At 42.3% G+C, this 72,089-nt stretch overlaps 1 protein-coding gene and 1 long non-coding RNA gene across 5 annotated transcripts; one reads left to right on the top strand and one right to left on the bottom strand.

The window, feature by feature from the left end:
- Positions 1–32,419: 32,419 nt before the first annotated feature.
- VLDLR (very low density lipoprotein receptor) lies at positions 32,420–47,890 on the bottom strand. 2 transcript variants are annotated; one of them, XM_065860174.2, is made up of 19 exons: positions 47,604–47,890; positions 42,789–42,908; positions 41,715–41,837; positions 40,717–40,839; positions 38,984–39,355; positions 38,755–38,877; positions 38,547–38,669; positions 37,996–38,115; positions 37,794–37,919; positions 37,226–37,397; positions 36,697–36,921; positions 36,423–36,541; positions 35,901–36,040; positions 35,644–35,785; positions 35,188–35,334; positions 34,174–34,263; positions 33,691–33,768; positions 33,411–33,580; positions 32,420–33,074 (listed from the first exon to the last, which is right to left on the bottom strand). In XM_065860174.2, the coding sequence occupies exons 1-19, from the start codon at positions 47,752–47,754 to the stop codon at positions 33,039–33,041; spliced, it is 2,700 nt and encodes an 899-aa protein (XP_065716246.1). In that variant the 5' UTR covers positions 47,755–47,890; the 3' UTR covers positions 32,420–33,038. The 2 variants fall into 2 exon arrangements, with proteins under 2 accessions (XP_065716246.1, XP_065716247.1); XM_065860175.2 differs by lacking the exon at positions 34,174–34,263.
- LOC139826573 (uncharacterized) lies at positions 47,823–58,151 on the top strand. Of its 3 annotated transcripts, XR_011736716.1 has the most exons (5): positions 47,823–48,060; positions 49,072–52,645; positions 54,966–55,213; positions 55,527–55,712; positions 57,729–58,151. It is a non-coding gene; the product is annotated as an uncharacterized lncRNA (long non-coding RNA). The 3 variants fall into 3 exon arrangements; XR_011736717.1 differs by lacking the exon at positions 55,527–55,712 and having other exon boundaries at positions 47,824–48,060; positions 57,729–58,149; XR_011736715.1 differs by lacking the exon at positions 57,729–58,151 and having other exon boundaries at positions 47,824–48,060; positions 55,527–55,922.
- Positions 58,152–72,089: the final 13,938 nt, after the last annotated feature.

The raw sequence follows: 72,089 nt of genomic DNA, 5'->3' as shown, positions 1-72,089 counted from the left end.
GTTTGAAATCTACTTGATGAGCTGGAAAGCAAGTAAGAAGTATAATTATGCTACATGTTAAATTTTTTGATGTGGGTTTTGGTGATGCTTACATGACCGAATGGCTGGAGTCAATGACCAGGAGGTCCCTTCCAGCACAATACTTGGCTTATGATTATTCAGTCATTTGTGATGAGTCACGCACTTTCCAGAACATGCGTGTGTGATATTTTCCTGCCTCAGAGACCATATGGTCCAATACACATTTTTGTGTCCTGTCACTCAGTGATTTCCATAATATGTACAAAACAGCTTTCTTTCTCAGTAGCTTGCTAAAATGCTCTGCTCAGACAAGCAGATCCTGCAGTACAGTTCTCTGTCACCATTCTGCTTCATTAACTGTATTCTGTTATGTCTTAGTTCATTAACTGTCCTCTGTACAATGTTTTACTTTGTTACCAGCTTAATTCTCCACTGGCTCATCAGTGTAGTTCCTATGTGTGTGTATGGCTCATTGCCACAGAACTTGGCTCTGTGGGGCCAAGGTGTTCAGTAATCTGCCAGGCATAATTTAGTTATGAAAAGTGTGGGATGCCAAGCTTTAGGTAGTTATATAGGGAGATAAATGTCAAGGAGAAATGATAGGGAACAGTGGTTGCAGATCAGAAAGATCAGACAAAGCAGTGAAAGAAGGAGACCTGAGGTAAGCCAACATACACTCTTACACAGGTGTAATCTTCAATCATGTAGTGGGAAGCCAGGCAGGCAGGGTGATAGGGGGAGATCATACCAAATCACTCTCAGACTCAGGTGAGTGATAAAGAGGATGTTTAAGCACAACTCTCTTATCCTTACACTTTCACTTGTTTGCTGAAAGAAGAAATGATCCATTTTGTAATTCTTTACTATTCTATGGTATAAAGGCAACATGCTGCACAGAGGATTTTAGCTACTCCTGGGTACAGTGTAGGCAAGAATATCACCACCGACACAAATGCATCACCGTGAATGGCACCTTTAATATCTTTGAAGTAGAGAACAAAACCAGGGAAGAAACCTTCTTGAATTGTTCTCTTTCCTGGTGAAAGCAGTAAGGAAGCCTACACCTAGTGAGAGGAAGCTGCTCAGACTGTGCACAAGGGCACAGTATCAAAAGGCAGCACAGGAATGATAATTTGCAGCCCAGGAAGGGCAAAGAGCAGGGAGGATGATGAAGCATCACCAAAATCCATCCTCATTGAAGAACCCCAGGAAATACAAAAAGCAATGTGGTTCATCCAAAATTAATTAAGATTGAATTTTACAGCAAGAGGTGAGGTAAGTAATGCACACATGGGAGAAGGCTTACAGTGGAAGTGAAATGGTTGTGATCCACATGACAAGCAGTAGCCAGAGCTCATCCATTAACTCACATTTGCTGGGACTGTGGTGTGTTTTGTAGGCCTTGGGAAGAAAGCTTGATTTTAAAAGGATGGGAGATGTTCAAAGAGAAATTTGTTCTCTGAACAGTTTTCCTAGTATTTTTTTTTCTCTGAGGTGGCTTCCGGAGCTATTATTCTCTGTCGTGGCTCTTTCTCCACATCTCCCCATCGACATGAACCAACGTGTTCACACAGAGTCTGCTGGAGGCACGACAATGCATCGTAGTCATAAATCATCACAGGGCAGCTCTAAACTTGCCGTACATGCACTGGAGTGACATTCTCTACTTCAAATAAAGTATTTTTCTTAGAATTAGGTCACCATTTGGCACTATTGATTGAGGATCTGGCAGTTCAGATATTCCCACTACTTTTGCCACATGTTCATCTTCTTGCTCCTGTCTGTCACCGGTGGCCACAGTCTCTCTCAAATCCTGTGATCCTCTATTACAAACAGTGGCTTGCATACCTTTGGGGGGACATATGTTACCCCTTGGTTACCCTGGTGAATAGGAGGGGATCTGGGCATACATTACGTTGTGTCCTGGCTTGCCATTTTCTTGTGTTCAGAGTTATGAAATGCAGTTTGTTTTGTTTTACTGTGAACTATACTTCAAGCTGAATCTTGATCTTAAATTAACGCAGCATACATCTTTAGCTCAGGGATTCCTTACACTGTCTTTTTTTAATTCTTTCTTCTGCTTTTTTATCTGCTCAGATATGAGCAATTGAATACTCATTCTAGGCTGGCACAAGTCCAGAGGAACTAAACTGTAATGATCACAGAAAAGACATTAGAGCAAATTGGATAAATGAATCAGCATGCAACGAATACCATTTACTTGACTGCTGCTTGATTTATAAATGAAAGAAATACACACACACAATACATTTAACAACAGATGGCATAAATCACTCCACATAATTTAAGTTGCCAAGTTACAAGGCACGAGGAAGGGAATTTAGAGTGCCAAGTCCTGTAAGGTGAGTAGAGGATGATCTGCCTCCTCAGCTGCAACACCACCACCATCACCACCTCCCTCCAGCAGCAATAGCTGGGGACCCTCAGCCTTCTGCCCCCCTGAGAGCAGCACCATCCCAGCCCCAGCCTGCACCCTGCCCAGACAGCCACTCTCAGGTGTCTCTGGGAGGTTAGGACCAAGTTTGGGTGTCTTTCCCTGTATTCCCAAGTACCCTCAGGGTGACCAGGGGTAACTCAGACCCTAACCCAGAGTACAAGGAGAGGACCAGCAGCATGAGCCAGATTAGCATGGGGGGAATGAGCTAATTGTGTAGGTGCCGTGTTAGGTAGTAATGGAAAGCAGGTGGGTTAGGCTGCTCCCTGACCCTCAGCTGAATTTTAAGCATATAGAGTCCATCCTTGATTTGATTTATGCAAGTTCAATCTCTTCCCCTCTCCACCCACTCCCCCGCCCTGCTGCCACCGCCACCCCCAGGCTGTGGTAGCAGAAACAAGTCTTCTGCAAGCTTAATCCTCTATCTAAATAAACCAATGTACATTGGCATGATATTGTGTGTACTAGAAAGGAATGCAGCTTTAGCTGCTGCCATAAGAAGCTATACTGATTGAGAACCTGGGACAATGGATTTTTAGTTCATTTAAGATAAACTGATGTCTCGATAATCAGTGTAAGATGTAGTAATAGATGTTATTAGGTCACTGACAGGCAAATCCCTTTTCAGGCTTTTACCTGTGCAAGCTTCCAATGGAGCTCCACTTAAAAAATGGTAAGAAAAAAATCCAGTGGAGGAAGGATTTAAGGATTCAGCATTGCCTGCTGTCTCTATTTTGGAGTACTATGCATTCAGACTGCAGATGCAGCACCCTGGGAGCTGCAGAGGTTACTTGTGTGAACAATGCAAACAGTATCTGATGGCTCATACATGCTGATAATGATGACTGACAAACAAAGGGGTGGTTTGCTTTTTCTTTTTCTTTTTCCAGTTGTTATGACTGGAAGCTGTAGTGATTGGAGGTATAAATAGGCAGATGATTCAGAGGGATAGAATGCTGTCTCTTTGTGGCATAAGAAGTCAATTCAGCTGAAGAATTCTCTACACTTCAGCATAATGTTTGTACAGTACATATATCTACTCATGAGATCAAAATCTTATTTTTAATGAACGAGATTTAGTCTCTTGAGGAGGAGCATTTCCAGGGACAATCCCATGTCAGAATGCCAATATATTTTATCAGGGAAGGAGCTCCTAATAGAGTCTTAAAAGAGAAAATCTCCCTCAGAGTAGTTTGGAACTGCAAGGTTTGGGCGTTTGCTGACAGAATCTCACTGAAGTGATAGATAGAAATATTACACTTGTCATTTTTCATCATAATACCCTAAAGGGAAATTCCATTTATTAGGCCTGTTCACAGGAGAGTTTATGTCCTGTCTAATGAACTGAAAATATTGATTTGTTTCTGCATTTGAATTTGTTGTGTTAGCTGTAAAGTTCAATTATATTAATTATTTACTGTGTTTCTGAGAACTGAAGTAGGTTAGGTAATTAATTACCCTGGAGTTACTGCTTCTCTCTATGAGATAAGTGTAATATTTAGTATGTTGATGAGACCAGACACAGTCTTGCTCCCTGCCTTAGCAAATTCAGCACGATGGCTAAAAGGCAAGACCTGGCAGTTTCTCCAGCTGCAGGCAGTGTTTGAAAACATGAGGGTAAATGTGGACAGGTAGGAAACAGCCAGCTTCGGACATAACTCAGCATGGCTGAGTTGTGGGGCAGGTCTGCATCTTGGTGATGCAGCTGAGCAAAGGCTGAGTCAGGTCACCAGGTGTGAGGATGAGGGTGTCCTGGCACACTGAGATGAGAAATTCAAATTCCTCTGTTGCTAATCCTCTTCTCTCAGCTTCTGTGGAGAAATTCCCTTCTCTGCTAGGCCTCACTAAAACCTCTGCTCACATCTGACCCCAAGACCCTGTTGTCCATCAAGTGCTGACGCAGTACTTGTTTGTGCTGATGCAGTACTTGTTTGTGCTGACAGTCATCATGGATGATGGGGATGTTCTGGCCTGTGCCACAGTTGCCATTAGCCACCTTGTGTGTTATCCCTGGGGCACAATTTAGCCTGAGTGTAAGGTCCACCCTGCTGCCCTTTTTGTGAAGCAGCTCCTTCCTGCCACGTGTGCAGCTGCATACATGTGCTCACGTGTGTAATGGATGGGGACAGACAGAGCTGAGGGCTCACACATGCCCGAAGTGGTGGTTCGTGCAGGACTGATTTAAACCAGCCTAACATTCCCCAGGCAGTCTACATTTGGGGTGAGGCAGCAGATGTGCTGTCATGTAGACTGCATTGTCCACATGAAGGAATTCTGTATTTCCTGTTCCTTAAGAATGGCTACGTCAGCAATGGCTCTCAGTCTGGGGAAGGTATGGCTGAGGTGGTGGAGTGATGACAAGATTGTGTATGGTGCAATCATGATGTTTGGCATGCTCGAAGATATTTCCAGAGTTATGGGCAACAAATGAAACTGCAGAGATTCTCTTTTGCACAACAGCTTGTAAGGCTGTGAAGCACCCTAACCCAAAGATGCTAAAATTTTCATGGCCAAGAAATGAGACTACATGAATTCTTAGAAGAAAACATAGAGGACTTTGACAAAGGAAGAAAAAGTCCTTGACCTAGAAACCAGTAAACATTGGTTGGATCTTCTGGCAAAATATCGCAATGTGATGTCCTTACATTCTCCCTAGGCACCCACAGATGGCCTCTGCCAGGGACCAGACAGTGGGTTAGATGGATCTTTCATGTGCCCTGGCACAACTGATATTTTCTCCTTATGTCATGACCTTGCCCATCTGCTACACCTGTTGTCTGTAATCTGCCCATGGACAGGAAGTTATGAGGGCAGAAACAGTCTTGCTGTTCTGTATTTATAAAATCAAGGCAATTTGGGTGAATATTTGGGATTCCTAGATATAAGACAACACACATAACGATGTTGGGAAAAATTAAAAGTAGCTAAGCATTGCAGAGTAATAGGGTTCTTCATGCAAAGGTGCCAACTCTGTTTCTGTCCCGATGACTTTTGAATTTACAGTGTGCTGCAATCCCATACTCAGCAACAGTATCATATGAAGGGTTATAAAGAGTTAGTTTAAACAGAAAGAGCAGCAATTTAATCTGATAAGGAAACACTGCATAGCCTGCACAACTTCAAGTTCTCCTGAGGCTGGTAGCCTGCAGCTGCTACTGGTTGAGAAACAATAAGGTAAGTGAACCCCTTTGACTTTGCCTTCACCTTTGCATCTGCCTTTGGCTGGTAAAGCTGATTTACGCCCAAGGATTGCTGACTGGGTCACAGGGAGTGTTTTACAGGCATGCCTGGAATAAGAACCACAGAATGTGATTGTGAGAATGCTAGTTCTCCTTGTTATGGCATTTTTCACTTGTTGCAGTGAGAACATTCTCCCAAATGGTTTCAAAACACTTACATGATTAGGTAAAACATCTGCAGGTGTATAAAACCTAAGCCATGCAGCAGTCCAGAAAAATGAAGCACAATGTCTTGCATTATCTGAGTGTGCCGTCTTGTCAGTTACTATGTGTACTGCCAATTCAACAGCCAAGATGAAGTACTCTCATAGGAGCTGGCTATCATGAGACTCCAGATGGCCCTTCCTCCTTCTTGCAGCACATAACCTCGATATGTAACAACTCATTCACCATCACACTGAGAATCTGTTACTAGAATGACACAACCAAATTAACTACTGGAGAAACAAAAGACAGTTTGGGGACTTTTGCATAATGTTCCCCTCTGCATTTCAGGCTTAAAAAAATAGTGTTTTATTTCAGCACGCCTCATGGTATGAAATAAGTGATTCACAGAAGGATGTGCCTTCATTGCTCTACACCTGAAAAATAACAGAAGCCATTGTCCAGGAACAAAATTTGCTCCTGAGAAAAAAGCCAGTGTATCAGCCTGCACTCGCAACCTGAAGTCATCTTTTTACAACTAACTCTATTTGAAGTGTGTCTGAAAGAACAAAAGAAGCTTCAGGGTTTTTAACTGATGAGATGTGGGAGGAAAAGCAGAAGGTATTTCAAAAAGAAAAGCTGAAAAAAGCAGAGTGATCAGTGCCTCTCATTGCAGGTGTGCACTTGTCATTTGTGTGCTGTGGGGCAAGAGGGAATCATAAGTGCTTTCAATTTACTGTATTTGATTTTGCTTCTGAGAGTAACAATCTGTTCGGGGACTCAAATTCCGACAGTGGAACTATGTCTGGTTTAGGTTTTGCATTCAGGAAGGATTTGGAGAAGAGAACAATACAATACTCATCCTAGCAGTCTACTCCCAATATCCTGCTACAATTATCTGCTTGGCACAGAATTTCAAAGGCCGTAACTCTTGAGGTGAAATGTTTCCCAAACATAACTCTTGTCTGCTTGGGCAAAAATGTGAAGTTCCTCAATCCAGTTTGGAATCAGAAGAGTGAATACTGACAGGGTGTGTGGGGCATGAGATAACCTGAAGAATCTTTATGGCTGGTATAGCAGTGAGCAATCTTTGGATAAATCATTAAAAATGAATAATAAACTGGTTAAGAGAATAAGGATTCCCATAAATGTTGATGTGTCAGCCAGAGAAACTCACCTGATATATTTTCCTCAACTCTTCTGGTTTTATAAGACACCAGTCCGGACAGTGATACATGGGAAAATTTTATCTCGCAGGGCCAAAGGGTGCTGGGACAGGAATTAGCAGGGCTCATTTGGAGAGCTTTAAACTAGATTTGAAGGGGGTTGTAGCTGGGCTTGCACCAGTGGGGCAGCTCTCTAGAACTGACGAAGACCGGGAGGTATCCCATCCCCCTATGGTGAAATCAGTGTGCTCAGCTCGCTCTCTGAAATGCCTGTACATCAGTGCATGCAGCACAGGGAATAAGCAAGAGGAGTTAGAAACCTGTGTTCGGGCAGGAGATTATGATCTGGTGGCAGTTACAGAGACATGGTGGGACAGCTTACATGACTGGAATGTGGTCATGGATGGCTATGTCCTCCTCAGGAAAAACAGGCCAGCCAGGCGAGGTGGTGGATTTGCTGCTTATGTGGGAGAGCAACTACAAGGTATTGAGTGTTGTCCAGGCAAGGATGAGGAGTGAGTTGAGAGTCTGTGGGTGAGAATTAAGGGACAGGCTGGTATGGGTGATACTGTCGTGGGTGTCTATTACAGGCTACCAGATCAGGCTGAGGAAGTTGATGAGGCCTTCTACAGACAGTTGAGAGCAGCCTCACAGTCACAGACTCTGGTTGTCGTGGGGGATTTTAACTTCCCTGATGTTTGCTGGAAGGACTGCTCAGCCAGCCAGCCACAGTCCAGGAGGTTCCTCTAGTGCCTCAGTGATAACTTCCAGATGCAAATGGTGGAGGAGCCGAGTAGGAGAGAAACGCTGATGGATCTCATCCTCACTAAAAAGGAGGATCTGGTTGAAGCAGTAAATGTTGAAGGCTGCCTTGGCTGCGGCGACCGTGAGATGGTGGAGTTCAGGATCTTGTGTGGCAAGAACAGAATAGCAAGCAGAATTGCAACCCTGGACTTCAGCAGGGTGAACTTTGGCCTTTTCAGACAATTGCTAGGGGAAATCCCATGGGCAAGGATACTTGAAGATAAAGGGGCCCAAAATAGTTGGTTAGCATTCAGGGACTACTTCTACCAAGCTCAAGATCAGAGCATCCCAACACATAGGAAGTCAATGAAGGGAACCAGGAGACCCGCATGCTTAAACATGGAACTGCTGGGCAAATTCAAATGGAAGAGGAGAGACTACAGATCATGAAAGGAGGGGCTGGCCACTTGGGAAACATATAAGGCTGTTGTCAGAGGATGCAGGGAGGCAACCAGGAAAGTTAAGGCCTCCTTAGAATTAAACCTTGCAAGAGAGGGCAAGGACAACAGAAAGAGCTTTTTCAAATACATGGCAGATAAAACTAACACCAGAGACAATGTAGGCCCACTGATGAATGGGGTGGGTGACCTGGTGACAGAAGATACAGAGAAGGCAGAGTTACTGAATGCCTTCTTTGTCTCTGTCTACTCTGCCGGAGGCTGTCCTGAGGAACCCTGTACTGCTGAGGCCCCAGAAGAAGTCAGAACAATGGAGGAGTTTGCCTTGGTTGATGAGGACTGCGTTAGGGACCAATAAAGCAATCTGGATATCCATAAATCCATGGGTCCAGATGGGATGCACCTGCAGGTGCTGAGGGAGCTGGCTGAGATCATTGCTAGGCCACTGTCCGTCATCTTTGCTAAGAACCGGGAAATGGGAGAGGTACCTGAGGACTGGAGGAAAACAAATGTCACTCCGGTCTTCAAAAAGGACAAAAAGGAGGACCCAGGTAACTATAGACCAATCAGCCTCACCTCCGTCCCTGGCAACGTGATGGAACAACTTAGTGGCATCTCAAGGCACATCAAGGATAAGAGGGTCATTAGGGGCAGTCAGCATGGCTTCACCAAGGGGATGTCTTGCTTGACCAACCTTGTAGCCTTTTATGAGGACATAACAAGGTGGATAGATGATGACAAAGTGGTGGATGTGGTCTACCTTTACTTCAGTAAAGCATTTGACACAGTCTCCCACAGCGTCCTCACTGCTAAACTGAGAAAGTGTGGTCTGGACGATTGGATAGTGAGATGGACTGTGAACTGGCTGAAGGAAAGAAGCCAGAGAGTTGTGGTCAATGGGGCAGAGTCTAGTTGGGTGCCTGTATCTAGTGGAGTGCCTCAGGGGTCAGTACTGGGACCAGTATTATTCAATATATTAATCAATGATGTGGATGAAGGAATAGAGTGTACTATCACCAAGTTTGCTGATGACGCCAAGCTGGGAGGAGTGGCTGACACGCCAGAAGGCTGTGCTGCCATCCAGCGAGACCTGGACAGGCTGGAGAATTAGGCAGCGAAAAATTTAATGAAATATAATAAGGGAAAGTGTAGAGTCTTGCATCTGGGCAAGAACAACCCCAGACTCCACTATAAGTTGAGGAATGACCTATTAAAGAGCAGTGCAGAGGAAAGGGACCTGTGGGTCCTGGTGGACAGGAGGATGACCATGAGCCAGCACTGTGCCCTTGTGGCCAAGAAGGCCAATGGCATCGTGGGGTGTATTAGAAGGAGGGTGGTCAGTAGGTCGAGAGAGGTTCTGCTTCCTCTCTACTCTGCCCTGGTGAGACGACACCTGGAATATTGTGTCCAGTTCTGGGCCCCTCAGTTCCAGAAGGACAGGGAACTGCTGGAGAGAGTCCAGTGCAGGGCAACAGAGATGATTAAGGGAGTGGAACATCTCCGTGATGAGGAAAGGCTGAGGGAGCCGGGACTCTTTAGCTTGGAGGAGACTGAGGGGTGACGTCATTAATGTTTATAAATATATAAAGGGTGAGAGCCATGAGGATGGATCCAGGCTCTTCTCGGTGACACCCAGTGATAGGACAAGGGGCGATGGGTACAAACTGGAACACAGGAGGTTCCACTTAAATATGAGAAGAAACTTCTTCCCAGTGAGGGTGACAGCCCAGGGAGGCTGTGGAATCTCCCTCTCTGCAGACATTCAAAACCCTCCTGGACACATTCCTGTGTGACCTCATCTGGGTGTTCCTGCTCCAGAAGGGGGATTGCACTAGATGATCTTTTGAGGTCCCTTCCAATCCCTAACGTTCTATGATTCTATGATTCTGTCCTCTGAGAAAGGAATTTTTTTTGCTTTAAATAGTGTGATGGAAAGTCTTTGAATGCACGTACATTTTTTTAGCTTCCTTAAGAACTGGGTGGATGTGCAGAATTTGATATTATCAGGCTTTCTTCACTTGCAGCATCCAAGTTTGAATTAACAGTTCCATGGATGAACAGTCAGTACAGGAATTATAGCACACTCTATAACCCTTTTTTCTCTTAGGGCAGCTAAATGACTGCGAGTTGTTCAAATCTGATTTCTGTGAGGTATAAAAATATGATGTCATTAAACCTCATTAATGAACTGCTGATAGCCACACTCCACCGTATCCACTATCTTCATTTTTCCAGGGAGTAAATCAGCACTACTTCGTTAAGTTTAATGGGCTCAAGCTAGTTTACACCAACTGAGAATATGATGCAGTAAACTCAGACTCCCACAGTGAATGGATTGCTTCATTCATCACAAAACCACAGCTGTCTCCAGCTGGCAGAAAGCACCTGTTCAGCTCCTTAACACTGCACAATAAAACAGAGTAAGGCAGGAAATGAGTAAGAACGTGAGGTCCTTGTGGGACTCCACAGTGCATGTATGTTTTCTGAACATCACATGGAGTTTGGCCAAGGGTCTCGTCATTCAGGCGCTGCTCTTGGGAATGGGAGAAAACAGTTTAAAATCTCTGTAGGATCTTAAGTTATGTATAATGCAATGGTATACCTGATATAATTATAGGACAAAGTAGGTACTGGGTTAGTCCGTTTGTGCAGACTTTAAAATCTGACAGCAATTTAGCATAGAATATAAGAGATTTTTAAATGCATTATTGCAGCTTTCCTGCTGGTTATAAACCTGAAATGGATAATGTTAAAATTCCAGCTGATTGAGGCAAGCATGTATCATTGGGCTTTTTGTTCTCTTGTAGCTTTTTCACAGTTTTCTTTCTGCTGACTGTAATTCAATAATACTCAGAATAGAAATGAGGAGTAATGTGAAATGGGTATAAATAGCAATTATTTCTACTGAATTAGGGTATTTCTACCTTAGACAGTAAATATTTCCAGTTCTAGCATTATAGTGAAACTACTGCTTTAAAGATCAGCAGCGCTACCCTGAAAGAGAAAGCCTTAAAGGAATTCAGAGGTCTTTGTACAGACCACCTAACCATCTGTGAAAAAATACAAACACTGGCCAGGCAAAAATTTCCTTTTTTCTTCTGGATCTTCCATTCTGTGTAAGTTCCAGAAACCAGATCCAGATAGAGCCGTCAACACATCTGTAGCCCATCCCACCTTCCCAGAAGAGCTCGGACCTGCTGGGTTGGATATCTGTAGTAAGAGAAAGATTCTAGCAGAGTTGTAGACAAACTAAGTAGAGAAAAATGAGCAAACTGGAGCACACACAGGACCTTGCTATTGGTTTCATAGAATACATATGTTAAGAGAATGAGGAGAGGTTTGGGCTGTGGGGAGGAGATAACTGTGTGTTTTTTTCTTTCCCTCATTAAAATGAAAAAAAAAATAAAGTTGTCTAATGTTGGAAGAGTTTTGAAGACTGAGATTTTTGAGTGGAAGAAAAAGGTCAATACCTAGAAATGGGTACGGTGTGCATAAGACATGTCCACCTGTGGAGTTTCCTACTAGGCAGTTCTTGAGTCAAAGAATGAAGAGGTGGAGCAATGGGTACCTTCTAAATCAAGCTTGTCAAAGGAGGGTTTAAAATAACTTTACGGACAATAGTAGCAGGTGAGACAGAAAATGTGTAAGGAATAATGCAATAAAATTAATCCATTAAGAAAAGACTATGTGACATGTAACATCTGTGACCTTAGTATATCCTCAGAAAGCTTAACAATAGATCTTATGTACTTAGGTCTACATAACACCAGCAGGCGGCCAGTCCCCAAGGGGTAAATCTATTCTAAGCTTCAGAGGCTCCATCACAAAAGGGAAGAGAGGATCCTGCTGCACCTGCAGGTAGGAGTCTTGACTCGAACAGGATATCACTGTGAGACACATTCTCAGACAAGTACCCAGTCATTAGCTTATTATGAATTCTGCTCATTAAAATCCAGCTGCATCAGTACAAATATGGCAAATCCATTATATGATTGTGCTCTAGACTTATTTGACCTGAAGCTGAAAAAGCTTTTTCAACTTTTTTTTTTGCTGATGCTTCCTTCTAAACCATGGCTGGTTTAGCTCCCATTTTTCCTGTTACATTCAGACAAAACATATGCTAACGTATGCTTACTGACTCTTTAAAGATTACCAGAAGTCTGCAAAACTTCAGAGGTGCTATAGTTGCCATCATGTTTTTGTTGGAGGAAAAGAGGTTGGGGCAATTCCCCTCGCCTGCTGTTTTGGGAGGAAGTCTTTAAGTACTGCCCAGGGCTTTGGTTTTTGGAATAATGTCTTAAAGTTTAGCTTTGTGACTCTGAGGATTGTGATATGCAGTCCAGTTAACAGATGTAGCCCTGAGTGTGGAGAGCATTGCTGTTATGATAATAAAACAAACATGTCTTACATTTTCTTCAAGGGTGTTATGGTTATGTTTTTTTGCCTGAATGTTATTTATAACATCACCCTGTGTTCCCAACAGACTGGAAATTCCTTACGGCAGAATAATTTTTCTTATTCCTATCCATTATTTAGTATAATGCAGCCCTTACTTTTATGGCAGCTTTGGGCTATGCTAAAATAACAATAACATCAAAATAAAGATGACATTCTTGTATTCACTTTCGCTGCGAATGTGCAATAGGTACTATGTTGTCAACGTGTCCTAACTACCTAATTGTTGTTTTCTGCGTAGGAGAGAACCCCTTTACATTTATGGACTTCAAACATGCCCCAGATAAAATCATACAGTGATCACACAGGCCATGCTGCAACATTAAAGTGACAGGTTATAACTACAGCCAATTAAATACCAATCATTTTTATAGAGGAGGATTGTAATGAATAATTTTGAATTGGATAGGAAAGCATCTGTGTCCTGCTGTGAAGTGCCAAGGGATATAACTCCGTTTTCTATTAATAGGAATTTCAGTGTGAATTCTCAGCTTGGACTGAAATTTCTTCTACTCACTGTGGGTGTAAAAGTTGAATTCTGACCCTGGTCACTGGGATGAGAGCTCCCTGCTGGCTTGCCTTCTACATCCCTTCCTCAAAAGTGAGTTTCTCATGTAAGGTCTCCAATTCAGGGCTTGTTTGGACACATTATTGAATGTAATTAAAGCATAAAAGTAGTGGCAAGACAGAGAAATAAAGGAGAAGAAAAAGTACATCCCATGCTTTCCTAGCCCACACTCATGGCATTAGCACCTAAGATTCCATGCAGCTGGTGGTGCTCAGATTCTTACTGCTGTTTCCATCAATTTGAACCCCAGTGGGCCTTGCCTCTCCAAGGCTACATATACTGGAGATGTTGCCTAGATTTCCAGTCATTATTTATTATTGTTGTCACACAGAAGCAAAAGGCTGAATTTGGCAAAAGTCCAGTAGATAAATTGCACTGACTGACTGATTTTTACAAGAAATATCCACAGTTACTTTAGTAACTATATAAATTTGTGGTAAGCAAAACTGCTCAATAACTTTAAAAACAGGTCTATACAAATGCTGTGTAGTATTTCTTCACTTTCTTTGGCAGCCACAGTGTGCGACTTTATACTAAAAGTCAGCCACAACATTCACTGGGACTTTAGATGGTCTTACAGGTGATGCATCCATAAAACTATATTTCAAGACCAGAAGAGCTGTTATTCATCAGATTTTAAAACATGGTAGCACCTAAAAGAAACTCAGCTAAGGAACGGGGGCTCACTGTGCTTTCTTAACTTTGATAAACTTTAACTAGACATATATCAACACATCTCAATTCTATATGTAAATAGCTGTAAAATTGTGATCTGCAGAGGAGAATGAACAGTTTAGTGAACTCGTTATAAGCTTTGGAAGTCTCTGTTCCATTTTGTGGTGCAGTTTCCACTACGGTCAACAGAGCATCAAAAATTATTATTATTGCTACTGTTGTGGTTTGGCCATCACTGTGAAAAGTAAGTTAGTAGTCTTATTTCTTTTATTTGTGAATGTGCTGCAGCACTTTGGCATTCATCAGAAGGCACATTAATGGGCACTCACAGCAGAGACCCCAAAGATCTGGTTCCCAAATCACATCATTGGAGCAATGACATGGAATTTGTGACAGAGGAAATGACTAGTTTTCACAGCTACCACTTGATTTTTTTTTACCAGCGTAAATTCTTTTCTAAGGAAAATGTCTTTTTAGATAAGAAATTATAGCCCGTAGAAAACATCTGCTAGTATGTTGTTTAATTAAAGACTGCATTCCCTGAAAGCAACCATTGTGTCAGTCAGATTGGAAATGAGAGAATATGGAAAGCATGACTGAAAAACTTGGGGAGAGTAGAAGTAAGTAAAGGTACTAAAGGTTTCTGAAAGGCCTGGACTTACATGGGCAAGCCATGGTTTAGCAACAGGCTGAAAAAATCAGAAGCTCATCCTTCTTAGTAACCTGAGGAAGTTTAATTCATGAAGACACAAACACCTTGGAAGCTGCCCTGGGTGTACAAGCTTGTCAGACTTCATGTAATTTTCCCTAGTTGGCCACATGTCAGACAGAAAGACAAGACAAAACAGCCCCCCAGGGCAGGTTTATCAGTTCCCTCCCACTAACTGTACTGCTCCTTGGGTCTAATTGAAAGAGCCATGGCAAAGGTTGTAGATCACGCCACTCGCACTGCACTTGCTTAGGTAGTCCCTGAGGAGCGCTGGTTTCCCCTGAGCAGCTGTGGGAGACAGAAGTGCCTCTCCCAGGTCCCCAGCCTGCAGGTGGCAACAGCACCAAAAGCCCTCAGCCCCACAGGTGCACCTGCAGGGCTCCAAGCCCCTCATTGCATCTCTGGGACTTTCCAGAGTCATTTTAGAGGACCTTAATGAAGTCACCTGAAATTACACTTGCTGTGTGGAGTCAGTCATGGAAATTCATGTTTCATACCCTGTTGGGAGCCACATCACTGAGTGTGATGCAAACACAACCAACACTGCCATCATGTTCATGTCTTTAATAGCATGGCTGGTTATTGAGGAATTAGTCTTTTTTCACCAGGTATCTTAGTAATAAAAAAATAATAATAATAATGGACAATTCATGGCTCATGAGGTTGATAATAGCTGCAATAACTGGTTCATGTATTTCCCAGCCTGCTGTTGAAGGGCTGAGGGCCCCTGAAGCCTCAAAGCTGAGGTTGTGTGTATTCATACTGCAATGAGCCAAAGATCTACATGTTCCCTTTGACTTTTGTCTTGTGATGGGTTTATTTGATCCTTCTGCCTGTAGTGTGATTAGGTGGATAAATCAGTCTGGACACATATATTTCAGGTTTAAATCAGGCTTATTTAGGTTGAACATATTTATTAGTTCAGCCCATTCGGGGTGGGATTAAACACAACCAAAATGCATATCAACACCAGGGACCACAAATAGTTCTGCACCAGTTTATCTGGACCAGCATGTTTTTGTATGTGGAAACCCATCACTCACACTTTCCCACCTGTCAGGGGACAACCACCCTGCTTTGTGGGGAGGAGAGCACAACCACAGCCTACATGAGAGCTTAGTCTTTACAGCAGTGAAACAGCTCATAGACTTTCTGCTTCAATATTCTATTTGTCATCTTCAAATCATCTGAGCAGAAAATTGCCTGGAGAGGATGTTTTTTATTCAGCTTTGTGGCATGGTTCTTGGCCTCAATCATTACCAGTTAGGGAACCCAAAAACTTGTTAAATAAGTAAAATCTCAGTTTAGTGACATGACCCCTTTCAGCTTGCCTAAGAAAGACATAGTCACAAGAGAATTGTGCTGACACAGAACAAGCACCTGGATAAAAGTCTACAAGTGGTCCTATTCTAATTAGATAAATCAATAATTTAATGCCTTTAAAACATATTCTATCATTAAAATAATAGAAAGTGGAATAAGATTGTCTTCTTATTGGAACTAGGTGTTGGAGATTCCTATCACAGTATCACAGTATGTTTGGGATTGGAAGGGACCTCAAAAGATCATCTAGTCCAATCCCCCTGCTGGAGCAGGAACGCGTAGGTGAGGTCGCACAGGAAGGTGTCCAGGCGGGCTTTGAATGTCTCCAGGGAAGGAGACTCCACAACCTCCCTGGGCAGCCTGGTCCAGTGCTCTGTTACCCTCACTGAAAGAAGTTCTTTCTCAAATTTAAGTGGAACCTCTTGTGTTCCAGCTTGATCCCATTACTCCTTGTCCTATCATTGTTTGCCACTGAGAAGAGCCTGACTCCATCCTCATGGCACTCACCCTTTATATATTTACAAACATTAATAAGGTCAGCCCTCAGTCTCCTCTTCTCCAAACTAAAGAGCCCCAGCTCCCTCAGCCTTTCTTCATAAGGGAGATGCTCCACTCCCTTAATCATCTTTGTTGCCCTACGCTGGACCCTCTCCAGCAGTTCCCTGTCCTTCTTGAACTGAGGGGCCCAGAACTGGACACAATATTCCAGATGGGGTCTCACCAGGGCGGAGTAGAGGGGAAGGAGGACCTCTCTCGATCTACTGACCACCCCCCTTGTAATACACCCAAGGATGCCATTGGCCTTCTTGGCCACAAGGGCACAGTGCTGGCTCATGGTCATCCTGTTGTCCACCAGGACCCCCAGGTCCCTTTCCCCTACACTGCTCTCTAATAGGTCATGCCCCAACCTATACTGGAATTTGGGATTGTTCCTGCCCAGATGCAGGACTCTACACTTTCCCTTGTTAAATTCCATCAGGTTATCCCCCACCCAACTCTCCAGCCTGTCCAGGTCCCGCTGGATGGCAGCACAGCCTTCTGGCGTGTCAGCCACTCCTCCCAGCTTAGTGTCATCAGCAAACTTGCTGATAGTACACTCAATTCCCTTGTCTAAATCATTAATGAATATATTGAATAATATTGGCCCCAGTACTGACCCCTGAGGCACTCCACTAGATACTGGCCTCCAACTGGACTCCGCACCATTGACCACCACTCTCTGGCTTCTCTCTTTAAGCCAGTTTGCAACCCACCTCACTACTCTATTGTCCAGACCACAGCTCCTCAATTTAGCTGTGAGGATGCTGTGAGGGACTGTGTCAAAGGCTTTACTGAAGTCAAGGTAGACCACATCCACCGCTCTGCCATCATCCATCCACCTTGTTACATTCTCATAAAAGGCTATGAGGTTGGTCAAGCATGACTTACCCTTGGTAAAGCCATGCTGACTGCCCCTAGTGACCCTCTTATCCCTGATGTGCCTTGAGATGACACCAAGGATAAGCTGTTCCATTACTTTCCCAGGGACAGAGGTGAGGCTGACCGGTCTATAATTACCCGGGTCCTCCTTCTTGCCCTTTTTGAAGACTGGAGTGACATTTGCTTTCCTCCAATCCTCGGGCACCTCTCCCGTTTCCCAAGACTTGGCAAAAATGATGGAGAGCGCTCTAGCAATGACTTCAGCCAGCTCCCTCAGCACCCGTGGATGCATCCCATCTGGACCCATGGATTTATGGATGTCCAGACTATTTAATTGTTCCCTAACCCAGTCCTCATCGACTAAAGCAAACTCCTCCATTAACCTGGCTTCATCCGGGGTCTCAGGGGTACAGGGCTCCCCAGGACATCCTCCAGCGGAGTAGACAGAGACAAAGGCGGCATTCAGCAATTCTGCCTTCTCTGTGTCTTCTGCCACCAGGGCACCCACCTCATTCGTCAGTGGGCCTACATTGCCTCTGGTGTTAGTTTTATCTGCTATGTATTTGAAAAAGTTCTTCTTGCTGTCCTTGACCCCTCTCACCAGCTGTAATTCTAAGGAGGCTGTGGCTACCCTAGCTACCTTCCTGCATCCTCTAACAGCAGCCTTATATTCCTCCCAAGTGTCCAGTCCCTGCTTCCATGACTTGTAAACTCGCCTCTTCTGCTTGAGCATACCCAACAGATCCCTATTCAACCACGCAGGCCTTCTGGCTCCCTTCCTCGACTTCCTACGTGTGGGGATGCTCTGATCCTGAGCATGGAAGAAGCAATCTCTGAATGCAATCCAGCTCTCTTGGGCCCCTTTTCCTTTTCCTTCAAGCAGTCTTGCCCATGGGATTTCCCCCAGCAATTGCTTGAAAAGGCCGAAATTAGTCCTGCTGAAGTCCAGGGTTGCAATTCTACTTGCTATTCTGTTCCTGCCACACGAGATGCTGAACTCCACCATCTCGTGGTCACTGCAACCCAGGCAGCCCTCGACCTTTACTGCTTTGACCAGACCCTCTGTGTTAGTGAGGATGAGATTCCTATGTTGTATAAACATAGGAACAAAGATTTATTTCAATCACAGGAAAGAAATCCTATATCTTAATTTCTATACAGAAAAAAAAATTTTGAACACATGGTCTGTGGTGGAAAAAAGACTTGCAAATAGTCTAATAATGATCTATCTTCTGATGCAGAATTAAACTTACAGCTTAATACTCAAATGTAAGATCTAGTTTTTCAGAGGAATTATTACAGGCCGCCCTGTAGCATAAGGTGCAGACATGAGCCTAGGAAAAATCATTAACATGGAAAATAATAGAAATGTTAGCCTGGGAGTTTTTTATCTCCTTATTTTCTTTTATTTCTTAAGGAAGAGAGGTAGTAATGCTATATAAAAGAACAAGTTTAAAAGGTCCAGACAAAGAAAAAACTAGTTCCAGCTGATCTAACAATCCTAATTCACCCATATACTTGGCTCCCCATACATGGAAAACTCAGCATTACTTCTGAGCATGACATAAACACTGTGTGTGTGTGCTTGCATGGAGAGGGCACATAGTTAACATTTTGGAAGCATAATCAAATTGCGATTTCTTGATTCCTTTGGCAGCTAGAACATAACATTGCCTTTTAAGATTTAATTTCTTGGATTAACATAACTAAAATGGTGGTCATAGGCCAGAAAAACATTGTCTCTCTGCTTTTATTTCTTTATTGGCTTGATCTCAGACAATATTATATTTCACTGTCTGCCAGCGAGGTGAGAGACTGCCTGATCGAGCTTTATCATGTTTCCCTCTAGGGGTGGACACGATGATGCATCATAAGCAAAATATCCATGATGTCACAGTTTTAGTCTCTGATGGATGCATGGCACGGAAAATAAGAGCTGTGAACCAGATATTTGCCTGTGCAAATTTCCTTGCTGCTGCTGGTGGCTTACGTTCTTACATTTATTATTTTTCTTTCATTGAATATATACATTCTGTTATATAAAAAAATATGTCTGATGAGGAGCAGCTGAGGGAACTGGGGCTGTTCAGCCTTAAGAAAAGGAGGCTGAGAGGAGACCTTCTTGCTTTCTATAACTACCTGAAAGAAGGTTGTAGCAGGGAGGGTGTTGGTCTCATCTCCCAAGTAGCAAGTGATGAGAGGAAATGGCCTCAAGTTGCACCAGGGGAGGTTTAGATTGGATATTAGGAAAAATGTCTTCACTGAAAGGGTTGTCAGGCATTGGAACAGGCTGTCCAGGGAAGTGGTGGATTCACCATCCCTGGAGGTGTTTAAAAGGCATTTAGATGAGGTTCTTAGGGACATGGTCTAGTGCCAGAGTTAGGTTACGGTTGGACTTGGTGATCCTGAGGGTCTCTTCCAACCAAAATGATTCTATGAAATTCAGGTATATGTTATTTTTGGGAGCCCTGAACATAACATGGTTCTTCCTGCTTGTTTAGCCAGCATATCCTCAAAATGAGGTCATGTCTCACAATAATACTGAATGGACAATATGTCTAAACACATTAGAAGATAAAATGCTGCTTACAATGACTTTTTCTTTTTTAAGTAACATGGATAATTCTACCCACTTTCACTCAAGGCAGGCTGAATTTTAGAATGTCACTATATAAATATGTTATCATATGTGTTTTCTTTACATAGTTTCAATAAGAGAATTCCTTTTGGCATTTGACACTGTGTGCTGATAATAGGTTGCTCAGCCCCCCAATAAAGAGGAAAACTTTTCACTTCTTAGAGAAAAATGGAAATTTCCATCAAATCTGAGGGATATTCTAAACTCAGGGTGTGACTGAAGCTTCACTGATTTCTAAATCAAGGTGATTAAATTGTTATGCAATGAATGTACACTCCAGACCTTTACAGCATCATAGACATTTCCCACTTGTGCAAAGGCTTTGTTGTGTCCTGCTGAGTTGCCAGCAAGCTACCTTATTATTAAGTCAGATGGAAAACTTTTATTGTAAAATTCAACTGATTCATCTTAATAATCTCTTCATTACCATTACCATTCAGACTGTTCTGATCCCAGAGACTTCTCTAAAATGTGTCCTGCTGAACTTAGTTGACTGTTACTTTCAGGCTGTTACTCCGGCTGTAAAGCTGCTACTTTGAGGAAAACAGGTTCCAGTCCCAAGGTTCCAGGTTTTCTGTGGATGTTCAAGGGTGGCTGTGCTCCAGACCACAGGTAAACACATCACACATGCAGGGCCTCAGACATGGACAATTATATTCTCATTTGTTACATCAATGTGATCAAAATGACTTATAACTCTGAAGTAGAATCAGTAAAAAAAAAAAAAAAAAATTATATATATATATATTTATATATATATATCTATATATCTTCCTAACCTGTGACATTCCACTTTCCCCTTTCTCCAGAGCCAATAACCTTGCTTTCATTTTGTTGAAAAAAGGGCAAACTTTTATCGACCGTCTACCTGAAGTGTGCACAATACTACATGTAATGTTTGTTGTTATGTCTCAGTACAATCGTTCATACATCTTAGTATGTGCCTTCCCTTTTTTAACTGCATGAAGTAAATTTTAATTACTTGTAGCTAGGATGGAAATTACAACAATATGGCAAAATCTGCAGCTTGTTTTACTTCAAGCAAGCTATTCTAGTTTGCCTCTTGTACAATGACTTGTCTGGACACAAACCATAGAAAAAATTGGTCAGGTTTTAGTACTGTTTGACTACCATTTAGCAGCCCATTAAATTATTGCACAAAGCAGACAACAATGCAGATTCAAGCCCTGAGTCCCGTGTTAACTTGACTGCATAAGTGGGTCTCCAAGTTTAAAAAGAGTTGAACAAAAGAGCCACCATGGAGTGACTAAGATTTATTTGGGTGCTAGAGTGCACAGCTGCTGCAGGGAGGAGCGAGGGAGGTGAGTCTCATCCTCAGGGCTCAGCTGTGCTTGTCACAGGTCCCAGCTGTGAGGGGAGGAACAGAGCCACAGTACAAGCTCTGTGTTCTTGCTCTTCCTTCAGGCTGGACTCATCCCCCAACATGAACCAGCTCAGTCCCACCAAGGTACAGGGTTTGCCAGGCTGCAGCAGCGCTCTGGTCAAATGCTGTCTCCTGCCACATCATCCTCAAAATTTGTTCAGCTCTCCTATGGGCAGATCTGTGTTGCTTTTGCATTACTGCAGCAGGGTGAATGGGTAGAGCTTCTGTGAGGAGTGGACTCCCAGCTTTCTGATGAGTTTTGTTATTTCACCACAGAAACTTGAATGATTGGCACTGTTTTCGTAAGTAAAAACAAGCCTTTGACTGCTTTGCTATCGTCAACAATACAGGAGTGACCTAGCCTCCAGCAGAAGGCTGTCTCTTGCTTTCTATATTATTAATTATACCAGGCTGCTCGTGTTTGCTAGGAAGCCTGTTGAGAAGGCAAAGTAGCACCAGAGAAATTAAAAATGAAAGCATCATGAGGGCAATATTAACAAAGAAGCAAAACACTTCATGGTGACTGTTTAGAAAATGATCAATTGTGGTAGAAATGAGCCTTTTTTTTTCTGGAAGCAGGCAGTACAGCATTTGAATTAAGATAGGCAAGATGAAAATAATTATCTTCCAAGCCAGGGAGCCATTCACATATTCAATAGCATAGCTGTAGCAAAGAGCTAACAAATGGCTGATTTTATCTTTTTCTTTTTTTTTTTTTTTTTTTTAATGCCATCAGTTTGCTAATAGCAGATTTTATTCAATTGTCCACTTTTAATACAGCGACAGATGGGCAGGCTGGTACAGTACACCCAGCTTCTATGCCAGTGTTCTTTGTCCTTAAGACAAAAAGATATAGTGATACAATCTGCGTTAATTTGATTTTTACTTTTTGTCTTCAGGATGAATAATCCACTCAGCCCAAGACGTTCTTTTTTTTTTTCTCCTTTGACTTATGCTTTTGATAAAATCTCCACTCCTCTGGGACAAAGACAGTTTAGCACTACAATATTGTAAAAGTCACAATCACAGCAATGTATCATGATTTTGCTAGATTTAAGAGGACTCTTGAATTTTAAAAATGTTGTTAGTGGTATATTCTTATAAAACTGAATAGAAACATCTGAAGATCAGCAACACTACAACCTAAAGGCCTTGGCTCATACTTACTGCTTTTGAAAATGTACTTAAGCTGAGTATGTTAAGGCATGACAAATGCAGCAGGCTCGTATATGAGACTTCCAAACAGCCTGAATCTAATCAAGACTATTCTTGAAATTTCCATGTAAGCTGGACAGATCAGTCTCAGAGTTACTGACTGAGGCTGTGAGTTAGCAGAAAACTTAAGCATGTAAATTTATGCTCAAAAACCTTACTGAGCCTGGTCCTGAAGTACATTTACTCACTTTCGTGGCTGATATCTGCATTTGGGTGTATTACTGTTTTCAAAGAACAATGCCTTGTTTTGTGGACCTGTACCAGAAAGGCTTACTGACTCATTGTTAAAAGAAACTAACATCTTAATTATATGTGATCAATAACTGAGTTATAAAGTCTGATCTACGTTGTAAACTGTGAGATATAGTAAAAAAAAACCCAAAACTCTTTAAAGTGTGAGTGATGAAGTGCTGCAGCAGACTTCCTGAAGGATCTTCAAAACTTGCCCAGACGAGGTCCTGAGCAACTGAGCTAGCTCTGAAATGAGCCCTTTCAAAGTTGCTTCTTGCATCTCAGACTAGGGTAGTATGTCTTGTGAGATGAGTTTATGCACAGTTTATGTGGTTGAATTAAACTTTACGTATATGTAATTTCTGTTTTCTCTCTCTTTAAGCATAACATGCTCAACGTAAAATCTTACAACTAACAGTGAAGTAAATGTTCTTATGGTGCATATCACCTACACTGTCTACCGGAAAATCCACAGCAGTAGAACATCAGAAGAATTCACCTCAAACCTTTGCCAAAATTTGGTTAAATGATGGCATTGGGCATCTTTAAGTGAAATCTGCTTATACACATGTGATTGTGTGTATGAGTGCACGTATGTGCAGCCACCCACACTCCCCTAGAGCTTTAGAAGCTCTAGTTAATATACACAATGGCCCTGTAACTTGTTAACAAGTGGAAAAAATGAGGCATAAAAAAAAGAAGTGAAACAGGAAATGAATAGTAGCATGAGTGAAATACACTTTTCAGTTATAATACTTACAACAAGAGCTATATAATAGCCTTTCATACATACCCAATCTGAAGGCAGCTGTGATGCCTTACGAAGCACAGGACTATTATCTAGTCACACCTCTAAGGCCCATGAAGCTTAAACAATTGAACATGATGGACCAGAGCAAAGAAACTCTGGGGTGCCAGCGGATCCTGTGACAATACCTCTTTGTAGCAAACTGTGTCAGCTTGTGTGCTTAAGATAAATTGCTGAGCGAGGCATTTTATTCTATGTCAGGCTGAGGATTTCTGTGACTTCTGCACATTTGTTTCCTCTCCCAGGAAAACTGTACAGAGTAAATTGGACAGTTTGTTGGTATGCTTGTCTGTGTACTCCTTTCAAAAGCAAACTGTAATTCCCAAGCAAATATAGCTATAAATTTGTCAAGATGAAAACAGGCACTGATTTTCTTTGCTTCCTATTTGTACTAAACAAAAAGCACCAAAATGAATTAAAGCACTGGTAATGCATATTCACTACTACTGACTAATTAGTGCCATCTTAGTTCACATCATTTTAGTAGCTGAGCAGTGCCTAGCTGGTCTTCTGGACTTTCATTCCTAGCCAGATTAGAGAATGGCATTCCTTCTTTCCTGTCCTCCATGTACTTGAATGCACTTGCTGCACCTCATAAAGTAACAGCTTACCCCTGCAAGACGAGTCAATGTGGCAGCTTCACCCATGACTTAAACTGATTCTGTGCTCTAGTCTGTAATGTACTGTTCCATTTCTAACATTCATTTCCGAAAATCTTAAATAATACACAATGTCTTTCTGCCTTCTTATTACTCTTTGTTCATTTGTTTCAATAGATGGATCATATGCTCCCCTCAGAAGAGGGCTGGAGCCTTTCCATAAGGCCCAGACTCTCTGGCAGGGGCTTATCGTTTGAAGAGCACGCCAGGCCTCCCAGTCTTTTTGTGCTTTTTTGGGTTGCCCTACCTTTTCCAACATGAGCAGTGGGATTTTTGCATGTCTTGCTCGTGTTCTTGGATTTACACATGCAATTACTTCTGGTAGCTATGGATTTGAGCCAGGTTGCTTCCTGTGATCTATGGTCAACACAAAAGAGAAAATTTACTAAGGGTATGGGATGACAAAAACAAAACTAGGAGATAGCCCAGGCCACCACCTCACAGTGCATTCACCACTCTGCAGTTACTGCCCATTACAGGCTCTTTGACACTAGGGAACTCAGGATTGCTCACCTCTCCGGTTACCCACCTTGTATTCCGTGTCCTCCAGTCCTTATGTCGGAGCATCAGGAGTCTTCCAAAAAATCTAAAAGTGGAAGTACAGGCAAAGGGGCGAGTGCCACATGTCTAGGCGTACCAGAGGCACTGGAACATTCCTTACTGATTATTACCTTCCTCATGCCAGACTCATGGCTCAGCCCTGTCACCTGAGGCAGAGTGCAAAGCGTCACTTCCTCTCTACTGTGGGAAAAGAACAGGCTCACGGAAAAGAACGAATCAACTGACACAAGTTTTGGTTATTTCAGTTCTTCTCTGATCCATTAATGTGATTGTTAAGCTGTAAAAGACCAGGCTGGCTGCTTGACTTCCTCCCATTTTGAAATAATTTCAAGGTAGATTCATTTATCATTTGTCCTTACAGTACCATGTAAAAAAGTACCACATAGCATTAGTTAAATTAACTAACTGCTACTGAAGTGTTAGACAATGAAGACAAGAGTGAAATAAATGTCAGGTCGAATTATTAATGCTGATTTATTTTGCAGCTGCTTTCAGAGGCCATGCTCTGAAGTGGATCCTTTTAAGTGTTGAACACTAGATCAAAGTGTTGGTTTAGCTTCTAGTGAAAGTCACGTCAGAGTAAACTATGTTTATACATGGCGCACTAAACAGTTTCCTGCTAGAGATTCTTGCTGGTCAACAAGGCAACTTCAGGTGGTGTCATATAACTGGGAATACCTACTGCTCACTTGTAACCTTTAAATTACAAAGATAGCTAACAAAATGTTAGTCTTCAACAGTTGGCAGCTACTTGTATATGGCACCTAATATGGTAAAAAATGGCTTTTTTGAATGCTTTTTCTCTCAAGTGGATGTACTGTGTCAAATAGTTCTCATGACACCAATCACATTATTCTCTGTGTAAAGAAGCAGCTTTACAGCTTTTATTTGTCTGCATTTACTTACATGAATTACACCAGCAGCAGAGGCTACCAAAGAAGAAAAAGGCCTAGGAAGAGCTAGGTATTTCTCTATGCATAGGTCATTTTACAATCTGTCATCTATCCACTTCCATCCAAACAATTGTTCAAACTCTGTTTCTGAGGCAGGATAAGTATATTACAATTATAAATCTGCCAGATTTTACCTGGTAACAGGAACTTCGTAATTTGTAGGGATCACAACTGACATCTTAGACATAAATTCTATGGACAGCACCCCACCTCCCCAATTACTTTGTCTTGTTCTTCAGCCAAAAAAAAAGCTAGTGAGGGGGGAGGGAGTGGGTTGGATGTTGTTTAATTAAAGAATAACCAATGTTTCTTCTTGGAAAAACAGAATTATCAAGTTGCTCCTGCATCAATAATTGCATGTCTAATTTGAATTTTTATACTGAGGCTCTATTAAGTGTCATTATTTGAAAAAAGCTCGTGGGATGAACGTCTTTTACTACTAGCAGAGGCACAAGCTGAAGTTAGAAACTCACAGTATTTGTCACTTACACAGTGGGAATACTTTCACACCAGGAAATAAACAAGTTTCAAGCTTCATTTAACCTGCAGGCTGCCAAGAGCCTGAAACAGAAACATCCTGAAGTATAAAGTTCTTGAGGTAGGCATTTCAACTGAAATTGGAGAAAAATGTGCTGTTATTCATCTGATACTCCTAATCCTCTGCAGAGATTATACTTACCAGTGACACAACAGCAGAGAATGTTGACAACAACACTGGCACCTAAGGAGGACAAATCAAATTTCTCAAGCACCAGATCTTTTAGCCATTGAGAAGCCATGCTTCTACCTTAGTCAAGTTTTCTTTACCTGGCCCATTAGAACTGCAAAATAGGATTGAAGCATCACAAGAGAAACCCTACTGACACAAGTGGACTAGTGCCAACCAACATAGGTAACCAAGAGGTGGAGAACTGCGTCATGTGGTAGGCATGAACTTAAACTTGCTGCCAACAACTGGAATGCTCAAATGACTTAGCCTAGACCATTCTCTGCCAAAGTGCTATGAATGTTTGCTGTTGCCTGCCCTTCATTTTATCCACCACAGGAACTCTAATCTACAGGGATATTTACCTTCATTTGGGGAAAAAAAAAAAGTATATTTATTGTCAAAAGTGCAACATTGATCAATTCCCTTTTCCCCTCAATATTAAATCACAGAATAATAGGATCCTGTTCAGACTGGTGTGGATCTGGTGAGATCTCTACTCACAGCCCCTGCCCAGAGCAGGCTCCACCATGGGCTCAGACTGGGCTGCTCAGGGCTTCACCCACCCAGGGCATGAAACCCTCCAGACTGGAGAAGTCCCAGCCTCGTGAGGCCCTGTCCCCACCACTTGGCTGTCCTCGTGGGGAAAAGGCTTCTCCAGACTAAGCCTCTCATATTTCAGCTTGAGCCACTGCTTCTTGCCACTGAGCCTCTCATATTTCAGCTTGTGCCACTGCTTCTTGCCTTCCCACCACTCACTGCTGTGAAAAATCTGGCTAAGCCTCCTCCATCCCCTCCTGTCAGTATCAAGGGTGCTGCTGGGTGTGTCTAAAGCTGCTGCTTCTCCCAGCTGAACCAGCCCTGGTCCCACAGCCTCTCCTCCCAGGCCGAGGGCTTCAGCTCAGGACCATCTTGCTGGCTGTTTGCTGAACTTGGCCATTGTTTGTCAACACATTCTCTGTTGGCAACCCAAAATCAGATGCAGTGACCAGATGTAATCTGATGGGCATTGAGCAGAGGGGACAGTCCCTGCCCTCCCTCAGCTCTCAGGGGCATGTCCAGTTCACACCACCATCATGGACACCGCTGGGCCTTGTTGCTGCCTGGCCCCAGCCTGCAGCCCTGCAGGGCTCTGCCTTTGCCTTTGGTGAATTTCACTGGGTCCCTGTCAGCTGCTTTCTCCCACCTGTGCAAATCCTCCTCAACACAGCAGCTCTGCCTTTGAGCATATTCAGTCGTTCAGTCCCCACTACATATTTGGTGTCCTCTACAAACTCAACGACCATGTCCTCCATGTGCTTCTCGGGCTTCCTGATAAAGATGCTGAACAGAATTCACCCCATGATAGGCTGTGTGGTACCTCACTTGCTACTCACCTTCAGGTACAGCACAACCTCTTTAACACAGCCCTCAGGCCCAAACATCCAACCAGTTTTTACCCACCTAGTTGATCTCCTATGCAGGCTGTTAAGTTCCAATTTGAACAGAAGAATGTTGTGAAAGACAGTGTTGAAAACCTGAAGGCAAGCAGGTTGGTAGGGCATGATCAGCCCTTGGTAACTTTATGCAGACTGTTTCTGATGCATGTACTAATGAGTGCAGAGTACCTTCATACATTTGAACACATGCATCAAGTTTTACCACAGTGATATCAGTATCTTGGTATGGGGGAATGAGTATCTAAAGTCCAAATTAACAACACCAAAACTTTTCTTTAACTGCTTCTCACCATATAAGTTGCTTATATTTCTAAGACCCCACGAGACAGAGCCTTCTAAGCACCTTTTCAATCCAGACCCGAGAGGAATGACCAAGTTTTTAAACCATGCACTCTGCTGCTGAACTCAAGCTAAAAGCTGCAACCACAATATATTATGCAACTACCAAATCATAGGCTTTATTGAATTGTAAAGTCTAAGTCTAAATTTAAAAGGACAGATGAGTTTTTAATATATTTAAGGGACAGAAAAAAAAGCCAATAAGTTGTCCAAATAAAACCACCTCTTCTCACTTGCACGCGTCCACAAAAAGGACTTTGTAGCAGGTAGCACTGCTTCGAGATTGTTATGGCATTCACTGTATTCAATGATCAGCCTTTCCAAGAGACCCTTCAGTAATAAATACTTTTCACTGGTGGGAAACAATTGTTCTGAATGTTAAATTAATCCTCTCAAGTTGCTATCCAACTATTTGAGCTTTAAATCTACGCACTGACAGTATAATAAAACTTTTCAATTTCTAGGTATTTTGGAGTTTGACTCCAAGAAAGCCTGTCTAGGGAAGATGGGGAAAAAGTACCTGAAAACCTTATTTTTCTACAGAGGACATCTTCACAGCAAAAATAATATCTCTACTTCATCTTTGCTTTTACTAGACATTTCTCTTGATTTAGTACTTAGTGTTTCCTATATTTAAGCAATTCATTATGGACCAAAGAGTGTCTTAGTTTAAGTTAGCCTTCAGTTGTCTGTCCAGATTGTGTTGCTTCTTTTTCCCCCCCATGTATGGTATGAAGCATTTTCCATTGCTTGACAGAGATGTGTGAGTGTCCTGACCAGGGCTGTGCAAGGAAGAATTAAGACCATGGTCCTTTCTTTTCCACAGGCAGTCTATTTTAGATGCTCAGCAGCCTGTGATTTCACAGCATCTCTCACTCCCCTGCTCTTAAGACTTCTAATTTGATATGAGCAAACTGTGAAGGTTTTTCAGGAATTAAAAAAGGGAAGACTAGCAAGCCAGGAACATAGCAGGTTGGCTTCTGCACTTCAACAGAGCAGATCCCTTCAAGCACCTTCCTCCAATACATGATAATAACCACCATTGTTGTGAGCCAGGTCAAAGGAGGAACAGGAACATGTTTCTTCACAGATGTGTTGTAGCATATATACAGAAAGTAGTGGCAGGCCTTCACTTGCATCTGAGGTGATGGAGTGAAGAGGGCTTCTGTAGCTGTAAGTTTTTTTCCTTTATATTAGGTTTCCCATCCTAGGACTTCCAGCCTGACGCCTTGTCTCTGTCCCTTTTCCCTAATCTAGCAAGTTTCATCACTTAACACTAAAAAAAAAACATAAACGGATCTTCACTGCTTTGGCAAATATCTTGTAAAAAAATAAAAGGAAAATGTGGTTGGGAAAAGAGGCATACTGCAACTCTCTGTAGAGGAATGGGGGTGCAGAAGGGGAAAAAGTGAGTCACATGAGCAACTTCAATCCCCTTTATGTTCATTTTCCTCTGTTCTCGCTGGCATTGTAGACATTTCACACTATTACTCAAAGGTAGATCAAATAGGAGGCAGAAAAGAGTGTGAGTGCAGAGAGACAAAAGAAATTTGAACATCTGTAACAGAGAGAAAAAGACAGTTTCAAAACTAGTTTTGCTTTCATAGTGGCTAGTGGACACTGAAGAGAAACATGCGGTATTTCGAATGAGGAGGGCTTTGCATTCAGCTGGGAAACAAGTTATATGTCATTAGCTCAAATATTACTTCAATAATCAACTAAAGCCATATTTATCTATTAACAATTCTTCTTGAATTGAAGAGGAATAACAAGCCAACTTAACAGTGAAACCTGACCAAACAGGTTATAAATGTCCCATTGCACTGGGAGCCCGAGGCTGCAGCAGAAGAGCCAAGACAAGGGTGATCTCAGAGAATTCACTTAGCAGCCACCAGCAGAGCCACAGGAGGCTGCTGCTGCAGGAGTGCTCAGCACAGCTGTGCCGCCTTCATCAGATGCCAAAAAAGTCACATGACAGAGCAATAAACAGAGTCAAACACTTGCAGATGGCAGGGGAAAAAAAATTGTTCAAAGATAGTAAGGCATTTGTCTATGTGAGTTGGATCTGCTTTTACAGAAGGAATCCCTGACTACTCTCCAAGCCTGCTGTGGAAGTAAACAACTATTTCATAACACAAAAATTAAGAGGGACAGAGCAGAGTAAACCTAGTGAGAGTAAACGCCAACCAACATCTGCAACTAAGTGTAGGCCATTTTATATCATTTCCTGCTGCCACCTAATATTCCCCACTCTTCTTCCCTCTTGCTATTTGAAGGCATAGAACTTTTATCCTGTAAGGTGTTAAGTCTCCTATAGATTGCAGAAACTAGTTTTATGTGCCAAAGTACTATTCTGACAAATTTGTTCAACACAGAATGAAGTCAGAAAACAAGTTCCCAGAGCCCACAGTTTCTGTGAGAACTAACTTAGGTGCTTCAACTACATGTTAACCTCAGAAAAAAGTGTCTTTATTGGTCTTCTCTGTATGCCATTTAGTTTGATACTGTTGACAGCAATGAACTTTAGCAAAAAGTAGAGCAATTCACCTTCTGTATGCAGACTAGAAAGTCAAACCATTTTGCCTTTATTCAGCTGCCATGCAAACTAACTCTCTCAGCTGACTGAGAATTACATTTTAGATTGCCACATTTCTACTCAAATACTTCATAGTACCCTGACTCAAACATCTAACTGAAAAAGTTGAATTCCATCCAATAATTACTAATCCTTACAGATTATGGGTATATAAAAGGCACTTTATCCCAGAAAGTACTCAGCAAAATAGACATAGTACTCTTGGTTAGAAACTTTAGAGGTCTCCTTACATTATCTTTACAAGACATTTTAGACCACAAGCATTCCATACACTGAAAATGTCTACAGTCAGAAAAGAGTGGCCAGGGATAGATGGTTAGAAGCATCAGCTCCCCAGCAAGTAGTAAGTTTGCTAGAAACAACTTATTTTTAAGTCTGCAAAAGTTGGCAGCTGTCCTCATCTGTCAAGAAAGGAGTCCATGATACACAGAAGACCATTAAGAGAGCAGTAACTGCAATAAGAACAGGCATTAGAACCAAGCCCAGGAACTGATCCAGGTTCTGACTCGATTTTTATTGTTACTATTTTAGAGACATGATTGATTATGATTTAACAAGTCATCCCTGAAGCACAGCCAGGAGATTTTAACTTCTTCCAAACTATGTCTTAGCCTTGAACCTGCATCCAATCAGAAGTAACTTTTTCACCTGAAAGGAAAAGGGATTACCACTTCCTGCTAGAGTAGTTATGGGATAGCAATTCAAGGCCAAGATCTGTAGTGTCAGGTAAGAAACTAAGACTCACCCTAGAAAAATAATTTGACACTAAGGAAACTACTAATGGCTAGCAAAGTTACCTTTTAGTCAATTGGAGATTACCAAGTAGTTATGCCACAAAGATCTAAAGCTTCCACTTAAAGCTTCCACTTTCTTTACTCTGAACTTTATCACAGAGCAAAATGCCTGAAGACCACAGAACCTGCAAATTAATTCAGTCTTAATACTTCTCTGTTTCATGATTGAACTACACAGAGCATGGAACATACTCAGTGCTACTGAAATTAGCACTCAAGTAGTACGGTACTAAATAGTTATCATCAAGATGAATATGACCTTCCCAGACCCAGACAGTTGTACAATTTATTTTTCATTGCTACGGTGACCCAAGAGAAAGGCTCCAGTACTTCAAGTGACCACTTAGAACCACTACAATGAACTGAGTTCTCACAGGAAAGGAGACACTAGCTTTTTGCTGCTCACCACAGGGGACTTCTGTCATTGCACACATAGCAACTGGGGCTTCCCTACTCCAGGAGCAGGCTGCCACTATTAGCTGCCAAGTCACAGCTCTGCTACTCCTTTGTACAGGGGTAGTAGCTACCAAGATCCAACCTGCACTGGCTTTGCCATGAGGAGTAACTACTAAGAGCTTTACACCACTGAACTAGTACATAACGTCCTTTGCAAGGATACTTCATGTTCCGGCTGGCAGCAGCAGTGTGGCTAACTAAAGCTTTCAATTTAGGAGATAGTTTATTTTTCTTCAGTGCTAGCATAATAATGGAGACCACTACTTTAACTGCTTAATTTTATTTTATTCTATTTTTCCCCTTCTCCACATTTAAGATTTACAGTGGTTTCTGAAAGAGCACTCATGCCTGTATACCTCTAAGAGGCAACAGACAAGATTGTTTCAATCACACATACAAAATGACTTATGTTTACAAATTTTTGGCAATCATAGTAACCCGTTTTTTCCTATTGCCATTGCCCAAATAACTGAAAAAAACAGTGTACAATAATTTACATTGAAATACTTCAAAGTGCTTGATAGTGATTTTCTAAGAATAATATTTACAAGTGGCCTATACACATATGTACAGGTGTTACAAGTTGTGGCTGGAATATGGCTTTCTATGGAAAGTGCTTTATATTTGGTCAGTGGTGTTACTGACTGACCAATCCAAGGGTTACTGACAAAACAGTAACCACAAAAGCTGAATTGTTGTGGACAGGTATTTACAGAGTTTGTTGTTAAGCTGTATAAAATAGCTATTTACATAAGTGTTCCATACATACAGAAAGTATCTTCTTTCTTCCAAGAATGGAGGAAGTCTTTCAGCCACAAACCTGGTTACTATCCCCAAAGAGTGTAAAACACAAGTATACCGGAAGTGATTGCTGATCCAGTGCTCATGCCATATCGTCATCAGTGCTCACAACAGATATCTGTACAAAATAAGTACAGGTTATCTACAATTGCACTAATGAGATGCAAAACAATACAAATCCTCACATACAGTAGTTTGAAATGGGCTAGTTCTGAAGGCTAGTGACTACATTAAACACTGACTACTCCATCTCAGGTATAGGACAGTAGTTGCCTACTACAACTTTGACTAAAAAGACAAGTTATCAGTTGATTCAGCCCAGTGGTTTGGCTGCATCCAGCTGCTTTCAAGAGCAGAGACCTCTCCTAAACTTAAGTCAGATATAATTTGGTAGTCTTTATGTCTACCCTAAGGAATAAACTGGAGCATCAGATATGTCAATAGGTTTACTTACTGCAGGGTAGGTGTGTCCTACTGAACCACCATGTCTTCCAATATCAATTGTGAGGTCCTCTTCTGTAGTTTTCAGATAGACAGGATTATCAAAATTCATGCTTTTCATGTTTTTGTGCTGCCAGTTACGCCACATGAAGTAGCCAGCCACTGCAGCCATCACCAGGAATACTTTGGGGAAAGAAACAGACTGTAAGTATGGAGGAGGATCAAGCCAAGCTCCTGACTAGGAGTGGTTTGTCCCACAAGGGGTCCTAAAGGCTGGTGAATGTTGTACTCACAGACAGGAAGAACAGTCCAAGCTGCTGATGTTCCTCCAGTTGCAGCTACTTCAGGTGTTGTACCGCTGGTGTTGACTCCTGCATGAGAATTTCAAGTAGTAAGCTTGCTTACTGACAGGCTGGCAGACTTTATCAGATGCAAGCACTTCCTAAGCCCACAAGCTGATATCATATATATAGCTTCTCAGTAACACACTGCAAGAGCAGCCCAACAGGCTTCATCCTATATTAGTAGAAAGCTTTTTTTTTAATTGCTTGATTTCTCTGAACACTCCTGGGATTTCACAGAACCTGTATGCTTCTCAGTGTCATGAGTGAACTCATTCTGTTCATCACATGCTTCAGCTGTTGTACTTGTACTACAGACATGATCTGGCCTGTGTTCTCCACTTGCATGTAGAGGAGAAAACTTCAAGTAGGCTAGTGGGTCAGTTTGTGTTTAATTCTCTAATGTTTAGCAGTCTGAGTTATTGGGACCAGTACCTCCAGGAACTAGTCCAACAGTTGGAGATTTTTCTGTTGTGCTGGTATCTTTAGCCTCAGTGTAAGCCACAGTTGTTCCAGTACCTGAAACTAATTATAGATCAAGAACCCAGTTAATCCTGAAGTTCTGCAATGGCTTAGCTATAAAAGCCATGGTAGTGAATGTTTAGCAGATGGCAGAATGATCATGCAGCTTGTTAGCTTTATCTGAAACACTGATATTAGTTATTTCACCAGCATATCCTCAGCTGAGGGTTTTTGATAAAAATAATTCTGAGAACAAGGCTGGACAGTTAATCAGGCATCAATTACAGGTATTTAGAGTCATGACAAGAGTATGCCACCTCATCCCTCACCTCAGGTTTTCTGAATGAGATTTTAGTTGAGTAAGTTTACTGGTTAGGTACTGTCCTTCTATAGCAACTCTTTAGAACAGCCAAGAGAGGACAGCATCATTGCATTCAGTGCCCTGGGACAATCAGAATCAACATGCAATAGAGCAAGTGGTACCTTAGTTTCTAGTTCCACTCCACTGGACAAACAAGCCTGCCATATAGTCAGTGCTCAGGATAGAAGCAGCAGCAGTTTGTCTGAACCACAAAAGGAGGTTCAAACAAACTTCCTCAGCCAGCAAGATTAGCCTACTAGCTTTTTTAACACTGTTTATTTATATGCTGTAGAGCCATATTAGCTTATGCCCCTTGTTTTATACAAGATGGGCTCAGTATGTTCTGTGCATGTGCTTGCTGTCTGCAGAAAGCCATGGAGGTACACAGTCCTGCTGCAAATGACAGTGATGCAGAAGCCAGGCATGGACTTTGAACAGCACCTGCAGACTTTGAGGGCGAGCTTAATGCATGCTGGAAGACCACCCCCTCCAAGATTAGTTATATCAGATTAATTTATGCAAAGCTGTCAGCCTATACTGCCATGTTTGCCTACAAAAGGTTCCATATACCCACTGCTTCCACATCCCCATCCATCCTGGAAAATATTCCAGTAATGTTACCATACCTGCACATCTCAGACCATTCTCTTGCAATAAGTATCCAGCAGGACATGCACAGGTGTACTTTGGAGAGTGTTCATTTATCTGAGGAGCAGGGAGGCACAGGTAGCTACAGCCTCCATTTGCCTTGTTTTCTTCACACCAGTTCCTGCCTGTTGGTACAGCAAGTGACAGGAGTGAGCCTTCATACTTCAGGTGTACAGCATGATTATTGGCTCAATAATTGTTCAAGTAAAGTTACTCGTCTCTGTAGATTATAGATTTGTACCTGCTTTGCCTAAGAGAGAGGAATTGCAACTAGACTTTCTCTCAAACCCAGTGGCAATGCTTATGTTAAAAGCTCCAATCACACTAAGTAGAAGAAAAGCAGACCATATACAGGGGAGCGGTATCATTTGCTACCACCCAAACAGGGCAGGCTTCTTAAATATACACTGATCTAACTACAAAATATTAGTTACCTGAAGGTTGAACAAGTTCATGATACACAATGATGTCCTGTGCATCATTGAGGTTGTTCACTAGGGTAACCACTTCAGTTCCAGTAAATTTGTTGGCACCATAGACTGCCTCATTCTCTCCATCAATCCAGTACACACGGTCCTAGAAGAGAATAATTGCAAGTAGTTATCTCTGTGTTACTATGAGTACCATAATTACTAGCCATTTACTAGCAAGAAGAGGATCTTTGACAATTACTACAGAAAGTCATTCTTACCTCAAATATTGTTAGAGCAAGAGGATGAGGAAGGAACATATGAGACTTCAGCACTATTCTACGGTCCTGGCCATTCAGGTCCACACTTGACAGCGTGTGTAGTTTAGAATCAAGCCAGTACAGACGGCTTTTTACAAGATCTAGGAGGGGGAAAATAAAAGGCAAATGTTTACTATGTAAATGGAGAAAACCTTGAAAGCCTCCTGCAAAAGTTGAAACACCCACATGTTCAAGAATAGTTGCAGTGTTGCCCTAGTGTCTTACCACACTGGGATGCAGAAGGCTGCTGCAGTGCTGCCTAAGTGGCCTGTGCCTCAACCATAATATAGAGCAGTGCAAGAAAGGTTACTATTTCAGTATCTGAGAAGCGCTATCTGTGCCTGATGCAGTGTCTCCAGGCATACAGGAACTTCCCATTCTCAGAAGCTGAAAATACTCCTCCAAAGGATGACCTTGGCTTTTGTAGCAAACAAATTGCTAAAGCTCCAGAATACCTCTGGCACAGAGACAAGTTCAACATACCTAGAGCAATTCCATTAGGCCATTGGATTTCTGTTGTCACAAGCTGCTGTCTGTCAAATCCATTCATTCCTGCTTTTTCAATTTTTGCTGGCTCACCCCAGTCTGACCAGTACATAAAGCTGTGAAGCAGAATTTATGTTGTATGATGCACTATAGTACTGTGTAGTATCACTCTTAGTTATGACCAATAACTAACAAAGGCTACCTAAGTCAGTTATCAGGACATGGAGTAGCTGGTAGGTCCACTCTTAAGAGAACCAGAAGAAATACTCACCCAGAGAGAGGATCTACAGCAATAGAAGCTGGCTCTCTCAGCTCAGAGGAAAACAAAACCTTTCTTTTTGTGCCATCTAGGCTAGCCACTGAAATGGTCTTTGCAGTGGAGTCAGACCAGTAGATGTTCTTATAAACCCAGTCAACAGCAATTCCTGCTGGGCTCTGTATGTTGTCCAGGATTCTGATGTGTGTTCCAACTTTATCACGGCTATCAACAGAGGCACTGGAAGACAAGAATTACTTGTGTACTCCACAGATACTACCACTTGGCACCTCCCAGCAAATATTGCACACAGATCTCAGGCAGACAACATAAAAGGTGCACTTGTGACTTTTCACAGAGTCATTTTGTACAGGAAGTGCAATAGGCATATGCATTGCCAGTTGTGGGAAGTTGCATCTACTGTACTTTGTCTTTAGGACGTCGGGAATCTAGTTCTCATCACCAGAGCCTAGAGAAGTATCTTGGGTGAAGCGTGGGTTGGTTTAAGGGAGCACAATGGGGTTCAGAAGCCAAGCTCATTTACCTGAAGATCGCTTTTTGGCTGAAGTCAGCCCAGTAAAGCTTTTGCTCAGCAATATCAGCATCTAGAGCTACAGTGTTTCTTAGCTGCTCTACTAGCTGAATGTACTCTTTCCTCTCAAGCCCAATCTTCCTGATATCCCGGCGGTTGGTGAAAATTAGACATGGTTCTTTCCCTGTGAAGAGAGTGTAAGTGTTATCTGCACTTGTAGACATGCAGTCACATCCTGTTCTTCTATGACAAATTTTGAGAGTCATCATATTTAGTATTTGCCATGCCACACTTGCTAGTGGATGCTGACAGAGGTTTTGGCTGTACCACACCTCATCCTCTTCTCCCTCCACAGCTGAATGAGGGAGGGTCCTCCTGCCCAGGGTGAAGACACAAGCAGTTTGTCAGGCAGCTTTAAATACTGTATCATGGCATCATTCAAGGTGCTGGGAGTGTCCAGGTCTGTACAAATTGTATTGGTAACTGCACAACTACTACTGTCAAAACCACAGTAGCAGGAAGTAGCATCACTTGCTACTTCATTTTAAAGTGGGGATAAAAGCTTTACGCCAATACTCACCCACTGCCTTGCACACCCCAGTAGCAAGATCCATCTGATAGCCACGGCTACACTCACATTTGTAGCCCCCTTTCAGGTTGATACAGATTTGACTACAGATACCAGGGTTCTGGCATTCATCAATATCTGCAAAGACAACAATTTGATTTGTTCTCATCTCCACATCATCAGTAGGGTCTATGTTAACCTACTTGATACTTGCCTCCACAGGTTCTCCTGTCTATAAGCTCAAACCCAGCTGGACAGTCACATTCATAGCCAATAACAAGATCTCTGCAGATATGAGAGCATCCACCATTGTTCACCAGACATTCATTTATGTCTAGAAGAAAAGAATGGGCCATTTCTGAGACAGCACACATATTTAGTCTGGAAGTCTGAGCCATGCAGTGCTTTACCACATACCCACCCATTTTCTAGTGATGCCTGCCACACATGCCACTCTGGCACTCGAAGATCCTCACCCAAATCCTATTTGCTCAACTATCAGCGTGTCACTTGTGTTACAAGTTGGCAACAGACGAATATTGAACCTCCTGGAAGTCTGAGAGTTTCTGATGCTTTCAAGTGCCTTCTGTCATCCCAATAGCCAGTTTGACCAGGATAAAACTAGTCTATTGACTAGATTGCTCTTGGTCATTTGCTTGCGACCAAGGAAGTGCAGCTGGGCATTCCAGACAACATCTGACAGCTCAGAGGCTGTCTCCAAGCATATCTAGTGGTCAGCATTGTGTAACAAATTTGTTCACTTACTACACTCCTTGAGGGGTTCATCACTCCAGTCCGTGCAGTCTTTCTGCTGGTTACACACTTTACTGACATCTATGCATTCTCCACTTCTACACTTGAATTTGCCAGGTCCAGAGCACTGAATAACTGAGATAATGAAGACTGTGAGGGTAACCACCAGCTTAAACAGATAGTCTGCAAAGACTTTATTCTTGCTTAGTTCCACACTTACCATTGTTACAACTTGCTTCATCAGTGCCATCCAGACAGTCTCTCACACCATTGCACTGCCTACTCCCATGGATGCAGTTCCCATCCTCACATCTGAACTGGTCTGGTCTGCAGGTCCGAGAAGCTGAGAACACAGCCATTACAGACTTAAACTCCTGAGGTCTGCTGAAGGAAAGAAAATAAAACAGGAGCCAAACAAGACCTCCTAGAGAAGGGCCAAATTAACTTACGGCAGTTGATTTCATCACTTCCATCCTTGCAGTCAGGGTCTCCATCACAGCGCCACTTTTTGTGAACACATTCACCTGAGCCGCATTGCACCTCACTGTCAGAGCACTTCACAGGAGGTACAGGCTGGCGGCCACATTGCTCTAGAGATTCATCTGACTGGTCAGAGCAGTCAGCATCATCATCACACACCCAGCTGATGGGGATGCAAGTGGAGCTCTTGCATTGGAACTCATGAACTCCACAGGTAGGAGGTGCACACTCCAGCTCATCACTGCCATCGCTGCAGTCATCTTGACCATTGCAGACAAAGCTCTTGGAAATACATTGCCCACTGTTGCATGTGAACTCTGCTGGACTACAAGTCACATTGCCTGGAGTAAGAGAGATAATCAGATTATCATAAGAAGGCAGACTTTTGAATGAAGGTGTTTTGTTTTACAGGTTATTCACCAGCTGTTAGCTGACAGAAGATGAGCATCCCATATAAGGCTCTAGGAGAACCTAACTGACCACCTTACAGGACACTTGGGCCCCACAGAGACTGCCCTCCATGCCTTTGGATGTTATGAGTCAGAGGTATCAATTTTGAGCTACTGAGTGAAAATAACCTTCTTCAGAAGCAGCTAGGCTGTTCTGCTTCAGAGTGTGAGCCTTTCAGGAAACAGGCTCAAACCATGTGGACCAGAGACAGAAAGTAAGAGAATTGCTAACTCTAGAGTACAGACTAAGATTACAGTAGCCAGCCAGGTGGTCAGCATGCACTGCAGTTTGAAATTGAAGTGTTTTGTGCTTGTCCTGACAACAGCACTGGCCCATTTGCCTGGACCACTGGGGATAACAGATCAAGATCTCGCACCAGCTGACCCTGTGGTATTAAACACACACACACAACTTGTGCCAGTACAAATTACACTGGTTTAATAGCAGTCTTGCTAGCAGCTCAGTATGCCTAGGCTGATAGTTTTATCAGCTTCATTAGAAATGCTGTCTTCAGATTTACTTGTCAGATTAAGGCATCTCTTTGCAGAGTAAGGCAGCAACTCCATAGACACACATGAGAAGTCTCAAGATATCTCATTAGCCCATCCAGGTAAGGTGGCTCTGACAGAAGCCAGCCCTGTGCCTCTGGTTACAGCAAATTTGTCTCAGGACAGCTCAGAAAACTCGTACATATGCAAGTTCACTAGAACAAACCAGGAATGCTGCACTTTAATGCTGGCACCGGCAGCTTGAATTGTGTACCAGCCTGGAGCTGCCCCTCCAACACCTGCAACATAGCTTCTCTAGTCTGCACTTTCAAACAAGTGCATAGAATACTCCAGGACAGGGCTATAAAGCAGATCAGCCCTTGGCTACAAATCACTAATACATTTTTAGAAGACCATTTGTTAATGTAAGCAGCAACTAGAGTAACCTGTTTAGAAACTCTGCAGTGAACAAGTTCTGATGGCTTGCCTGACATGTGACTAAGCCTATGGCTATTGCCAAAATTAGCCAGAGACCAAAGAAAAATGTTGCGTAGCTTATATTGCTGTAGTCCTTAACCTAGCAGGATAGAAGAGTATTAGAACAAGTCCACTTTGTTAAGCAGGCTGCAATATAAGATGAATGTAGGTTTAAGGAGATACTGAAACTATGAGAAATTTGTCTTCCCAGGTATACTGCCCAGCTAGCTCCTTTCCAGACAGATCAATTTCAAATAGAGTTATGCAGCCACCATTTCTTCCCTTACCACAATTCTCTTCATCTTCTCCACTGTCACAGTCTTTTTCACCATCACATTTCCAGGACATTGGGATACACTGGGTTGACTGAGGACCACAGCTGATTTCATTTACCCGGCATGTTCTCATATCTATTGAAAAAAGTTTAAGTTCAATTTAAGAGTTCTGAAATTTAAGAGCTACTGATCTTGGGTTTTAGCAGTTGTCCTGAAAGTTGAGACTGAAAGGCTTCAGCTCTGAACAAAGTTGCAGTTATTTAGATGCCAGCATCCATCTAAGTTGATGGCTCCATCATGGAAGATGTTACACTAGTTTGTAGTGTTCAGTAAAAAAAGATGCTTCCAGCTCCTAATAGATTAGTATTTTAGAGTATCTCTGTAATGGTAGTTTTGCGATTGCACACCAGTTACACTGTAGAAGCTTGAACTACAACACGTAGTAGGCAGGAGTAATGCCAAAGTGCAGTAGGACTTGGGGCTGAAGTATTCCTCAGTGCGAATCCTATTGATACAGAAAAATGAAGCTTCATGGATCTATATTCCTTGATCAATCACCACACTTAAGACTGGGGTTGCCAAATGCAAGACCTCACAGTGAAGCTTCTGCACCAAGCCCCCAACATGTAGTCAGTTACTCAGTGCCTACACTAGCTCTGGTTATCTTGCAAAGCAATTGTCTTGGAGAAGAGATCACTTGGTGAATAAGGAACAGTAATGGTTAGGCCTGCCATATTGTGCTTGCTGCTTCTGTTTGCCAGCAAAACCTTGTACTTCCTGTCTGTTACCAGGTACAAGTGTAGATTTCCCACTCAGTTCTGCATCTTTTAAAATAGCAAAGTCTTATCAAGACCCCAATGTGGCCAAAGCCAAGCTAACACTTAGGAAGGTGCTCTGCAAGATGAGAAGTTCATCCTTACTTTAGGAGGAAAGACTGGCTACAAGCAGGCAAGAAGTCAAAGTGCTACTCTCTGCAGGCTTGCCTGCACTGACAAGCCAGGCTCACTTACGGCACACTTCAGCACTCTCGTCAGACCCATCCTCGCAGTCCGGATCCCCATCACACTGCCATCTGTTAGGCACACACTGACCGCTGAGGCACACAAAATCAGATTCGGCACACGTCTTCTTCACTGCAAGGGAGAAGGACAGCCACTTGTTTAGGAACTAGAGCTTGGCTTGTTTGTTGCAGCTAGAGAAAAGCTGCCTTGCCCTAGGAAAGTGATGCAATACCCTTAGTTCTTGGATGTCTGGTGGTGTCCTCCACCAGTCTAATGACAGCAATAACACTTCCTAGAGAGTTATACTACACACAGAGAAGCACTTATATTCCTGCAAGCAGGCAATGAAGGATTGCTATTGTTAAGGGAGACTTTGTTGCTAGAATAGCTGTTTTAAATTCTGTTTTAAATTGCTGTTTTAAATGCACCCAAGTTAAAGGAAGGTCTATTGATATTAATATTTTGAATTCTGAGTTTATTATCAAGGCATTAGAGAAGCATGGTACTATGTAACCCTAAGGTAACAGTTTAGGTCTGCCTGAGCACAACCACACAAGTATTGTATATTGAGTCCATTCTGCCTCGTCTCTAAATACATCTAGTCATCCATCTTGGCCTCTATGCCCACTTAAAGCAAGAGTTGGCTGCCAAAGCTAGACTTAGTGTTTACAGGAGACTCAGCAGATTCACTTGCACACATAAAACATGGCATTTAACCTTGGAATAGCCAATAGCTAAGGGCTAATAGCTACAGTTTCTACGATGTCTTCAAGCAACAACCAAGAACAGGCCTGTATATTGTTCTTGACAGTCACCACCCTTATAAATAAAGTTTTGGTCACAAACTTCTCTCAGTCACCAGTTCCAGGAGACTTTTATTGCACTCAGGAAAGTATAACTGCCTCAGATGGCCACAAGGTGTCAAGATAGTTCCCAGGTTTTCTAGGAAATTTGTCCTTTAATCTGTATTCTGAGTTTTGGGAGTGCTGGATGGGATAAGCATCTCTCCAGCTACCCACTGCTAAGCCCCCAGTGGCAACTAGCAAGTACTGTACAGGGGTATTATTTATTTTGATTACTTACCACAGGCACTTTCATCACTGCCATCTGAACAGTCTTCATCACCATCACATTTCCAGAGTAAAGGAATACATCGTCCATTACTACATGGGAACTGGGATTCCTCGCATTTTGTTCTTGCACCTTCAATGAAAAAAGGAACCTAAGTCCCAATACTGTTAAGCAATACTTCCTCGCTTTCCTCCACTGCTGACCAAGAAGTTACTCAGTTTAATAAACAGCATAACATGAACATAAAACCAGATCTGAGCTCTGAATCTTTGTAGTCACGTAATTCAATCATGAAAGCAGAGCAAGAAGCTTTCCTTCACAGTACAAGTGCAGAGCTTATGCATGCTAACTACCTACTTGCCAGACAACAGTAAACCAGCCAGGGTGTTCTTACTGGGTTTCAAGGCACGGTCAAGTTTGCAAGGCAGAGGGATGTATGCACACAATGACTTCTGTTGTCTAGCACCTAGCATTGCATTCTCAAACTCTTCAAACTTTGAGCAAACTAGGTTTAAACTTCACTAACTTCAGACTGGATTAGCATTTCAGTACTCTGCTGCTAACACATCACAGTAGAATCCCTGAGATGTCTGTAAAGATAGCCTAGATATCTGCTCTGTAGTTGAACAACAATTTTCTATGTTTAAGTTACTCCTCAAACAAGGGCACCCAGAGACATTCCTTAATATACAACAGAAATATGATTACTTCTCTGGAGCTTACTTATTAAAGTTGGATCAAGTGTGATGCTAGGAGAGCAAAATACTTTATCACTTCCTTCTGGAATTGTTTGTTGTCTCCAAAGTGATAATGGTCTTGATTTGTTAGCATACTTGAGTAAGATACTGCTTTCTGTGTGGTGCTTTTAGTTAGAACATATTTTCTAGAGCATCTTCAGCTCTAAAACTGTATGACCCTGTCCCTCAAGGGAATGTACTTTGTCTTGAAGCCATGTTACAACTGTCACTAAAAGCAGAAGCCTGCTTCTTTGAATCATAGAAAAATTTGGGTTGGAAGAGACCCTCAGGATCACCGAGTCCAACCATAACCTAACTCTGGCACTAAATCGTGTCCCTAAAAACCTCATCTACACATCTTTTAAACACCTCCAGGGATGGTGATTCAACCACTTCCCGGGGCAAACTGTTCCAATGCCTGACAACCATTTCCATGAAGATTTTTTTCCTAATATCTATCCAAACCTCCCCTGGCAGAACTTGAAACCATTTCCTCTCATCCTATCACTTGCTACTTGGAAGAAGAGACCAAGCCCCTCCATGCTACAACCTCCTTTCAGGCAGTTGTAGACAGTGATAATGTCTCCCCTCAGTCTCCTTTTCTCCAGGCTAAACAGCCCCAGTTCCCTCAACTGCTCCTCATAAGACTTGTACTCCAGGCCTCTCACCAGCTTCATTGCCCTTTTCAGCAGCTAACCCAGAGCTGTTTCATGTAATGTATGCTGGCAAGTGTATAAGCTCATGCATTAGTGTTGGCTGCCCTTGCTTATGGCATGATGCAAGACTCCTGCTCCTCTTTGGTTTATTACATCATTTGATGGAGGTGCTTTGTCTTGGCGTTCCAGGGCACAGAGGGCATAAAATTTCACTACAATGTTACTTGTTATTTTATATCTTCTGTATATGACATGCAAAATACAAGACAGTTTCCAAGTGGAAAGAAGATATTCAGCCATTTCAGATTATACTGGCTAGTCATCAAGAACCAGGCAATGGCAAATCCTGGACAGAGTATAAGCAAGGACAACACAGGCAACTTTACCTTCTGAGTATCTCATGTAAATTAATGCTAGAAGTAAAGGATTTGAAACAGCAGCTTATTGAGCTCTTCTAATGTTTTAGCAGTCTCACTGGTTGACTAAAACACTCACTTGTTAGACACAGTAGAGCCATAACAACTAGTTTCATGGGAACTGTGTACAAAGTGTGCCAAAAAACTCAACATCACTTCTTGTGCTCTGTATTTCCATCCCTCCTTTCCTTGTCAGGATGGGAGTTGCACCAGCACGCACTTTCTAAGAGCATGTTTTTTTAAAAGCTACTACTCTCTGGTCAAGAGCTGTCAAACAAGTATCTTGCCTTGTGCTAGAAAGGACACCCCAGCCAGCTTAGAGAGGCTGCAGAAGCTATCAACTTGCTCCATGCCTGACATCACCTTGTTGTCGATTAACCTCTAGCAGAAGTAGCCTTCTGATTGCAAACCATGGTGACATGTTATTCCAGTTATTACTGAACTACCACCTAAACATACGTACCAACTCACTCCTGCTAGTTTTGAGACATTCTCATCCAGGCTTTCAGAGTGAGAACAGTCAACCTTTCCCAAAATAGCATACTGGAGATACTAGACTAAGCCTGCCACTCAGGAGATCTCAAAATAACTCCACAGTTCTTAGTTACTCTATTTCAAGCTAGAATAACCAGAAAAGGCTTGCTAAAACTGCCTAGTACATTGTGACTTACAAACATAACATCACTTCAACCAAATGCTACAGGGTAGCTGCACAGAAGGATAAATGAAACAGTAACTGAGCTTGGAGTAACAGCTATAACTTCACAATTACAACCCTTACAACAAGCCAATCACAACAAGCCACTCCAAGAAGGTATTGTCACTTCTGCAGCTGATACCAAGTGAAATGTCAGAGCAGCTACTTTTGTTATCCCACAAACAAGCAAAGAAGTGACAGCACCTAACACCCACACAGGTGCACAAAAGTAAAGGTCATGAACTGTTGCTACTCCTGAAGATGTCTGTCAAACTCTAAAGGCCACTTGGAGTTAGCTCCAAATAAGACAAAGGTTAGCTCCAGACAGTAACTGAGGTCCCCTGTGTTACACCAAGCACAGTTCCACAACGCCAGGTAACCATTTTGCCATTGCACTACCAGCCTAGTCCACTGCTATTTGAAGCAACAGAGTCACACCTCACTTGCAGCTATTTGAAGCAGAGTCATACCTCAGTTGCAGCTTCAGTCACTAGACACTTAATGATTTACAGATCAGCGTCAATTAGCCACTAACTCAAAGATTATCTTAATGTGCTATTCCTACACCAGAAGCACCTTCATACCTTTTCTCCTCCTTGGGATAAGGTTTAGGCAAAAGACACAGGGAATCAGTAACTTTACAGCCTGTGATTGCTAACACACATTATCTTACTGTTCCCCAGATAACTACTTACTAAAAATTGGCTCATAAGCACCAATTTGCGTGAGGTTAAGGAGCAGAGTTACAATGACTACTAAAATTAAACTAGCTTTACCCATACCTTTGCTGTCACTGTTTGTCTCAGCCCCTTAAGCAAGTTGTCAAATTACTTGTCTGGGCAGCCTTAAACATGTGACACTTGTGTGCTGTCATCTGACACCAAGTCCAAGAAAAGCTTGCCACAGTGATTGGGAAACGCTGGGAGAGCTCATACAGGAACCAGCTTAGACTCCCTCCAGATCCTGGCAATTGCAGCTACTAGCAGCAGAGAGACGGTGGGGTTGTTAAGTCAAATTAAGGGAAGAATCAGAATAATTTGGTGGACTAGAGTTGCCCTCCACTTCATATCTCTTATTATGATTTCAGACTACAGTGCACTAGTAGTTTCAGTGCCAGCCAGCTTGGCCCTTTATATACTGTTGAATCACGTCTGTTGTAGACCAGACGTGAGCAGTCTACATGACTGGGAACTGAGACGTGACTAGGCAGACTTTTCCCCTCTTCCTCCTTGCATGAAGGCTGGATGCAACAACCCCCTGGCTAGGCTCTGCCTGAGAGACCCAGAGTCTGAACTACTGCGTATACAGTTAGGACTACAAGGTACAACTACCTTTAAGCATGCACTACCACCACAGCCAAGATCTGACATGGAGGCCTACTTTAGGGCACTAGTCAGGAGATAAGGAGCCATACAACAATGCAGACATCAGTTGCCCACCTACCACCAAGGAGAGTAGCCTGGACCTGAAGGAAGGAGTCAGCACATTGATTACAACCTCCACTCAAGAGTGCTATGTTCTTAATTGGCTACCCAGTTGGCTTAATGCGCAGATCCCTCTGCCATAGAAGTAACAGCTTCTACACTGGGAGGCAACCCTGGAGCTCGCCACGAGCAGCGCTACTCGTGAGAGCCCAGCCCGCAAGACGGGATCGGGCACGGCAAGACTCAACCTTGCCACCAGGTGGAGATCCCTTGTGGTAGTTACCACTGGCCCTCAACCAGAGCCATGCCAATGCCGCTGGATGCCACAAAGCCAAAGTTGTACAGCAGTTTGACAGCACCTTCAACGCCACAGGCTTTCCAAGGGCTCCTCTTTCTTCCACCGCGACCAAGCCCCAATCCTCCCCGACCCCCCGTATCCCGGTGAGCATCAGGCACGCAGACCCTTCCCTCAGCACCAGGAATAGCGCAGAACAAAAAAATAAAAATCCTCCCGTGGCAGCCGGATCTCTCCCGGGACAGGTGGTCCCCGGGGCGGGGAGGGTCGGCCGGGCAGGGGCTCAGGCCCACGTTCACCGGCTCTGCGCGGGGCACCGGCCGCCTGAGGCCCGGTGGGGAAGGCGGTGCCTCCCCCGACAAGAGAGGCGGTGGAGAAGACCGCGGAGGTAGCACCCCCCTGTACCCCCCGGGAGCCCAGGCCCGCCCCGCCGGCCCCTCTGCAGAGCCCCACTCCCCCCAGCACCGTGGGCAAGCAGCCTGAGAGACAGAAAAATAATAAATAAAAAATAAAAAAGGAAGGGGTAGTAGAAGAAATTATTCCGGAGGGCGGCGGGAGCAGCCCCGCGGTGCGCGCCCCAGTCCTCCCGGGCCCGCACTCACCGTCGGCGGCGGCGCGCAGGCAGCTGAGGGCGAGCAGCAGGCACAGCACCCAGCAGCCCGGGACCGCCCGCCGCCCCGCACCGCTCCCGGGGCCGCCGCTGCCGGCCGCCGCCGTGGCGCTCGGGTCTCCGCGCTGCCGCTCCGACCGCATCGCCGTGCCGGAGGGACGGGAAGAGGGAGGACGGGCGGGCGGAGAGGGTGGGCAGTCTGGCGCAGCGGTCGGAGAGGCGAGGAGGAGAGGAGGGAGACGGAGACATGCACGGGGGGAGGGTGTCCCCGCGGCGCTCTTATACCAGCCGCCCGGCCGCCCTGCGCGGCCGCTGGTGACTCACGGCGCCGCGCCAGGCCCCGGTTGGCTCGCCAGCGCCGCCCGCCCCTGCTTCCTCCTCCGCGGCACCTGCGGCCGCCGCGGCGCGCTCGCACAGCGGCTCGGCACGGCTCGGCACGGCTCGGCGCGGTGAGTGGCGCTGCGGCGGGGCGACGCGGTGCGGTGCCGCCGGCAGAGCCCACCACGTTCCCCGCTCCCGGCCTTCCTTCCGCGGGGCGGGGGCGGTGCGACCCCGCTGCCAGCCCCTGCACCCGGGGCGGCGGTGCGGGCAGCCCCGGCGGGGGGAGCTTTGGCGACAAGGGGCTGGGGGATCCCGGGGTGCGGCCGCGGCTTTGTTTCTTCTGCTTCTCCAGAATGCCGATGCCGCTGTCCGCGCCCCGCCGCGGGGAGGGGGCGTTGCGGGGCCCCCCATCCTGGGCGGCACAGCGAGGCGTGCCGAAATCTGCGTTGCGGGATGGTTTTCTCCAAAGAAGCGTCTCTTTCATTTGGTGCCCCCCTACCCGCCGCCCCACGCGCTCATGCTTGCGTGCCTGTGGGTTTTTTCCTCCCATCGTGGCAGAACATGACTTAAAACGAAGCAGGCACTGCTCTTGAGGAAGAAAATCACTACTTATGCATTCTCCGATCAGGGATGGTAGTTAATTAGTAATTGCACGAAATCATATGCCAAAGTCGTATAATTACAAGCTTAACCTTTTATTTTAAGGGGAAGAATTGCTAGTTTTATTCCACATTTGTAGCGTTTCAAACATCCGATTATGTCTTGGTGAAATAAAGAAAGAAAAGAAGGGCTGGTAAAATGCAAATCTGGTTTTGTTCTCGGGACTCTTCGAATGTGCAATTGAGGTTTAGTGATCCTCTGCTTTTTTCATTTATTTTCATAGACTTGCTATTTTATGATAATATTATGTGCTGTGCTATTAGTATTTTACTGGAGACATAATCTACAGCAAACTGTTCCAGCCAAAAAAGATGAAAAAGCTGGTTGCTGTTTCTTTCTTTGAAAGGAAGTCTTGAATTATTAACCTAATATTTGGAGTCTTTTTCAATAATGCAGATGATTCCTCCAATGAAGGGGATACCTTTGAGGCTTTGTATTTCATAAATATAGTAACATATTTCTTTATATATTATTTGCAGAGTGAAGCCCTTTTTGAATCATGTCCATGACTCCGCTAAAGACAAATCACACCACTGCATGAATAACGTTGGAGTGGATTATCTCTTGCAGTTCATGTAACGAACAAGTGTCCAGATCATCTCAATGGAAAGATAGTTGATGTATCAGAGACTTGTTAAAGAAGTCAAGATTTCTTTTCATGTAACTGCAATACATCTGGGAATGATATTTCTGGTGTGTGCATAAATGCGAAGAGAGCAGTTCCTACTGTTTGCCTCTCTGTAGCCCCTCTACCTCATGGCCTCAGTGGCAGCAAAAGAGAGACTCTGCTGGCATAGCCTGACTTGTATATGGCATTAGATGCTACAGCACTGTTCTTGCAAACATATACTGCTTCAAGCAAGAAAATTCTATTGTGTGCAAGGGGGTTGACTGCGGTCCTCAGGAAGATGGCTTAGTGTAAGTGGTATGCTGAAAACATCCTTCCTTACAGATCTTCAGCATGACATACTGCCTTCAGTTAGGTGCTCACTGTTGCATGGTCTGCTGTGCTTTGGGCTGAACATCATCTTCACAAATGTCCTGTTATCATTGCAGAAATATTTTATAAGCCATACGCTGACTGCAGCAATACACAAAAAGACTCCAGTCATGCAGAAATACAAGGCTGGACATAACTTAGTGTATTCTGGTAGCTGATGGTCTTCCTTGTTTGTCTATGGAAGATACTGATTTACTGCAGGGAGGAGAAGGAGCCTTTGTCCCCTGCATTATTGCTGCTCTGTGAGCACCTGCACGTGGCTGTGTGATGGGGAAACAACTTTCTATCTTGGATATACCTAGCTCTTTGCACACCTGAGGGTTTGGACTCCAAAGCATAACTTACAGTAAAATAATCTGTGGTGTTTCAACTGAGTTGAAATGCGTGAGTAAGTGCACAAGTCCAGTCATATGCAGGTTTGAGTGGAATCTCCAGTAAAGGTCTTTTGCTTCCTTAGTACAATTCTTAGAGGAACTCGTGTTTAAGAAAAGTGCAAATAGCCTGCCAGCCCCTACGAGCGGGTCCATGGTATCCGCTAGGGCTGGAAACCATCTGCGCTGAGGTTTTGTGCTTTTCCAGCAGCCATGGTCTTGCAGAGGCTTGCTTCGTGTGGAAACGTGAAGGTGTCTGGGGGTTTCTGCAGTGTGTGTAGTGAATTGTAGTGTCACTTTGTTCATACACACATGGATACAAGCCGGAATAGATCTATAGCGGAGAACTGGAATAAAATTTGGGGTTTTCTGTTAGAAATACATATAGTTAGGAGAATAGCAGTCCTACTATACTAGTGATAATGTAGGAGCAAAGTGCTCAAGAGGGTCTAAGATTTAGGAAGGGTGCTGAATTTTGTAGGGAATGTAAGCTGGCTTTTGTAACTGAAAGTCCTTTTGTCATCAGTCTGGGAAATGCATTAACGTTTGCTTTGTTTCAATGTATGACCCTCAGTCTCCTCTGTTTTTTGCCATGTCTGTCTGAGTTGAATTTCAGCTGCTGGGAAGTCAGGAAGCTGCAGACAGAAGGTGGATGAGAAAGTGGGCAACCTCAGGGAGCAGAGAGAGGAGTGTGAAGGGAAAACTGGCATTGCCACCACAGTTAAGCAAGTTCCTGTAGTCAGGAACAATCTCAAAGTGTGCTCTACTCCTGTACTGCTCTCAGAACTGGTATAGGTATAGGCATTAATATGTATTTGTAGCAATGTTATTAAATATGCACTATAAATATATATGATGTGCAGAGTACAGGGCTAATGTTTCCAAAACTGTGTAAGCATCGTGCAGGAGTAGTTTCTAAGTAACCAGACTGCCTGAGGGACCAGAGAAAAGCATTCCTCAACCATGTTTCTAACAGTGTCTTCTTCTATTGTACCGAGCAGACGCTGTTTCAGATTTCTCATTTGTGATAATAGGACATGCCATGTTCATGGGGTTATTCTACAGAACAATTTGTTTGTGTGTTTGCATGGAACTGTAAATGTCAAGTGGTATAGTGTATTAAATATTATGCGTAATATTTCCATTAGTGCTAATTGTTTTTAGAGAAGTCTCCAAATCTCCATCCTATTTTCTGACCCAAAACCGGTGAATGTTCTAAAATGTCTGGTGATGTTTCAGTGAAAAAAAGCTGGAAAAGATTGCCAAGAAGCTAAGTGAACCAGTTAGGCATTGCCTTTGCCTTAAAAAAAATGACCCTAGTAACACAAAATGGTATCATGTTACTACCTTTCCTTTGGGAACTGTGGTGGATATTGGCTTACCAGAGACTTTTGAACATGAGTTCACCTGATAATGCATTTGGACATATAAGAGGTTTGGATCCTTTGGGATAATTAATTTATCTTCTTGGCTACAGTGTGTAAAGTCAACATAACAAGAGAAAATAAAGAACAGAAGGGACATTCTGGAGTACACATAATATGAATTCCTTGTGCTTTGTGTTCCTTTTTCTTTTCACCTTAAAGATCCTATGGCCTCCATTTCTAAATGAGTTACTGAAGCACTGGGATTACTAATTCACCCTCAGGTCTTAAATCAGTGGGATTTTTGTCTCCAGCTCCTCTGTCGATGGACATGATGTGAGGATATGTCTACAGTATGCAACCTAATCTAATAAAAGGAAAGCCTCATGGGTAGAAAAAGCAGCAGCTACATACTATGGGATAGCATCCTGCCTTAGGATCACTTGCTAAAATGTTTTCTTCATTGTGTGCTGCCAACAAAGACATTAACTACTCATAAGGTCATTGCATGCCTGAACTGACAGTAATCGAAGGAGGTGTATTCCTGGCTGTATTTTGCAAGTGCAGAGCCAGGATCTGCATTACTGTCTTCAAAGGAGTAGTACAGAGCATGAAAGAGACAGAATGCATCCTTTGGGAATAATTTATAGTAGGTATGTGAATGAATGCTTCTGTTGATGTGATTTTGGGACAAATTGACCTTTTTTTTTTTTCTCTGCAAACTATGTGGAGGTTTATACTGTTGTTAAAAGTGCTCCTTATATCCATGTTCTGTGGCTTTAGGGGAAAAAAGACAACAAAAAACAACTTCGCACTCATAAAGCACCTTTGCTGTGTTGTTTTCAGAATACCTAAAAACCAGTAAATTAAGACTCAAAAGAAGTCCCTCTTATGGTTCCCGTCATCATCATCTGAGTTGTAAAAATGGGGCAGAGAGAACTGATGTCTCACTGTTGATTTTAATGCAATTTTTTAATGATTATTTTTTTAATCATTAGTGCTGCAAGAAGCATGGGTAGCTCATTTCTGAAGGAGGTTAAAAAATACTTGTCTCTTTTGGATGTATGCTTCACAATGGAAAACACCCTGGATACAATTCTTGACTTGCCAACATCAATTGGAATTTGCCGGCAGTTTTATGTGAGGAGAGGATTTCCTCCTCGGTGCTACAAATTAGTCAATCTTCTTTGTATAGTGACTCCTGCATTTCCCCTGTTTGTGAAGATCTAGCATGTGTGATTTGAGCACAAACACATTTTATTTAGTGTTACAGTGTTGGAAGACCACAATAGTTAAAGCCATGTTAGGATCAGAACCTGTAAGTACTTAATTTGTTTTCAAAACCGAAATTCATGTTTCATTAGTCGTACTGTGCTGAGCATGCAGTGCATAAACTTGCAAATGAGAGAGCTGTAAGTGAAGTCATGCATTGGAACCAAAACTTCCACTATGCCTCTCAGAAACACGTGATAAAACTTCAGTTGTGTTGGAAAAAGAACTTCCATTTCTGGCAGATGTGGGACAGAATGTTGTTTCAAAATACAGCTTTGCTCATTTTGCAACTGTGTGGCTACTTCCACTTTTTAATGTTTATCTTTAGAAATGAAATACTCTTTAGAAGTGTCATACCCTCATGTGTCATCCATTTTATATACTTAGTAATAAACCAAATATAAATTGATCTTGCTCATAGTGCAAGATTTATTTTCAATGTACATAGGCTGGAATATTTTCTGATGAGGTTTTCCTGCGAGACTTACATTTACTAAAATTCCTCCACATTTGCACGTTTGTTAGGCTTTCTAGGGGAAAAAGAGGAATTTGAAGTTTGTTTGCCTTTCTTTAATGTACACTCGTGATCAATAGTGTATATGTTGGTCTTTGTGGAACGACATATGCATATTAGGAAATCTGGCATTTGTGTTCCAAAACCTCTGTATACTAAGGATATTAATATTTATGGTATTCTTTGCAAAGGACGGAAACATGGTGGTGTTTGTTAAAAATAAGGAATATGATTAATTAAATGGGTTAAAATTTCAGATTGTGGTGTTGTGCCTGTAGAGCATAGGAAATAGCATGAGAAACAAAAAGAAATGTTACTGCAAAGTTTGGCATAGGCCATAATGTTCTTGCATGCTAGCAGAGGAGTTTTTACCCGTGTATTGAAATGAAGATAGTGTTACTGCAGATGTGTGAAATATTGTTTCCCTTCAAATAAACATGTGAGCAGGTGATCTGGAACATTTTGGGAATGTTCACATTTGGACGATGATAGAGAAACAAGAAATTTCTGAATATGCTGTTGATTTGCAAAAAGAGGTGACGAATGTGGCAGAAAAGTGTACCTCTGTAGAAGGGTAAGCAACAGAGCCACGATGGGGGAGTTCCCCCTGTTCTGGGCAGAGTGTCTGTGGCGCTTGGTCATCGAAAAAAGAATAAACTAAGGACATGGTGAGAGAGCTGCCTTGGGCTCATCAGTTATCTGGAGTAACAGGGGGTTGTGTTTTCCATGTCCCATAGTTGCTGCAAAAATGATCTTTTGTCACACTCTGCATTGCCTACTCGTATTTTAAATGCCAATTTAATTTTTCATCCCTAAAGGTGTTGTAAACTCTTGCCATTTTCATTAACTAGGCCTTTCTCTTCCCCTTACGAGTTTCACAATAATTTATTTGGATAGTGTCATTTCAGAGGAAGTGGAATATTCAACAGGCAAGTGGTCAAGCTCTTCCCTCGTGCTGGTGGTGTTTTGCAAGTGGTAGGCATATTTACAAACTGAGGAAGTGCAGTATAACAGCTCTTCCTTTAAATTACATTGAAATTAATCAGTACTGATGTCTTTGCATTTATATGTAAGATAATATTGCTCTGCATGCCAAAATATTGTTAGATTTTGTTCACAAGGAAATTACGTGAAATGAAATGACACCGTGGTATAGCATTTCTGTTTCTATTTCAATAATTTAAATGTGTCTGCCTATAGCAAAATAGAGACTCTAATTCTGCTGATTGAAAATCAGCTTTCTTAACCATCTTAGAGTATACCTGGGTAGGATAGATATAAATATGTTTTATTCTTGCAAGGTAATTATTTCCTTGTTACTACTGTTTTCAAGAGGAGGAGTATTGTTTTATAATAATGAACAGAAGACTGGAAGAGAAGGCTACATCCAGTCTAGTCTCGTGCTGTGGAAAGCTAAGTCATAAGTAAACCATAAATTGATTATGTATCATGTTACAAGTCTGTAGAGCAGGGGTGTCAAACTCATTTTCACCAGGGGCCAAATCAGCCTCACAGTTGCCTTTAAAGGGCCAAATGTAATTTTAGGGCTGTATAAGTGTAGGAGTAGTTAAATTTATGCAGTCCTAAAATTACATTTGGCCCTTTGAAGGCAACTGCGAGGCTGATGTGACCCCTGGTGAAAATGAGTTTGACACCCTGCTTTGTTGGTGGAGAGTTTCTTGATTATTTTATTTTTCTTTTTGCAATGACATATACTGTACATCCTGATGTCTTGTACGTAGTTATCTTCTAAATTCCACACCACTTATTTCTGTTTATTTTGTTTCTATTTCTTCTGAGACTGACATGCACTTTCAGTGGCTGTGCCTTTCACTAACCAAACTCTTTTCAGCACTTCAGTGGTGATAGAACATCCCTCTAACCACTGTGCTTGGGATCATCAGTCCTTCTCCCAGTTTGAATTCACCTTTCCTGGGCTTGATTGAACAGAAGGGTACGTGGTGCTCCAGGGTGCAGAGAACTGCAAAAGAGGTCTCATCCCATCCTGCTATGCTGACATAAAACTGACAATTCTTTCCTTGCTAGAAACACCTGTGTGCCCTTCTTCCAGCTGCATCAAATGGTGTCGTGGTCTTTGTCGTAAGTATCCACCCTAAGTATGTAACTTGAGGTGCAAAATTTCCTGTATAATCAAAGTGGGGGGATGGGGGGTTCTGCATGGACATTTACACAATTTCTGTTATTTAGTTCAATATGTCAGTTGTCTATTAAGCGTGCTGTCCAACTTTATTCCCTTAATTTTGATAGCTAGATTGTTGGTGATTATATTAAACAAGATTGGTGATGATAATAAATCTGATTGGTCCCATGGCTGATTACAGATGAACTCTCTTAGTAACCTCCTTTATCCCAATATTTTCTTTTCAACATTATTTCTCATGTTCTTTTTAAGGTATCTGTTACTCATCTGGCAATTCTTGTACAAATTGCCAGCATATGCTGCTGAACAGTTTCCTGTGCTGGACTCTGTCAGATGCTTTACTGTGTCTCATGTGGACTTGACCTAGATAGCTTCTCGAAAAATTGAGATGATTTGTGGAAACAAGGACTCAAGTTAGCTGGGCGCAATCTAATTCTGGTAAATCCACCTTGTTTGTTCTCCCATTTTCCAAGCACACTGAACTTTGTGATATCTGCTCTTCTGTATTTGTCCTAAAACTTTGTATATTATTGAAGTCAGACTAGAGGTTTGGCTGGTTGAGCAGTTTGGGGAACTGTTCCCATTTTCTTCCTCAAATACAAACAATGTTCATTCTGTTCTCCTGTAGCATGTGTCCTAGGATAGTGACTGTCTACTCCACTGCAAGATCTTTGGAGTTTGACCTCTATTTTATTTTGGTAATTCTTGTTTTGTATCCTTTTTCCTTTAACCATTCTATCTTTGACTGAATAGTCATTGTTTCTATTGAAAAGTGAATCAAGTATTAACTTAGTTATAGGGTTATACTTAGAAGATCTTTCATCTTAGTATCATATGCAATGCATAAGCAGTGCACTTTCTTTTTTTTTTTCATTAATACTTTTCATGAGGATTTGAAGGAATTCCAAACTCTTAAATTCTCTAGTTCTCTGATTTTTTTTTTTTTTTTTTTAGTTTGATTTCTTACAGTAGAGGATTTAGTTCTGTGTATAATTTCATTTGAGTTAAAGTGAGCCAGCCCATGATCATTCAGATGAGATCTAACGAGACCTGATGCAGACGGCTTAATGGAAAACAAACTTAAAACTCAACTTGCAGCAGCGTGGGTTTATTTGCTAGTTGGTCAAGATATGCCCATCATTCTGGGTGGAGTCTGGAAATAGTCAGAATGAACAGCTTCCAGTAGTATTTGTTTTCTGTGTATGGGAAGTTAAAGTCTTCTCTAATAATGTGCTGTCGTGAAACAACTTTCTCCCTTATAACCACAGTGTAGAGCTGTGTCTGTTGCCATATCTGGTGGCCCCTAGCAGACTCCAGCTCTATCCCAGTAGAGCCTTCCTCTTCCAAACTGATACTGATCTCTTTTCTTTCTTTTCCTGAAGTCTATTACTTCATAACTATGAAAAAATACTACACTGCCATAACCATTATTTCCTTTTACCTGATTTTCATAGATTCATAGAAATTTCATGGAATGTCCTGAGTTGCAAGGAACCCACAAAGATCATCGAGTCCAACTCCTGTCCCTGCATATGACAACCCCACAGTTCACACCATGTGTCTGAGGACGTTGTCCAGTCTCTTCTTGAACACTGTCAGGCTTGGGGCCGTGACACCTCACTGGAGAGCCTGTTCCAGTGCTCCAGCACCCTCTGGGTGGAGAACCTTCCCCTAATGTCCAACCTGAACCTACCCTGGCACATCTTCCTGCCATTGCCCCAGGTTCTGTCACTGGTCCCAGAGAGAAGAAATCAGCCCTGCCCCTTCTCCTCCCCTTGTGATGAAGCTGTATCTGCGATGAGGTCTCCCCCCAGTCTCCTCCAGGCTGAACAAACCAAATTACTTTAGCTGCTCCTCATACAGCTTCCCCTCCAAACCCTTCATGAACTTCATAGCCTCTTCTGGACTCTCTCCAGTAGCTTTAAATCCTTTTTATCCTGTGGCACCCAGAACTGCACACAGTGCTCCAGGTGAGGCCACATCAGGGCAAAGCAGAGCGGGACAATCACCTCCCTACCCAGCTGGCAATGCTGTGCTGGATGCACCCAGGACACAGTTGCCCTCTTGGCTGCCAGGGCATGTGGCTCATGTTCAACTTGCCATCAACCAGAACCCCCAGATCCCTCTCTGCAGAGCTGCTGCCCAGCATCTTGTCCTCAGTCTGTATGTACAGCCAGGGTTGCCATGTCCCAGGTGCCCAATCTGGCACTCGCCCTTGTTGAACTTCATGCAGTTGGAATACTTAAAAATATAGCCAAGTATGATTTCAAAGCTGTGTTTTTGTCATGATTGCTATTCTATCATGTCTCTGTTGTTCCTTAGAGATGCATTTTATCATAATGTCTGTAGTTAGCATCAGTCATTTCAATGCCAATAGAGCATAACATCTCCTGATACAAGAAGATAAATCTTATTTGCATGTAATGAGTGATTCCTTTTGCTTTTCATCTGCAGGTACCTTGTCTGGGTTTTTTTTTAAGAATATTGCTGTGAAGATACTGAACAGCAGCTTCAGAGACCTAGGTTCCTTTAATGGCTTGGTTTTTAAAATTTTTTTCGAACATTCCTGTGCAGCTAAGTTTTTCTATGCCTCTTTGCCCAGTAAAATGGACATAAAAGTGCTTCTCTGTGCCAGAAGGCATTTCCAGGCAGTATAGTTATTAATGACTGGCAAGTACTCAAATAATTTATTGGCAAATACTGTGATTATAGACAGTCTGTGGCCTGCAATACATCCTGAAGTGACTGGGTGATTGGATCTTCAGAACAAAAGTTAATAGACTGTCATACTTTTATTTTAGTGAAAATTTAGGAACATTTTAAAATATGTCAACGGTTTTGTACAATAACTGTATCCACATCTTTCCTAATACTTATTGTTATTAGAGCGTTTGTCCTTTTTTGGGCAAATATTCTTGATTATTTAAATTTTAAATTCATATTGATTTATGTAAAGGAAATACCTTGTCACTTAGAGTAAAGGTTTTGTTAACAGTTTCTATTATGAGATCCTCCTTTCAGGCTGTTCTCATCTTTATTTATTGATTTAACAAGTATTGCTTGCTTTTGTGTTTCTTAATGCATGACTGAAGAAAACTGCAATATTTTGGACATACTGAAAATATTAAGAGCTTTGCTCCTATGTTTCCAGATTTAGGATGTATGATGTATGATTTGCCATTTGAAAATGAGGTTGCCTGTGCCTTTTGAATCTATCTTTCACTGTCATGTAAAACATACCCACCTTTTCCCAGGTGATAGTATTAAAATAATGAGACTCTGGCTTACATAGCTGTGATTTTGCTACATTTGGAATGGTTAATGCAGGTGAATCCACATAACGTAAAGATTATTTTAAAAATAGAGATGGTACAAAGTCAGTAATGGATGATGATAGCAAAATAAGACACACTGCAGAAAAAAGACACTGAAAGAACTGTACTAAATGGAAGACTCGGGAGATTCACAGTTACAGACTATAAATAATTGCAGAGATAATAGTATAAATGAAAGAAGGGAATTATCCATGTTCTCAGAAGAAGGAAAGACAAGGTGCAATGGCCTAAAGCTGAAACAGGAAAAATCTGCAGTCAGTAAGAAAGTGTTTCTTACAGTGAGAGTAATTGGGCAGTAGATGAGAGGGCAGTGCAGCATCATTGCAGATGGGCTACTGAGGCCATGGGCATTCCTACAAAGCAGGGCTGGGCAGATTAGGTGACGTAGATGAGCTTCTCCAGCTGCTAGCCATTACAAGAGCTTGCGAAGGTTAGTCTGTTTCTCTACATCATCTTCATAACATCCCACGTTCTTCTACAGCTGCCAGTCACATTCTTCCAAAAGGATATAATACTGAAATTCATCTTTTTAGCCTGTATCATGAGTCCCAGTGGCTTCAGTGAGATAAGGGTCAATCTTGTTGCATTTTCCATTGAAATTAGATGTGTTTCCTGCTCTAGTTTTCTCAGCATGTTCAGACTGCTATTTACTCAGACTTTGGCAAGTAGGTTCTCATTATCATCTTTATTGTCGTGTTCAAGTGCACTGCTTATCTTACACGTAAGTGTCACTAGTGCTGGTGGCAAGTTGCCAACAGACGCTTTTCAATTAAGAAAGAGATTAAGTAAAAGATTGTCTTTGAGCTATAGGCAGTGATTGAAGCCAGCTTGCAAAAAAAGGTCCAGTATGGCCCTATCCTGTTTCACCTTCCTATGTGTGACACTCCATTTTTTGCTGTGTTAGTGACACCATATTTTTATGACTAATTCCAGCAGGTGTATACAGCTATGGGGTTTATCTAGTTTTTACTTGGGTTATTTGGATTAAAAAAAAAATGAGGATCATGACCTGCTTGCATATGGCTTGGATATGGCAGAAGTCCCTGTGGCATTATAACATTTCAGGGAAAAACACACAAAAAAACCCCATGGAAAAAATCCTGTAACATTTGTCCTCTCATGTCATGAATCAGAAAAGTATAAAGCTTCTCTAGGTCCTCATTAATGCAAATAATCAAGAATAAACTTTACTGTTGTATCTTTGGTGCTTTTGGTAGGTTATCATTCCTGTGATGGGAAAAAGCCAGGAAATGGATGTTTCAATGTGTCTGAGCTCCCAGAGTCTCATATGTCAGGCACTGGTCTCCATCCTGTCCATGGCTGTGTCATCAAGAGACTGGTACTTGATAGTTTGCCCTCATTCTTCATGGTGTTGCACTGCTCTGAAGAAGTAACTAGCAGTGAGGCTTCTTGCTTTTAACCTATGAATTAATTCAGAGATAGTGTAAGGCTCCAAATAAGCTCCAGTGAAAAACTACAGCCTGGGAACTTGACTGTTTAAACTACAAAATGGGAATGTGACCAGCTTTGGTGCTGCATGCTCCTCTACACCTGGAGCTGGAAGGCCAACCTTCATGGTTAAGGTCAGGGCAAGATTCAGCCCTTTATCTGCAGGTTCTTAGTAGCTGTGGGATCTGCTCTGTTTCTCATTCATTTTGCAGGGACAGAGTTCTTTGGTACCTACTGATGTGCTATGCTCCACATATATCAATAATTCAAGCTTTGTGACAGTTCTGTGAAAGAACTTGTGCAGATGAGCCTGAGGGGCAGCCGCAGGACTGGTTCAGCAGGAAGGCAATTGCCATGTTAAGCTGTCCTGATTGTTTACCCACTTCTTGCTGCTTCACTGCACCACAGAGTCTCTAGCACTGTTTTATTTGTATCTACTTCTGAATGCAGTTATTGTCTACGAAGGTGGTTCTGGACAGGGATCCCCAGAAGCTGTGCATCTGAAGGAGGAAGCATTGGGGCTAGAAAAGAAATGGGCTTTGCTGTAAGCACCCAAATGTTCCTAGACATCCTGAGGCTTGTCAAGCTGGAGCATCTCTGTGTTTCAGGAGCCAACCACCTACCCCGAGCAGTGGAGGGAAGAGTGGTGACTTTCTCCTGTGCCAGTTGGGATGACACTTTCTGACTGAGTTCCTATCTAAGCTTTTCCAGCATGTGAGTTTCAATAAGAAAATGTCGATATGAGTATATTCTATGTAGTTTCTGGTGTGTTTTTTCCCATTAGTTAAATTCAAACCCAAATTCCTTAATGAAGTCAATGTTTTTTATACATCTGTGCTTAACATTGGGGTCTAGATCCTATATTTGGACCTTAAGGAGAAGGATCCTACTGCTCACTCTGAAAGTTAGAGTTTTATGTGTCTAACTGCAGGCCTCTGGTTCAGTAAATGTGTCTGGTTTTTGCTTTCCACTCCAGTGTAGCTGTGAGCAGCAACAATTTTCAGAGCAGCAGCTTACCCAAGACACGCCTGGCAGCTGCCTGGCTATAGCTAGCTGCTGTGGTTCTGCTTTTAGTATGGATATAAGTGCAGATTGTCTTCCCAGGCTTCAATTTTAGCCAAGGCTATTGTATTATTTAGCTTTGTGTTAGCAGCTGGGGAAGTATGTCTATGATCACTTAGGTAATTAGTTTTACTCTTATTTTTGAAAAGTTTACTAATATTTCAGTCCATTACTTGAAGAAAAAGCATTTATGATATCCATGAATTGAAACATTCTGTTGGTGTTGTGAACACGTTGATATGTTACTATATATCTGCCTGTGTAAGGGAAGTATATAACACTCTGTGTGTGTTGTGTAATCTGGAGATGGATCATCCCAGGCAAAAAAAAAAGCTTCAAAAAAGAAGTATTTGTAAAGGTACAGGGTAGCTGCTCCTTAGAAACCTAAAGTATAATGACGTAAATGGGCAGTGAATTGTCTCACCACTATAACAGTGTTAACTCTTATTATTCTTATGATTTTATAGCTTTAAAAATCATTATTAATTATTACTAATCATTAATACTGATGATAGTGGTAAATAAAATCATAAAGCCTTCACCTCATTTTTTTAAGGGTTCCAGTTAGACTCTTGCTAGACTTGAGGGTGAGCAAAAACTGATGTTAGCATTTGCCTTTGTAAGTTAGCATCTGGCTAAGTGCAGCTGGGGGGAAGTAATTTAAGGCAGACCTCCAGAAAAAGTGGGCTAGAAGGGCCCCTCCAGAGAGTCTCCTGATCCAACTCCCACCTCTAGGGAAGGCTCAGATATTCCATGTGCTGCTCTTGACAGATATTTGTCTAACGTGTTTTTAAAGCCCTTTAACAATGGAGACTTCATGACTTTTTCTGCAAGATGCATTTAACACGCATCAAGCTTTATTTATTGAGAGGAAGTTAACAAGACGCTGTGGGTGTATCTTTGCAAATTTAAATTACATAGTTTTATTCTTTGTTAAGTAAGTCAGATGCTTAGGGCATGCTTATCTAACGTATGAAGCAATTTTCAAGGACACTTAGCAGAAGTGAAAACTTCAGTTACAGCTGTTCTATGAGGCAGAAGCAGTCCTAGAATTATGCACAAATTCACCTTATAAATCGATCCAAATGTGATTAGGCAACAAAGTCACACCAGAAGTCAAAGGATCTGAGCCCTGTGAATGAAACACCCAGTGTACGCACTGCCGACGGGGCTCCTTGCACGTAGAAGTCACGACGCAGGCGGGTGATGAAATCCACCCTCTGCTAGCCAGAGAGCAGATGGCAGAGAGTGGGATGGTGGCCAGCAGCTTGTGCCTTTGCCGTGTGCTTGGGCAATGGGGCCAGTCTCTCCACACTCGCCTTGCTCCAGCCTCCGACCCTGCTGCAAGGGAATGAGCTGGTCCCCAGCCAAGCTGCTGGTCTGCTCTGTGTCTGTTTCCAAGACAGAGTTTTCCACGAAATTATACTTTTGCACTTGCAGATTACAGAGCAACAACAGAGTCAAATGACAGCTAGCTCTGCACTAGGGACCTCTGCAAGATACAGACAATTATTTTCAAGTGTTTGATCCATGTGGTAGCAGATACAGTCCTTGCACTGCAATTCCCCCCTACAGCGGGTCAGAGGGTAGAGAGGTGGCACAGTATACAAACGTCTCTCTTCCTTCGCAGTCCCACCTTTTCCAGGTTGTAACTCCAGCAAGTTCATGTGGAAAAGCAGGATTTCTGTCACTGAAACACAAGCATCCCAAACTGTGTGTTCAGGGGCAAAAGTGGTAATATTGCATTCACAACCAAATTCACTTCTGCATAAGATTCTCCCGTTCTCTTTTCTAGTGCTGAGCCTCACACCTGTGATTTGAGTAGAGTCTCCCTCACCAGAAAGGTGCCTGAGATTGTTGTCTTCAGCGTTAATGTAAGAAGGAAACACCTGAGTGCTTGGTGATTTATGTATCGTTTCTTCACACTCAAATTAATGAGATGGCTTGACATAAAGGTATAGCATTCTCCTTACACCTGAATTTCCTGATTTGAATTGTTATCAGCAGCAGAACTGCACAGAAAAGTACGTGGTAGGAGAACAATAACTCCATTATGACCTACTAACATTGTAATCTGAGTTTAAAAAAAAAAAACCTACATATTAACATCCAGCACAGTAGGATAGCAGAATGCATTTTTATAATACAGAAACAGCAATATGTGGCAGTTTTTAAAGGAATTGATGCTTCAGTATTATTTAGATTGCCATTTCTCACTGGTATAGCATTTCAGTTGAATTAATGTTTCTCACCTATACTGCCTAGCCAAGCTGTTGTTGTTGTTATTTAAACGTTAAAAAGTTTGAAAAGCATATGATGTTGAAAACAGCTTGTTAATTAAGGAATTATTCCCCACTTTTGCTTCTTGAAACACTGTATACACAGAAGAGCCTTAATTTACACATAATGGCCTAGATTAAGGATAATGATGTAACTGTAGTGATCAGTCATGGCCTATATCAGAAGCTGAGCAGCTCAAAGCCTCTGATGTATATCCCATCAGGGCAGCAGTGGGAGGTGGGATGTTCTGTAACCGCAGCCTTACAGGCTGAGGGATCTCAAGGCACAGGAGAATAAACAACCTTCCCAATGTCATGGCAGGACCTCTGTGACAGAGCAAAGAGTTTGGGTAGCAGCAGTTAAGATCCTTTCTCTCTGAGTGGAATGGCTGGAACCCTATAAAGAGCTGATGCACATTCCCATATGGACCTTTACTGCATATTGAAACATGGCCACAAGCTATTTTTTGCTAATGCAGTGTGCCTCACTGGTACAACCAAAATTACATTAGCATTAATTTATTGTCATCAAATGCAGCAAAACTGTGCAAATCTTACAAGAACAATAAAGATGTCTTACATGTACATTTAGGCCCAGCTCTTACTCTCCTTGGAGGTGGTGGGAATCTCTTCATCTATACAGTGGGATCATAATTGTTCTCAGATTTCACTCTGTTCCTGTTGAAGACATCTCCTATGGGCATGATTAAGTGACTTATGGAAGGGGTACACAGAGGGAGTTTAAAGGATCAAGTTAAGGTTGGTAGTTTAACTGTCACTGCAAGCACTTACGTTCCTGAGTCATGCAGGCAGTTTAAAAACACTCCTTGTTCATTTTAATGAAAATCTGAATACTGGTCCTTGAGACAGATCTCCATTATATATACAGTGTGGCAGCAGGTACTTTCTTCCATTCCCAGAGGGGGAAAATATTGATTGTTTCCTTTTTTTGCTATTGGATTTCGAGTAACTGAGCTGTTTCCTTTTCTGCAGGCAAATGGCATTCAGCCATTAAATTCAGTTGCTCAATTAAATAATTCTAAAGTTTCTAATTTTATTGTGCCAGTTGATATGCTTAAATAACTTTTTTTTTCCTGCCAGTAGAGTTTTTCCACCTGTTTAAAGACACATCAGTACCTTTTAACAGAGTTATGTTTTACAGTGTCCATCTTAAGAATCACATCTCCTAATTCAATTTCAAATAATATTATGAATACTGAGAAGGCTGCAAGAAATGTAGTGCCAAACAATATGGGTAGTTTCAAAAAGAAATAAGCAAATGCTTATGATCAAGTATGTAGGAAAGTTAATATAGCGTTGTATATTAAAGCTGGTATCTCTTAACATTAGGTAGATGTTACACAGTAAAGGCAAATAATTATTTCACAACTTAGAAAAGTATTTGAATTTGTTTTTGAGATATCATATGCTTTAGTTGTGCATGCTCACTTCTCAAAGGAAAACTCTACATTCGTCTAGCATGCAGATATTTGTCAGACACACCTAAGTTGTCATAGTACCTGCCTAATGTACATGGTGTGCCTATATCCCACTTGAAATTCCACATTTCAATTTCTACCTGATTCACACAATAGTGGGCCTAATTCTCCCTCCCCCTCCTGTGCTAATTTTTAGATTTCTCTTTCCTGCTGTACTTACTCTTTAACATCTAATAACAACTGTAATTTTCTGCTCTGCACTTTGTATAGTCTGATATTCTTATGTATAGATAGAGATTTTCAATATGTTTTTCTACACTTATTTTGCTTTCTGTTTGCACAACCTTACATGTTTTCAGAGATATGGAGCATTAGGGCATCCAGCTTTGTCAATAGTCTTAGAGGGAAGAAAAAAAGAGGGGGTGAGAGAGTGTAAGAGTGGAGTTAAGTTCCAATTCTATACATAAAACAATGCACATAATAAAAATACTTTCATGACAATGGTGGTGTGGTAAATAATTGCAATAGCCCAGCTGAAGTAAGGACTGAGTAAAAACAAAAATGACCAAGTTAGAAAAATATTTTCATTCATTTGTGCTGAACTGTGGTTGAAGTGATGTGAACTAAAACACTTGCTCACTATGTTATGTCATCAAAATATTGATGAGTTTATTGATGTCTTAAAAAGACAAGTTTAACTGAACAGGACTTCCATACTACATAGATTTCTTGAATGAGAAACATGGCCTAACTTCAGCTTGGTGAGACATGACAGTTACAAAACTGGAAGACATATAATGGTATCTCATACACCTTGCAAAACCAAAGTAATTACAGGAATATTCCTCAAACTATATGGAAATCGGTGGTTCCTGCAACAAGTGACAGTCAAATTGATCCTAGTGTTTATTGGGAATAACCAGTGCCAGAGGACGATTGGATAGTTTGTATAAAGCAAAAGGTTTCCATTGGCTGAGAAGGGAAACTTGAATGAAACACAGTATGTATACATTGAGATCTAGAATAGAGGCTTCGTAGATATTTAGATCTTTTGAAGAGAAGCTGTAGCCTTCAGTTTGATGATCCAGTGAATATGTCTACATGGTTGGTTGCACTCATGCACAAATTCCCTCTGCATGTGCATTCAGCTGCCTGGACACAAGCCAGCTCCAGTTCAAAAGCATGTTTGTGAAGCCCAGCCCAGATCACTCTGCCTCTGAGCACAGCTTATGAGCTTGGGCACAGTGTCACCCTGACAAGGTCACTAGAGTTTTCGGTTTGGAGCTGGCTAGAGGCCCATTAAATTGGTGTTCAGGCAGAGGGAGCACATATCTGCTTGTCATAGCTGGTTTATGTGCATCCCACAAGAGCTTACCAGGGTCCCAGGACTGGATAAGCATCCATTGTAAAATTGAGATTAAGAAAAAGAAGTAGCATGCTCTGGAGTTCTTTTAAACAAATTTGCTTTAATTAGACAAGCTTGCAAATTGCTTGTGGACTGGGTCATTCCAATAGTTTTAAAGGCCATAAAAAGAGAGGTTAAAAGCTTTTACTTAAAAGCAGGTTAGCACATGCTTCAGGTTCTGCTGTGCTTGCCTCATCCAGTGTAGGGCTTGCAGGCACACCTGACCTGAAGAGCAGTTTTACCCAATAGCAGCCCACCAGCTGCTCCATCAGCTGCAGTCCAGGCTGCTCTGAAAGGGATGGCACCGTGCCTGCCACCATGCTTGGCCGCTCATCCTCATGGTTTCCCATTGTAAGAATTGAGTTTTGTGAAGCCATGTGGAGAACTGGGTTGGTGGACCAGCCTGGCTAATACCCATTGACTTCACTGTTACTGGCTTTCAGCTGAGTAGCTTCTCAGTTCCAGCCTGCTGTGTGGCCACATGAGTGATGGCGTTGGCATAAGAGGGCAAGTGGCTGTGGGCATGGAGAAAGGGGCAAGATCACTCTCTTCAGCACAGCACCAGTTTTCACCATGCTGCCTCTACAGCCATCTCTGCACATTGTCTTTCAGTATGCCTGTGTGGCTCAGCATCAAATTACTGAGCCCCTCGCGAGGGACATCATAGCTCAGGTGTTTTGGGCACTGCTTGTGAGTCCCAGTCTGGCTCACGCTGGATCCAGGCATTGATTTGCAACAAACAGGAGTAAATGAAATCTAAGCTTATGTACCACCACAAATTATCTTGATCATTTATGTGAGTTACTTATAGGTATATATATATATATATATATATATACACTTAGTTTTATGAAACAGACATGTATGGTTTTTTGCCTCATATTGCTTTTCCCGTGCTGAAGTCCTGAAAGGTGTATTAGCCCCATCGTAGAAACTGAACCTCAAGTAACTTGGTATCAGAGAATGAAATCTTTTGAATGGATTTCCCAGATATGCTAGCAGAAAAAGTTTTTTTCTTAGATCACCTTAAAAAAATTAAAAAGTGGAGTGTATCAAAGAATCAACTTTTAACATACGACATTGCAGAACAGGTTGGAAGACTGAGCAATGGGAAGCAGCTCCACTTTTTCCAGCCTTCATGCCTCATCAGGCTGTTTCTGATAGTCTTTGGTGAATACTGATTGGTGGATGTCAAAGATGAGGAAGTATAAAATAATTTGATTTTGTTTTGATGGATGGTCTGCCAAAACCAGGCACAGCCTTAATGATGAACTGCGATTCTGATATCTTAATAGCTAGGAGAAAAGTTTGTCCTCCAGTGTAGGATAATCTGCTAAACATGCTATGACAGGCATTTTAGGCACTATGTATGGTTACTTTCACAGCCGCTACTGTGGAATAACATTTAGTTCTTCAGTAGGAAGTATCCCTTGAGGAACAGAGGGTGAAGCAAGACTAGAATTCACACAGTTTTGTTACATTTTTTTCTATAAATAGAATGCCTATTAAAATGAAAAAATAGAGCACCTATTAAATCTACCATGGATTTCAGTGGGAACAGAAGTGGGTCATAGGTCTGTATAGAAACTCAAAAAATAATGAAGTTTTATGCATGGTAGTGCTAACACAATACCCCAGATTCTCCATCAGGTTTTGTACTGTTCTTTTTCCACATAGATTTGAGTTCCTGCAGTGATGCTTGATCTAATAGTGTTCATATTTGTAATATGTTTCAACAAAAAGGCATGATTAGCCTTGTGTTCTGGATATTGGCTTGTCTCTGTGGGCAACTTTTTTTCAGCTCTTATCATTTATGTCTTACCCACAAGCATAGAAGTTGCATAGTAACCCACCCTCGCTGACCAGGTTACCTTTTATGACTGTGGCATAGTAAAGGTGGCAAAAGATGCATTTGAGTCCTGTCAAATTACATTTACAGCTTTCACATTATTGAGGTCCTTTTTGTTGCCAGCATAGTGTAGAAAGGCTGTGGAGAGATGGAGTAGAGGAGGAAGAGAATTAGCAGCTGAGAATGGTAACTAAGATAAAGAATAATGAAGAACCAGACATCAGGCTGGCACACATCAAGTCCTGGCAACATCTATGCGACAGTGATCCAGGCTTCCAGAATTATTCATGTGCTGCACTCTGGCAGAGGAATCTTTTATAAAGTAAAACTCAGTGCCCAGTTTTGCACAGAATCCAGTTTTGCTGCTCACTTGGGTGACTTTTTGTCATTACATCTAGATCAATACATCATCAATAAATATATTGTGCTGCAACCAGGGGCACAGGTTCTGTTTCTTGTACACACAGCCTACAAAGAAAATGGAATGGAATAAGGGTTGAAACAATGACATATTCTCCACTGACAAAGAATGTCCAGTTTTGGTTAAGACTGTTGGAAGTTATGAAAGCCTATTATGAAATCTGAAAATATTCTAGTTTCTATAGAATTTTTGAAGTTTACACAGTTCTGATGATCACAAACAGGTGTGACTGCTATGGTAACTTGGTAGAAAAGGGCTATTTATAGTTGAAGTAATATATACCTAAAATTTTAGATTACCAAAGGACATCACAGAAAAATCACTATTTTTGAGTTAGTACCTAGGACATAATATTGTCAATGTAAAGATACGGGTGGCCTTAAAAGGTAGTTTTGCCTTGGAAATATAAAATGAGAAGGCTTGTTGTTCCAGATCAGGTTATGGATTCCAGTCATCATTAACAGTTATAATCAATATTTTAGTTTTAAAAGACAGCTGCTGTTGTCTGCATCTAAACAATTGTGCAACAGGGGTACATCACAGAGCAAATTCCTTTCGTGAGTGGTTGATCCATTTATGCCAATAAATGTGGTTTTATTATCGTTATCTTGCTGCTTGTGTGAATGTTTAGAAGTTTTCAATTTTCTTTTATCTCTTCTAAATAGCAGAGACATGCTGACTGAAACACATTTGTAGGAGAAAAATAAGTTAAATGTAAACAAACTTATCTTGAATGCAGTTGCTTAATATCTAGGTATGAATAGAAACACTTCCTGACAAATGTCTGGAGCATATTTCAGTTATATTTAATGCCAGTGGAAGACTTCTCATCAATATATGAAATCTCCCACTCATCTCCTGATCATTGGGCTGTACTGAGCAGAGGAGCCAAGAGGTTAACAAAACATCGACCTTCTCCCCAATTCTTGTAAGCAGTCATGAACATGACAGTACAAAATATTTTCTCATTTAGATTTTTAAGTTGACAATTCTCTTGTGTTTCCTTTGCTGCAGTCTATTTCCTAGTGTTTTTTAATGACTCAGAAGCTATGAGTGTTTCAACACAGTTCATCTACAGGCCAGATGCACCGGGCATTCCAGTTGTTTTCTCTAACCACAGAAAACAAGTAGACTAGGAAAAGAAAAAAAGTGAAGAACTAATGATGGAAACAAGAGAATGTTTGCTTTTGCATTTGAAGATGAAACATGCTTTGTGTTTAAGATGCAACGTGCTACCTGTTTGGCAGCATGTAGCTTGTTATTTAATGGCTTAGCTTAACTAAACTTTGAAATGCTTCCATCTTTTTTATCCCATATTTAATTTCTCTGTGATTTCTAATTTTGCAGGTGGAGTTTTGCAGAGGTTGCTTCAAGGTAGCTTGTCCTTTTACTCAAAGAGTGTGGTGGTGTCCCTGTGTGCACTGTGTCAATAGGAGCCTTCTGCTCCAGGGCTGGTGTGACTCCTGTGCTAGATGGACAACGATGACAATCCCCAAAACCCCCTGGTGTTTCAGAGGGCAGAAAAGTGCTTACCCTCCTGGTTCAGATTCAAATCAAAAGACACAAAGAAGCTTCACTGGATCAAGTGAGGGACTTCTCAGTTGTATTGTAGGATCCAGGATAGGTCCTCGTAGCAGTTTTATGATTCGTACTGGTCTAGTAGCATTATCCATGTGTATTGTCACTTCAGTAGCTGATAACTTGGTGTACTGTTGTACTGGATCTGGCCAGGATGGAGCTCCTAGAAGCCCATGTAGTGCTGTGCTTTGTGTTTGTGGCTGGGCAGGGTAAGTAACACACCAGTGGTGACGCTCCAGTGTGTGGATGTTGCTGAGCAGGCCTGGCACAATGTAAGGACTTTCTCTCCAAACCACCTCTGCACTTCCAAGGCCCATAGGTTGGGAGTGGGCGAGAGTCTGGGAGGGGACCAGCTGGGACAGCTGACTCAAACTTACCAAAGGGACATTCCATATCATGCAATGCCATGCTTAGCCATAAAAGCTAAGGGAAAAGAGAAGGATGCAAGTACATTCCTCATTACAGTGTTTGTCTTCCCAAGCAATCATTATGGGTGCCGAGGCCCTGCTTTCCAAGAAGTGGATGGACATTTGTCTGCTGATAGGAAGTAGCAAATAAATTCTTCTTTTTGCTTTGCTTGCATGCACAGCTTTTGCTTTTCCTATTAAACTGTCTTTATCTCAATTCAGGAGCTTTTCCATTTTACTTTTGGCTTCTCTGCTGTTGAGGAGGGGGAGCGAGATAGCAACTGTGTGGGAGCCAGCCACGGTAAAGCAAACACACTTGTCTTACCTAGGACTGTATTTTAAGATGGGACCAACCTGACCAATCTCAATATTTGCCACACTTAGTTTTATAAATTTCAGATCATCCTCCTCATGTAGGTAGTTGGGCATTGGGGTAGCTTTTGTTCACTCAGATAATCAGTAGAGGACCAGGATTACCTCAATGAGAAACCAATCTGCACAGAATGTGTTTACAAATAAATGCTACTTTTTCAATAGATGATGAGCTATGCTTAGCAAAACAAAAGATTAGGGATTTGACATACATTTAAGGCAGAATCATTATTCAGGCTTTCAGTTTTTCTCTTCCACAGATCATGTCATGACAGTGACTTGGAGGTTCAGGAGCTGTTAACACAGTTGATAATCAGGAGGGTTGCTCACTCCTCTACCAGCAGATGAGATTTTGTCAATATGAAACTCAGCTTCAGATTGTATTTACTGCAAAGCATTAGAAGTAGGGAACTGTGAAAGTCCACATGAGAAGGGTATGTGGAACCATACAGAAAAAAAATTAATTTAAGGGCAGTAAGAACAGTTTATTTCATTTTTTGCAGGAAGCACAATGTGTGACAGAATAAGGTAAAATATTGGTAGATGTTATGAACAAATGCAGCTCTCCAGACAGCCCTTTCTTGAACAGTACAGCCCTGATTCACTCAACCATGTAAAAACATAATTAGTCATGTCCCAAACTCAGCACAGACTTGCTGAATAGGCTGTTTATATAAGATCCCTGTAGCAGACTTAGGAGTCATGGCATAGGAAATTAATGTTAGTATTAAAAAATCAAACATTTTCTCCCATAAGAAGCTGTAGCATGACTCAAGTCCTGAGGCCAAAACTAGATGTATATAGATGCAAGACTCGTACTAGAGCAAGAACTCCACAAGCTAGAACTTGGGTAATTTCTGCAGGTGAATATGGCACCAGTGCACCCTGTTCAAAAACTGCTGCATTGACCAAAAGATGCAGCACTAAATCCTAGCCTCACAGAAGTCAGTAGAAGCCTTGACATGCATTTGACAGGATCACAACTTTATTAATTGCTGTGGGTAGCAGGAGCTGTTGGAGCAAGGGCCAGCAATTACTTTGAAATCAGTCTATAGCGTGTGAGTACACACACAACCAACTTCTGCAGGGTGCCACAAACAGTGATGTGCAGTTGCTTGTTGTAAAAATGAGAGCAAGCAACCTCCTCCTTTGCGATGAACAGGTAGCTCAGTAGCTCAGTATTTGTGAGTCTCCAAATTAGAGCATGGAAACTTTGCAA

Source organism: Patagioenas fasciata, chromosome Z (assembly GCF_037038585.1).
Source record: "Patagioenas fasciata isolate bPatFas1 chromosome Z, bPatFas1.hap1, whole genome shotgun sequence".
Classification (NCBI taxonomy): domain Eukaryota; kingdom Metazoa; phylum Chordata; class Aves; order Columbiformes; family Columbidae; genus Patagioenas; species Patagioenas fasciata.
This window is presented reverse-complemented; position numbering and strand designations above follow the sequence as displayed.

Excerpts from the sequence above, each read along its gene's own strand:
- VLDLR (XM_065860174.2), bottom strand. The coding sequence starts at position 47,754 with ATGCGGTCGGAGCGGCAGCGCGGAGACCCGAGCGCCACGGCGGCGGCC. Across the intron at positions 40,840-41,714 it reads CGAGAGTGCTGAAGTGTGCC|ATATGAGAACATGCCGGGTA; the intron begins GTAAGTGAGCCT and ends TTTTTTCAATAG. Across the intron at positions 33,075-33,410 it reads TAGGACACACCTACCCTGCA|ATATCTGTTGTGAGCACTGA; the intron begins GTAAGTAAACCT and ends TATTTTGTACAG.